A 72,089-nucleotide genomic window follows, 5' to 3' on the forward strand; every position below is an offset into this window, starting at 1 on the left:
TCAAGTCAATTAACACATTTATCACCTCACGTAGTTACCATTTTTGTGTATGTTTGGTGAGAACACTTAAGATCTACTCTCTTAGCAAATTTCAAGTATACAATACTGTGTAATTAACTATAATCATCATGCTGTACATTAGATTTCCAGAACTTATTTATTCTGCACAACTGAAGCTTTGTACCGTTTAATCAACATCTCCCCATTTCTCCCACCCACTAGCCCCTGCAACCATCATTCTGCTCTCTGGTTGTTCTATGGGATCTCACATGTAAGTGAGATGATACAGTATTTGTGTTTCTGTTTCTGGTTATTCAACTTGGCATTTTTCTTGTCTCAGCTTAAATGACATCTCTTCACAGAAGCCATCCCTGACCACCCCTTCTCCTTTCTTGTATGCAAGCCCTTGCTTTCATTGAATGTATTGTCCTGTTTAATCATCAGTTTACTTGTTTACCATTTGACACCTCCCGACTGGAATGTATGATATATGACAGCAGAAATATTATCTTATTTACTCATGTGTCCCTACTCATAGAATGGAGCATGATATATACCTGGTCCTTGATATTTATTCTATTTTAATAATTGAAAATAACTGCATACGAAAGAACAATTTGTCCAGTTTGCCAACTCATCTGGTCTGGAAAGGAGAATAATGGAAGGCAGGGCTGGAAAGTTTGCCTCATGACAATCAAGTCCAATCTTAGATTCAAATATCTATATTTGTCACAGATTCATGTGCTTTTCGTTGGCAAAAATAACAGCCCAATATGAAAAGTGGATGGACTCCTAGAGAGACAGGTGTAAACTGGCTTACTTTCTAAAAGGTCATATTTAAAAAAAAAGGCAAGTCTTCCTTCCAACTCCTGATTTTGTCCTTTCCCAGGAAAAATGCAGTAATAGCGGCCATGCATTTCGCTGCCCAAACCACAAATGCATAAACAAGCTGGATGACATTTAAACAATGGCGACATTTACACTACACACTCAGAATCTTTCTTCAAAAGGAGAAAATATATTTGGAAACTGGAGAGAGTAGTGAGTATAATCTTCCCTTGGCGTTAGATCAACAAAGAAATTAGGAACAATGTTACTAAACAAAGTAGGTCTTAGCCTGTGTCTCCCTTTTGTATTATTATTTTCATTGCAACATTTTTTTTTCTTCAGTGGCCACCAATCTTAAGGTTCCTGGAATTAAAGGGATAGAGAGATGTAGAAAAGATAACTGTTTTTGCCTTGTTTGTATGTAAATGATAGCAAACTCTTATTTGATAAACTTCAGCCCCGCTAAACCCTAAACAGAGACTTTGATTCATTAAATATGACACAGACAGGAATATAAACAAGAAAATTCCAAATGATATTAACAACTGGACTGGGAAACCCTGACTTACCTCCGTCCCCTGGAGAATGGAATTCAGGAAAGGTAAAAAAAGTCAAACTTTGTACATAAATCTGAGCTCAACCATTTCAATAAATACTTAAGAGGTACATGTTTTTGCTGTTGTGTATTTCCTGGTAGAGGACAGAAGACAAAGAATTTGACTGTTCCTAAATATGTGAGCTGGTTATGGTACGGTAACAAGGGCTTAAGCCCAAGGATCAGTCTGAGTTTTACTCCAGATTCCGTCCCTAAATAGCCATGCGACTAGGGCATAGTGACTTCCCAAGCAATGGTGTTCTTATCCCTGAAATGATAGCATGGGGTTAGGTGATCTGAAAGTCCCTTTTAGACTGAAAATTTCCAGGACAAGGTATATGCCTATACCAGAAATCCTTAATATTTATGAAATACTTTATAAGACACCAGGTGTCCTAGCTCCAATAAATTTGAAAGGAATGAACTGGCCTATGCCCCCAATTTTACTACGTTCCCAATATTACTACCCATACCCCCAGTGTTCATTTTAAAGTTGAGCAAACAGAGTTTTAACTAAACTGAAAGACACATCCTTGCTAAGCAAGCGAAAGTTCTGTTTCTGGGATTCAGCAAGCTTTTCTTCTGAATTATGGATGTGATAAGAAAAAATGGTCTTGGAAGACATTTAGGAAGCACTCCTAGCAAAAAGATCTCTGAGGAAGACCCTTGGATGCAATCTAGTCCAAACCACAACTCTGTGCTGGAATCTTCCATTTAATTACTGACACAACCTTTTACCATGTGTGATCTCTGTTATTCTTGTATTTTAAAGTGTGAGAGATGATATGTAGAATTCAAAGAGATGAAACTAGTCATGTCCATGTCAGACTGGACAGTATACCAAATATTCCTTTAGTGATGATGTATGTCTAATGTCTTTTTAGGTAAAATCATAGAATGATGAAATATTAAAGAAAATAAAGGCTTGAAAGCAATGCACTTGGAAAGCATTTATTCACTCCTCTTTAAGAGCGTAGACCAAAAGTTAATGGAAATCCTCCCATATGGAAGAAGACAGAGGTATTGGATGACCCTTGTAGGCCACTTAGAGCAGTTTTACTTTGCAATGATTATTATTAGTATTGCTGAGTCCTCTATCATTCATCTCCTTACATCGGGTTTGCTAATGATCCTCCATTGCTGGAGTAAGAGGACAGCTGTATTGTCAATAGTTGAAAAAAAGCACCATCTGCACATTTTCAATTTGGCTCTTTTAAGGAAAGGATAAGATTATTAAATGAATCTCTATTTTATGAAAAAAGGAGGAAATTAATAAATTGGGAGTTCAATTGCCCCAGATGTTTTGTGTGGTTTTCATTTTTTATGGTGAGATGGCTCGCGCAGTACCAATATCTCCATCAGGGTCAGAAGTAGAACTGCTCCCTGCTTTCTTGCCACACTGTCTTTGCTCACACTCCTTCCTCTACCTTTAATGGGGTTCTCTCTTTGTATCCTCTCTTGTCTAAGAACGGTTTGCTGATTCTCGCACCTGGAAGTATTCTTCCTCTATTGTTTATGAATTTTTATGAAATACTTAACCTTGTTCCTGTCATTGGCAGAATCATTTCCTTTATTATGGTTATCCCCGTATTGTCTTTTCTCCCATATTAAATGCTACAATTATCTAAGACTAGGTGGCTTTACTTTCTACAGGATATAAAATTAGGGGGTCAAACGAGCATTATTCAAATCATCATGGTGCCACAGGATCCCCAGTTGACATCCTGATTACACAAATATTCTTGGATAGTAAACAGCTTTAGACACGATGATTAAAATATATGTTGAATGTTGATTATTAGTTAATTTGTTTATTTGCTCTTCTTCAAGGTCACTATGTAATGGATTGCTCTTTTCTAATACCGAAAGAAAATTTTAGAATAGCTGAGGAATTTCTGTCCATATTTTTATAACATTTTCTCCCAGAAAAAAATGAACCACCAATGAATCTTTGTAATATGTCATTTCTTCTATCACCAGGAGGGTTAGGGCTTGGTCCTTATATATGAGCGATAGAATTAATGTTGTGATATACTTTAAAGCCTCTGAAACATGTCGGTTTGAAAGGAAGCATTTTTATTTTATTATTATTATTATTATTTATTGATGCTTTAAAACATAATTCAGATAAATTTAACCTGTTTACTTAATCATCATAGATGTTTAAAGCTATGGAATAATTATAATCCTATGCCTAGAGTAGACGAGATATGGTTATTCACGCTGTAGTTTGGTAAACTATGAAGACTCAAATTGATGCTTTTATTTTTTTTATAAACCTAGGTTTTTTTTAAAGAATGGCACCTGAGCTAACATCTGTTGCCAATCTTCTTCTTTTTTTTTTTTCTTTCTCCGCAAATCCCCACAGTTCATAGTTGTATATTCTAGTTTTAGATCCCTCTAGTTGTGCCGTGTGGGACACCATCTCAGCATGGCTTGATGAGCAGCGCTAGGTCTGCACCCAGGATCCAAACTGGTGAAACTCTGTGCTGCCGAAGTGGAGCATGTGAACTTCACCACTTGGGCATGGGCCCGGCCCCAAACTGATGCTTTAAAATGATCACGTTATTGGAAAAAGTCAAGTTCCTTATCTGGAATTTTTTTTTTTAATTTTGAAAACATCTTATTTTCCACACATCTTTTAGAAGAAAAAATAAATCTAGGCTGTGCCATTTCCGGACAGTCATTAAAGCACATTCTTTCTTTGGCTGTATCATTTCTGTACAGATAGTACTGCTACTGCTGCTCCTTACAGGGTACAGCTCTTAAAAGTATACTTCTGAGTACATATTTACAAAATGAATAAAATGTTTTCTTAGTCAAATTTCAGAGTTTGAAATCACTGTCCCCGACTGTCTCAGTGTCTCAGAGGAAGTGCTAGCTGCATGAATGACTTAAAGAGGGACATGTCAGGAGCTTTTCCTTTGTTGGTTCCTGACACCATTTTTTACTTTTACCTTCTATTCATTTGTCTTTTAAAGCTATGTGTCTCTCTTACTCCTTTTATCTAATTGTCTGAAAACATTCTCCTTACCTTTGTTTTATTTCCTCACAGTGATTAATATTTATGTTTAGTTGTAGGTGACCAATTAATATTTACTGAATAAGGAGAAATTTATTTATGAAACTTTCTTGTTCAATGTAAGGTTCAATACTAGAAACCAGAAATACAATATTGAAAAATAAACATTCTCTTTTCTACCCTAGTCTGTAGTACATAGAGAGAGAAAGACCTTAATCAAAGCATCAGATAAATCCAGTGAAATGCTATTAAAGACCATAGTACACAGCAAGCAAAGCACCAGAACTACATGGACAAGTGAGAGAAATATTAACTAGAGGGTAATAATAATAAATTCATATTTATTGAGTAGTTATTGAGTACCAGTCTCTGCTAAACTGACTTATCTGCTCTTAAAGTAATAGTCCATTCCAAGACAACTCCAAAGAAATCCTCTTTAGCCTAATATCCTGTCCTGATCTATAGGCTTGCAGAATAATAAATTTGCAGAGAAAATAATGAGATACAAATAATAAAGAAGAATTACAATAACCAGGCATTTGTAAATGTATTGAAAATCCCAATGTCTATTTAACTCATTCTGTAAGAGTTTAGAGATCCAGAGGATATACCATGTTCAGTTCTACTCATAGGGGCGATCCAGTTTTGACTATTACCAAGCTCCATACTATACTACCATCCTTGATGATCATAATGTTAAGGTGTATCATGGTTCCCAGCAGATGAACTGATATTCTGCCCCTCCCATGCCTGCAAAAACTCAACAGATGTAATTTATTGATCTTGGCAAACAGCATTGGTTTTGCAAAGAAAGAATGTTTCATTTGTTTATGATCTAGGGTATTTTAATAGCATAAAATCTCACAAAAGCATTGGAAACCTACCTCAGCCATGGAATTATCTGATATAATTGACAGCATTATTACAGAGAATCTTACCTATGGAATCATTCTTGGATGCACTGCAAGAATAATGTGTGAACTTCCTTGTTGTTATTGCTATGCTCTAAATACCAAAAGCATTCTAGTTATGGCTCTGACACTATTACTTTGAATTTTTATCTTCCTTGTTAAACTGAGCAAACTATAACATAAGAAAGTGGTCCAGTTGACCCATATCCCATTTAATGAATCAGAGCAAAACTCTTGTGAAGGGTATAAGGTCTGTGTCTAGATTCATTATTTTGCATGTGGATGTCTAATTGTTCCAGCACCATCTATTGAAAAGAATACCATAGCTCCATTGTATTACTTTTGCTCCTTTGTTAAATATCAGTTCATTATATTTACATAGGTCTATTTATAACTTACCATTTTGATGATTCATTGATCTATTTGTCTGTTCTTTACCAATACCACCCTGTCTAGATTATGGAAGCTTCACATGAAGTCTTAAAGTCAGGTCGTGTCAGTCTTTCAACTTTGCTTTTACTTCAATATTGCGTTAGCTATTCTGGAACTTTTGCCTGATCGTATATACTTAGAATCAGTTTGTTAATACCCACAAAAAAACCTAGGATTTTTATTGGGTATTGCATTAAATCTATAGATGAATTTGGGAAGAACTGACATCTTGCCAATATTGAGTCTTCTTATCCACGAACGTGGAATATCTTTACAATTATTTAGAGAAATCATCCTTACTCTGTAACTTGGTCTTAGTGGGAAAGCTTTGAGTTTCTCACTATTAGGTATGATGTGAGCCATAGGTTTTTTGTAGATGTTCTTTATCAATTTGAGGAAGTTCTCCTTTTCCTAATTTACTGAGAGTTTTTATCATGGATAGGTGCTGGATTTTGTCGATGCATTTTCTGTGTCTATTCATATAATCATGTGATTTTTCCTTTTCAGTATGTTGATGCAATGGATTACATTAGTTGATTTTCAAATGTTGAACCAGCCTTGCATCCCTAGGATAAAGAACATTTTGTCTTGGTGTATATTTCCATTAACATACTGTTAGATTCAATTTGCTAAAATTTGTTGAGGATTTTTGCACCTATGTTCACAGGAGATGTTATCTGTAGTTTTCTTTTCTTGTAATGTCTTTGACTGGTTTTGGTATTAGGGTAATGCTGACCTTATAGGATGAGTTGGGAAGTATTACCTCTGATTCTTGCTTCTACCCTTCGAAAGAGATGGTAGAGAATCGGCATAATTACTTGTTTAAATGTTTGGTAGATTTCACCAGTAAATCCATCTGGGCCTTGTGCTTTATGCGTTGGAGGGTTGTTAATTATTGATTCAATTTCTTTAATATATATAGGCCTATTGATTATCTCTTTCTTCTTGTGTGAGTTCTGGCAAATTGTGTCATTCAAGGACTTGCTCCATTTCATCTAAGTTAGCAAATGTGTCAGCATAGAGTTGTTCATGGTGTTCTTTTATTATCCTTTTAATGTCTGTAGGATCTGTAGTTATGTCCCCTTTTCCATTTCTCATATTAGTAATTTGTGTCCTATCTCTTTTTTCTTAGTTTCATTGTCTAGAGGCTTATTGATTTTGTTGATCTTTTTAAAAACCATTTTTGGTTTTGTTGATTTTCTCTATTGATTTCCTGTTTTTAATTTCATTAATTTGTGCTCAGATTCTTATTATTCCTTTTCTTATGCTTATTTGGATTTAATTTGCTCTTATTTTCCTAATTCCTTAAGATGGACATTTCAATTCCTGATTTTAGATCTTTCTTCTTATATAATATGTCATTCAAAGCTATAAATTTGCCTCTAAGCACTGCTTTCACTACATTCCACAAACTTTGATACATTGATTTTTATTTTCATTTAGCTCAAAATATTTTTAAATTTCTATTGAGATTTCCTCTTTTACCCATGTGTTATTTAGAAGTGTGTTATTTAATCTCCACATATTTTTGGCTTTTCACTCATCTTTCTGTGATAGATTTCTAGTTTAATTCCACTGTGGCCTGAGAGCAGACATTGCATGATTTCTAGTCTTTTAAATCTGTTTAAGATGTGTTTATGGCCAAGAATGTGATCTTAGTGAATGTTTCATATGAGCTTAAGAAAAATGTGTATTCTGCTGTTGTTGGATGAATTATTCTATAGATAGCAATTATAACCAGCTGATTGATGGTGTTTTTGAGTTCAACTTTGTTCTTACTGATTTTATTTTTTTTTTGGCCTGCTAATACTGTCCATTTTTGGTAGAAGAGTGTTGAAATTTCCATCTCTGATAGTGGATTCATGTATTTTTCCTTGCAATTATATTAGTTTTTGCCTCATGTAGGTTGATGCTCTCGTGTTAGGTGCATACACGTTAAAGATTGTAACATTTTCTTGGAGAATTGACTTCTTTATCATTACAAAATGCCTTTCTTTGTCCCTGATAATTTTCCTTGCTTTAAAGTCAATGCTATCTGAAATTAATATAGCTAACTACTGCTTTATTTTGATTAGTTTTAGCATGGTATATTTTGTGTATTTTTCATTTGATGTCAATATAATAATAAGTATGAATCCAAGCTTATCAACCAAGAAAAACTTCTTTAGCTGGTATGATTTCAAGCTCAATTATGAAAATTGATAAAGATTATGAGATTAATATTAGTCAATATAGAAGTAGGGACTTTTATTCATATGTATAGTCCACACTATGTTTCAGCAGTATGCTTTCCTTGCAGATCATTTTACTCTTAAGGAAACAGGGCTTTTTTTCTTTTATTTTCCTTTTCTTTCTTTTTTTTAAAATACTTTATCATCATCATAAGAAAATATTTCTTTCTCTCTTATAATAAATCCAACATTAAGCTAACAATTTTAGAGATTAATTTATTTTCCTAAGGTTGCACAGTAGGAAAGTAGTGAAACTGAAATTCTGGGGTAATCTGTCTGACTTTTGAGGGCAACCTCTTAACCTCCAAACTACTCTTTAAACATTTGCCCTAATTATTCAGGTAAATTTGAACATATAGTCAAATAATAGGTGTTGCCTAAAAATAAGAATTAAAAGTCCTTTTACATAATCTTATAACTTGCTTAATGGGGTGATTTGTCATCATAGTAATATTTAAAGTAATCCTTTTCCTTTGGTAATTGCACTGATAATAAAAATATTGTCATTTGCTTTTTGTTTAAAATGAAATAGATTTTTGAGAATCTGGCTTCGGTATCTCTGGTTTTTTGATCAATATCTGTGCCTGTGATATTTAAGAAAATGATAGCATCTAGTTAAGGCTAAGAATGGGTTGAGGAAAGGGAGCAGATATGCCTGTTAACCTTTAGAATTCCCTCCCACCATTGAGAGTACTATGGAATGTTTTTGGTCAATGTTCACATAACATTGGTTTAGAATATCTTTTAAAATTACCACCATATCCTGCTTGTCCAGAGCATTTTAAACTTTTCAAAGATGTTCAAATATTAATATTTTTGAGTCCATACACACTCTGTAGCAGTCATTTTGAGCATAAGACAGTGAGTTTTACAGAAATTAACAACTTGCCAAAGGTCACATTACAAGTAAATGGACAGAAACAGAAATTTGTATTTCATTCAGACATCAACACCCTTAGATAATTCTATGGAACTGTATCCCATCAATACTAAAAATCATCCAGACCAGCCATTCATCTCACAGTCCTATGGAGTGTGAAATATCTTCCATATAACACAACCAGTGTGTGGCAGACTTAGGACTTCAAAAAAGGACTAGAAAGAAAGGCAGAAAATCTTCATTCATTACACTGAATTGCCTTTGCAAAATTACTCCATATCATTACAAAAGCCTTAAAAATTAAACTCACAGCTGATGTTGCCTTGAAAATCTGGCATTCATCCATGCATAAAGTTGCTATTAGCTCAGCTCTGGCTCATTAGACATCGTGAATTTGAAGCAAATTGCTTAAGACGCAAGATGTGTGAAACCAGTATATTGATTAAACATGACAGATGACATAATCAAAACACAACTTTATTTTTCTCTCTCACTATTACTTTAAAATGTTTAGGAGCAGATCTTTCTCTGGTCCTGAGTGAAAATTCCCTAAGTCCGTGTCTTTTATGTCATTTTTTTGGTAAGAGGAAATTCTACTTTAAGTCACAAAACAATCTCAAATCAGGAAGTAGAATGTCCAATCTAAGTTTAATCAGAAGTTTGAACTTAATTTAGCATGTAAATCTCTCCTCTCCCCTAGCTGCAGCCTACTTCTATTCAAAACCTGTAGTGACAAAGAGACTTCTCTATTTCTCTGTCACTGCAATGGCCACTTGAACTTATACTGACATATTCTGTTGGAATATTATGGCCTCTAAATCTACCGAATTTGGATTCAATTAACCTCATTCATATTTGTATACGCTCTTTGAAAACAGGTGGAAAGAACTAATAGCTTCACTTCTCTTGCTGCCCTTCCTCCAGCTAATCATCCCAAAGAAATTATGATGAACAATTGGGCTCTCCAATTCACTCTTTTCATGTCTGCCTTTCAGAACTGGCTTTGTGAATTCAATACATCATATTCTTTTTAACTTGGACTAGTGTGTTAGAAAACTGTAGGGGCTGGTTGAAGATGGTTCACTTCAAGACTAATGTATGAAATGACAAAACTAAAATAAAGTATGTTAGATCATTTCAAGAATAATTTGATCTAATATTGTATTTTAAGACTTTACCACAAAAGAAATATTTTGGAAAATCCAATAAAGTTGAGTTTCCTTAACATGTAGATTAAAGTTTTTCAATAAAGCTGGAAAGTTTTCTGCCACCATTTCTTTGAATATTTTATTTGCTCCTTTCTCTGACTTCTCTTTCTGGTATTCCCATTACACGTATGTTGGAGAATTTAGTAGTATCCCACATTTTTTTGAAGCTCTGTTCATTTATCTTCGTTTCTCTTTTTCTCTCTGTTCTTTGGACTGCATAATCTCTATAGATCTATCTGAAGTTCTCAAATGCTTTCTTCTGTCATTTCACATCCACCATTGAGTCTTCTAGTGAATTTTCAACTCCAGAATTTCCATTTGGTTCTTTTTTATAATTTTTGTCTCTTTTGATATTGCCTATTTGAAATGACATTATCATACTGTTTTTTCTCTTTTTTTTTTTAACTGTATTCACGATTTCCTTTAATTCCTTGAGTATGTTTATATTGACTACTCTTAAGCCTGTTAAATCTGCCATGTGATGGCTCTCATAGGCAGTTTCCATAATTTGCTTTTTTTTTCTTGTGTGTGGGTCACGCTTTTCTGTTTCTTTATGTGTCTCATTTTTTTTTTTTTTTTTGGTAAATGGACATTTCAGGTAATATATTGCAGCAATTCCAGACACTGCCCCCTCCTTTTCCTGGGTTTATTACTGTTATGTCATTCCTTGCTTGTTTGTTCAGTGCTGGTCTGGATTATTTTAGTGAAGTCTACCCCTCCTACACACACATACACCCAGTGTGAAGCCTCTGATTTTACTCCCCAGGGGACACACACATGAGTATGTCCACAGCCACTCTATGATGACAGTGATTATAGTAGAGATTGCTTTGTCTCTTTTTCTGATCTCACACAGCTGTTATCTCCATTAATTGCTGGCCAATTGCTCTGTTGTTTTCAACAATGCCTTGGGGCATAAATTCCTTTACAGAACAATCCAATCAAATTCAGACTCCTTTGAAGGGATAGTTCCTGAGATCGGTGTCTAATATTTGTTGACCCAGGAGGCCTCTTCCCAGCTGGCACTGTCCTCATTTCTCTCCACTGAAACGAAGACAACTAATGTAGCGTTTATTGTGAATCACTCTATCCATCTCCTCCCACTTACCTTTCCCCATAACTTTTACTCCTTTTCAGAGTGTCCTTAGGCTTGAACTTCTCCATACTTCATTGTAAATACAATCAGTTCCTTGGGGAATCGGGATGGGATTGGACCTCTCTGTTCTATGGTCTACTTCTCTCCCTGGGCAAAATATTTGAGCCAGTGCTTCAGTACTGGAGGTGGAGACAACACTGCCTTCTCCTATCAGTGAAACTCCACCTTGAGTTGCTGAATACTCAATTGATATAAGGTGACCAACAGTGGTCAGATTACCACCCTCACTGACCAATTCGCCCCTGAAGAAGCAGGACACCTATTGTAGCATCCACACAATTTTTCTGTAAATGTACAACTGTCCTAAAAAGGTAGAGTTTATATGTTAAATATCCTGAAAAAAGTTGCCCAGCCTCAGTGAATTCCCATAAATGAATCTCTTAGACCACCTCTTTAAGTAGATGATCTAGATACATGTATTTGGGAGGTTGGGAAAAGTAACATTTGTATGGAGGAAAACAAAACCAAACCATAGCATTTGTATCTTTAAGAAGTATCTCTGGGAATTATTTTAGTTTGGATAGCCATTCTGCTTTCATGCTAGGAGGATGATAAATAATCTAGGGCTAAAATATTAAGAGCATTATTTCAAAATCAACATTAGTCCTACTCTTCAAATTTATTTATTCCCTCTTTCCTTGTTCCTTTGCTTTATCCAGTTCTATCTCTGTATATGGAGCTACTTGTACTTTGATTTTTCAATCTGGTTTCCTACCTTTGGAATCATTTTCATATACTTATCATGGTTAGATAGGAGTTAGGAAGGCTTGTAGAAAAGACATTAAGCAAATGCATCTGCAAATCTCTGAAATCATTGTGAGAGGAGAGAGAAACAGCTTTACTAGTCTTTAACAAATAACATTTGTGGTTTGAGTTGGGGGAGACTACAGGTTCCCTTCTCCCATCTATAGACCACAACTGGACAGCATCTTGCTTTGTTAGCAGAGGATAGGTCTGATTTCCAAGGATATGCCCTTATTCATGGGAAGTAAAAGTATTTTTGAAAGAATATCCCAGGCTCCTTGAATGACTGAACTCATCAGCCTGACATTTAGGACACTCTCTTGTTCATAGAAGCACTGAAATTTAATGGCTGAGATGGCTGCTTTTCTTGCATTTGCTCTTGTCTTAGATTGGTCTAAAGAATAGCTCTGAAGATTCTTCCCAAAATACACCTTACAAAAGAGCTCGTGTGAGAGAACTTTCCTTTTCATAAGTTAGAAAAGGTTTAGTTATTAATGAGTAATGGTTACTCTGTTATCTTCCAGGTGGTCCCATCACAGGTCTAGAAATTATATTTTTTCAATTAAGTTAACATGAAGGAAACAAAGTATATATTTAGAAGTTATAATTTTTCCTATCTTATTGTTATAGCTATCATTCTTTCTGGCACTCATATATTGAGTACCTCCATCTATATACAGGAGTATCATTAGTTTTGTGAAGACTGCAAAGGAATCTGAAGACATTTCACCCCTCTAGACATAAACCGTCTATTTGAAAGGTTTGGATTTTAAGAAATACTTTGCAATTTTCAAAGTCCTTTTTCCCCAAAATCTCCATTTGAACTTTATAACAGCAGCAACAGGAGAGCTGGCTTGGCAGATATTATAGTCATACAATTGAAGAATTTTGGACTCAGAAAGGTTTCAAAGGTCATTTAATCCAATTCTTTCATTACATTTTTATCATAACAATTTTTTTCATTTTTATTTTAAAATAGTATCAGATTACAAAAAGTTGCAAAATGAAATTCATATATGCCCTTTATTCAGCTTCTACAAATACAAACACCACACAATCACAGGACAATTTCAAAACTAGGAAATTAAATGTGATATGGTACTCTAAACTGATCTACAGACTTTATTCTAATTTTGCCAGTCGGTCTACTAATGTCCTTTTCCTGGTCTAGGATCTAATCCAGGATCACACAGTTTGTTTTCTTGTCTCCTAAATCTCCTTTAATTTGGGACAGCTCCTTAGTTTCTTTGCCTTACCTGATGCTGATATTTTTTAAGTGTATTGGTCCCTTATTTTGTAGAATGTTCCTCACTTACAACCCATTTTCAAGCGTAGGCAAGGGAGGGTGGTAATTCCCTGAGATCTCACAGTGAATTAGTGACAGAGAACCTTGTTCACAAATAGAAGACTGCTAACCATATGGAAAGTTCATCCCAAGGTTTCAGAGGCATGTTTTCTGCTAGAAGGGTGAGGACTGACACAGGTAAATCTGAATTTATCCAACAAACAATCATATAATAGATGCAATAAATATATGTCTCTAATAGATTACTGATGTTCTGTGGGGTCTTGGGTTTTGTGCTAAGCCCTGGGACTACAACAGTTTGCAAAAACCAAAATGTTCCCAAGCCTACAGTTTGAGCTCCTTTTTTTTTTTTCCCCACGTTCTCTGCCCCCGCCCCAGGACTTCGTAGTGTTTTAGAAGACTCCGAAGTGTGCGTCCACACAACATTTAGAACACGGTTAGTAGCAAAGTGCTCTTTCAAATGGGATTATGCAAGAACACTGATTTTAGACAGAATGAATGTTACAGAGGGTCAAGAAAAGAGAACAAAGAATGGCAACTGATAGAAAAACCCCTAAATATACGTATTATCACCGTCACTGGAGAGATGATAAATAGATAGACCTTAGATCTATAAATATACGATCTATGTAGATATATGATATGTATCCATAGGTATCTATTTGTCTATTGATATCTGTAGATAGATCATCGATATCTATCCATCACACACACCCAACCCCACGCCATCCCTTCTACCGCACTTCTAGCGCCTCTCCCAGGCCAGGACACATTGCCTGTGTTCTGGGTTAGATCGAGGGGCCAATTCACAGAGACTAAGAGGGAAAGTGTAGGAATCCCCCAATTCCTCTCCTCCCAAGGTCACTGGCGAGTCCTGGAGGCAGAGGAAAACTAGACTCCTTGCGGAACGGACAGAAGGAGGACAAAGCCAGAGGTGGTGAGCAGGAGAAGGAGGGTCCGCGGCACGTGCGGTCCGCTCCCAGTCCGCGGGGGCGCGGCGGGAAGGGGGAGCCACTGAACCTGAGCCCCGCCGCCCCCGGCCCCGCACTGGGCTCCGCAGGCGGCTGCACCGGGGCCGCGGGGTGCCGGCTCCAGCCCGCGTGGCGGCGCCTGGCTCTGTGCAAAGCACGCGGCCGCCTCCGCTAACCTCCTCCGCGGCCCAACTTGGATGGAGTTGGGGTCCCGAGCGCCTGTGCCCCACGGCCAGCCGGCGGGGAGCCCCGCGCCGCCACCTCGGGTCCGGGACTGCCCTCCGCTCCCGGGATGGGAAAAGTTGGCGCGGCCGGCGGCTCCCGGCCCGGCTGAGCGCGCTCCTCGCCCGCGTGGGTCTCGGTCTATCGCGCCCCGGGCGCCCGCGGCGGCGGCTCCTGCTGTATCCCGCGGTCCCAGGGTTGCTACCCCGTGGATCCCATCACCAGTCGCTGCGGGGACCGGCTCCTGCTGCTCCTTTCCTTTCTCTTCCCAGAGAAGCCTCGGGAGAGGTGAGCAGGATCGAGCAGGAGTAGAATCCGCTTTGGGCAGCGGGAGCCTGGAACTCTGGAGCAAAAGTAAGAAAAAGCCACAGGCTTCCGGGACGGAGGAGCTGAGGCTGACAGCGTGTGAGCAGTGACGAGGAACTTCGCACACAAACGCCGCTCCATTGGTCTGACCACAACAGCGTTGTGAGTAGAGAAGCGGCGCTGGGGCGCGTCAGAGAGGTGAGAGGCAACGGGTGGGATGCGTTAAAGTGGGCTGGGGGGAGTCAGGTGGAGAAGGGCAGTTGAGGTTTCTGACTGGGAAGGGTGCAAAGTGAAGCCTCTGCCCACCTTCTCCAGGAATTATATCACTTTCAAGATGTGCCTACATCCCTCCGGGACCTCCGTCTTCTCCAAGCCTCAACCTTGAAAAACACTTCCAAGATAGCAGACAAATCCTGTTTCCTGCCGCAATGGTCTGTGGGGTTGAAGGCCAGACAAAGAGTAGGATATTAAGTATCCGGTTGGTAGGGGTGAAAGAGTTAACTTTTAGGGCCATCTGACATTGCCTGGAGTGATTTCCCGTTTACTTGCTACAAACTTACTGATGGCTCTAAGACGACATATCTACAAGGTAATTTAGAGTGGGTGAGAACTGCGTGGGCAGTCGTTGCCCTTTCATCTAGGCCCCCTCTCTGGGAACTCATGGGATGCCAGCGCAGAGAAAGCCTGCACTACCTTCCACCTGCCCCAGTGTGTGTTTAGAGCTGGAACTTTGCAGCTTGTAAACTTTTGATTGTTCTCCAGTGTCATCCAGTCCTAGAAACATCAATATCCCAGTGACAACACTCCCCCACTGCCTGACCTCTAGTGAAGAGCACAAATAGAGGCTTGACCTTTCCTTATAAGGTGAAAGCGATTGACAGATTACAGGAGGCTGACACTAGGGAGATAGGGAGGGGGGTGTGTGGTGGGCTGCTGCTGGACCCAGAGAGGCTATTGGGGAGAAAGTCAGTGATCTGGGGTCATGCCAGGGGAGGTTTTAGATTTTGGAGAATAAATCTGCAGCTCTAGCTCTTCAGTCTGTCAGAGCTGTCAGTTTAAAAAGAACCTGGAAACTCTTATTAGCAGAAATAGTAAAAGAGCAGCTTTGTCCGTAATGATTAAAGAACATTTAAAAAGTGTCAGAAAGTTCTCTAGGCTACCATAAAGCAAGTGTTAAGAACATTATGATCAAGGATGGGCAAAAAATAAGCACATAAATAAATAAGTGGGGACTTAATCAGGAAATTGAGAGTTTACTCATTGAAATATGCACGGATTATCCAGCTCAGCGCCTTCCACCATGTCTTTATTTGTAATGTAACTGCCAGAACGCTTTCCAGACACAAGCACGTTGGTTATGCTCATCATTAGCTTTTGAAATACAAGTTTTGAATATTTTAAATATCTGCTCAGTAGGAATTCTATTAGTACATATGTATATTGATACAAATCGTGGTAACAGCATTCCAGATTGATAGCCCTGTCTTGAGAGCATCCGTGACACCCTAATGTCCAGCCTTGAGGACACAAGTTTTGTGTGTTGTTCATGTGCAAGTTTACTGAAATGACTGCAGCAGAGATTCTTTCTGTTGAGCTCCTGGAGACCTTTGCCCTCACTCCCTACTTTAATAATTGTATTTTTAATATCATTACCACTAAAATTATTTATCCTATTTAAATATGAAATTCTAAATGTTTTTCACTTCAAGTAGTTAACTCAGAATTTCTGGCTTAAAGGGAAGTTTCAAACACATCAGATAGGTGAGTACCATGAAGCAAAGGGCTTGGACTAGAAATAGATACTGTAATCCAAACTGCAAATTATCCCTTACCTAGTCTTGAAAGATTTTGGACAGAATGAGAAAGGGGGAAAATACATCTTTGGCAAACCAGACACTTGTTCATTTAAAAAAAGGGCTGAAATGTATGGCCAGGGTGTGTGTGTATGTGTGTGTGTGTGTGTGTGTGTTGCATATACACTCATATGCTTAGAAGCTGAATAGGGACAGTGTGGCTCAAAGCTTGGATGGGTGGCATGCAGTTGGTCTACTAAGACTACTTATGGTAGGAAGTAATAGGGATGGTGGCTGTTAATGTTTGAGCGCCCAAAGTTTGCTAAACAGTGAGTTTTCTCTTTCGTCTGAAGTCTTCTATTTCTTAATGCCAACCCCTCACACACACACAGAATACTTTTCCAGTATATATATATATATATATATATATATATATATATATATATCCTCAAAAACAGTTAATTTCATCTAGCCAAATTTATGTCTGAGCATCGTGGAGAAGGTAAAGTTTAAAGTTATTATTTTTGTAAACTGGAATATGGGGAATCAGAAGTAACGTCTTAGTTGGAAGCAACTTGATGAAATGAATAGCAGAGTGGAGATCTGAATTCTAGTCCAATTTAATTTCATGTTTCTTTGGCAAGTAGATATAATAATCTGAGTTTGAATTTCTTCATCTGTAAAGCAAGGTCAGGGCCAATCAGGATTAATCAGGAGAATCACATATCTTATACACACAAAAGGGCATTGATGTAACATCCTATACACATGTGTCACTGCCATGCCCAACACTTTCCTTTCTCTCAATCACTAAAGGGAATAGCTCATCAACCCCAAATCTGAAGACAACATCAGAAACTCATGACTTGCCACTTAGATTTCTTCCCCCAGAAAGCAGGGGGACTTAGATATCACACATCTGTTTGACCTGTCTGATCTTTAGCTAAAAGCCGTGGCTGAGAAAGACTAATGATTAGAATAACACCTGAATTAAAGGTATGAAATTATGGTAATCATAGCCTGCCCACCTAACTTTTCAAGAATTCTGAATGGTTTCCCTGACTCTTTCCCTTCTCCTTCCTGTGCCTTTTGCTGATGCTCGTGGGGCAGCCGTTTGAAGATGTAACTTTGATCTTGGACATGATTAGACCTTTTCCTGTTGTATGAGTATGTGTAGCGTGTGCGTGTGCATTTAGAGGAATTCCCAGTATTTGAGAGCCATTATTTAAATCCAGGTGCTCATCTTTGCAGCTTTGTCATAAAGGACAGCCTTTCTTGATGAGAGCCTTTGCAAGATCTGAACCAAATGAGAAAATCCTATGGCATGGAGGATGCTGAGTACAGATAATTTGTCATAAACAGGAACATATTGCTTCTGTGCCACTCATTTTATACATGATTTAATTTTATATGATATTTAGTGCCGTGTGTGTGTGTGTGTATTGCTTTCTTCCATTGAGTTCCAAATGCTAACCAGCCTTAACTCATTAATCCCTATGAAATTTCTGTTAGGTAGGTGGTAAGCATTAATATCTTTCCTCACATTTTTATGCTGAATATAATTTAAATGTTTCATTTTCTCACTCCCAGTCTCTTTTTCACTAGCATTTTGCTCAAAGACAGTTGTCTGCAGTACATTACTTGACTTACATCATTATGATGGTATTGATGCCACGTTTATCAAATTGCATGACTATCTGATTGTTTGACATGCATGTCTTCTCCTTCAGCTATTTTCAGACCTGAGATGTATCAACACAATGTTGGTATTAAACTGGGCCAATTTTTTGGTAAAATGCCTCATATTCATCATCTTTTTAATTTTCACAATAATCTTGTGAGAGTGGGATTATCGCTCCCATTGCACAAAACAGGAAATGGAGGTTCAGAAAGGATAAGTAACTTGGCCAAACTGATATGAGGGGTCAGGGACAGGGCACAATTTGAAAATTGCTTTGGTCTGACTCCAAAATCTGTGCTTATTTTGTAGATTTTAATGTAGAATTTAGAAATGAGAACCTTTTAAGATCTGTTTGTAAAATTATTCATCTTGAATGGATTTCAGAGGAGGTTGGAAAGAGGCAAATCCTGGCTATGGAAACTCCATCTCCTTCTGAAAAAGGAATGCCTTTAACCTGTGCCTGTCACATTGCATCCCTTACTCCGTTGGTGACAGTGATTGATTGCACTGGGCTCACACTCCCCTCTTGATCTGTAGAGAGTTTTAAAATCAACACTCGAAGGATTCATTGAGCACAAGGTCATCTGCACGTTTTGAGATCTGGTCTTGGTTAATACATTTCTGAGTTAACAAAATCAGTTTTATTTCGACATTGGCTGTGAAAATCGGGTTTGGTGATCATTTGTATAAGATTTTTTCACCTGACCCTTAATTGACTTTCTTTAACAAACTCACGTTTTCCCTTTTCTGATCAGAGCTCTCGTCCTAATCAAGAATGCAAATAGAGCACAGCAGGGAAGGCACGATGGGTGGAATAAGAAAGCTTACTAGATGTGGAGGCACATGGACCTCAGTTTGAATGTCCTTACCAGCTATCTCTTTTTTTCTTTTTTTGAGGAAGATTAACCCTGAGCTGACCATCTACTGCCAATCCTCTTTTTGCTGAGGAAGACTGGCCCTAAGCTAACATCTGTGCCCACCTTCCTCCGCTTTATATGTGCGATGCCTGCCAGAACATGGCTTGACAAGCAGTGCATAAGTCTGCACCCGGGATCCAAGCTGATCAGCCCTGGGCCACCGAAACGGAATGTGCAAACTTAACCGCTGTGCCACCAGGCTGGCCCCACCTTACTAGTTATCTTAAAAGTAGAGAGACTGTCTGCTTTCTGCTGTCTGGTGACGCATAGTCAATACTTCCTCTGAAGTCCACCCAGGTCTGACCCAATGTGTTAGTGTCTTCCACTTGAGAGTGTTGAGTACTTTGTGCTTATAAGTTCTGGGAAAACAAAGATGACACAGTGATCTGTGTCCTTGACTTGGGAGCAAGCAAACCTTACATTTCACGTGATTAGGTCCTTCCCTATTGTTCCTATACATAGATGTTTACAGAAATTCCTGAAATTTGAATGCGATTATTTAAATCAGGTAGTAGTATTTGCACAGTAGTTTGTTTTATATCATCTCTGTATTGGCAAACATGCCATCTTTACTGACAAAATGCATCATCTGAGAGTAGAAATTAAACCTCTTTTTGAAATGAGCTGGTACCTTCTAGAAAAGATAATTAAATATTGACTATGAGAATGAGTCACCTCTTTTTTAGAAAGGTATGAATAGAATAGAATTGGGCAAAAAGTACATGGAGTCTTTTCATTTATTTATGATATTAATAAGTGCTAACATTTAAGGAGTACTATCTGTGTGCCAAGGACGACACTAACAACCTTATACAAATGATCTTATTAACTTTTAATTCTGCAGATATATGCTAAGCACATAATATGTTTCAGGAACTGGTCAAGAGGTGTGTGAAGTGGTACAAAAAGTTATGAACATTCATATGAGGGAGTAGAAGATGCATGTCGTCCGATGGCAGAACTGCTAGAGAATTAATGGTGAGATGGAACCTTCTAGCTAGGCTGGTTATGAAGGCTTGTGGCAAGCGTGATGCTTAAATTGGACCACGAATAATAGGGAGAACTTTAAAAGGGGAGTTTTGAGATGAGCGTAAGTGCATGGTAGGGGAAACAACTTCAAGAGCAAATATGGGGAGGAAAAAGATTAAAATTCCTTAATCTGTAAAATCAGTTTTGAATGATTACAAGTATATTGCATGCCTAATGAGAAGTTGAAAATCTGTGTCAAAAAGAAAATCAATGCCATTCCTTAAAGATATGATTACCTTAATTTGCACATTCAAACAGTTAAATCTCATCTTGGATGTTGTTGCTTCTTTTTTTCCTGACTTATTTCTCAAACACAGTTTTCAAAACAGGCTGCCCAGACTGCCACTTTGCTTTGTCTTCAAATTTATATACAAATTCTGTGACCTGCCTTTCTGTTTCTTAATTAGTGTTGTACACCTCCAGAAAACATAGAGAATACATCTATGTCTCCCAAGGGGAAACGGGCCAAACAGCATCCCTGCGGTGGCCAAAGGTGACGGCCCAGAAGAGGTGTGGTCAGTGTGAGGAGGAACCAGACTCTCGAAATGTAATGGTCACTCCTGACCAGGACTCGCTCTGCTCAGATTAGATGGTTGCAATAGTTAAAAGTTTGGCCAGAAACATAGGTAAAATCTTACTGTGCGAAGTTCATACTGAAAGAGCAGAGTTTATTCTAAAATGTGGGTAGGCATAAAAGGACCGGAATGCTCTTGTAGGAAACCCTACGTGAACTTTTACATGGTCTTTAAAGCTTTCATGTCTGTTTCTGCTGAGATCTGCTCGATGTTTTTATATGACCTTAAATCAGTAATGTGCCTTTTCACTTTTCAAAATGCTTCGGTTTTGAAGAATTTTGCCAGGTTCCTTTAGTTTTATTCTCATCATAGTCCTAAGAGATAAGAAGGACAGACATCATTACCTCCGTTTCGTGGGAGATGACCTGAGGCTCTGCTGTTTCGCAGGGTGAGGTGCAGGTCAGCTGCTGCAAGAAGAGGGACTAAAGCTTAGGACACAGCCTGATGCCACTGACACCTGGACTTGCTCGGGCTTTTCTCGCCATGGGTTCGGGACAGAGTTTATGTTTTGACTGAAGCCTATGCTTCTGCCCCTCAGGGACCACTATTGAGGACAAGTATAGAAATTAGGCTCAGGGCTCTTGGGTTCCAGGAGAACCTATTCAAGTTCTCTGTGCTGGGCTTTAGGCAAGTTGCTTGGTGCAGAGTGACTTCTGGGTCATTATTAGCCTTTAAAAAGTGGCCGACCGTACAGGGTACTAATAAGATTTACTGCAAGTAAGGTGCCATTGCCTATTGATACAAGTGTTGTTTTAGATATTGACAATTCTAAGTGAGTCATCAATGACTCCTTTTTCTCTTCTTGTATCTGATGGAGGCTGGGGGTTGGAGACAGGGCAGAGGGGAGTTTGCTGAACAGGAGAACAGGTCTGCTCCACCCAGATATGCTATCTATGTGATAACAGAAGTTGACTTTTAGCAACAATAATAACAATTACCACATCTTTTGAGCAATTCTCTGTAAGCACAATGCAGAATATCACTGCATTATGTAATTTAATCCTCACAACAACTCTTGAAGTAGATATTTTCCTCATTCCAACATTGTGGAAACTGAGTCTCAGGGGCGTTAAGAAACGTGCCCCAAATTACCTAGGGAAACGTGGCAGAACAGGGGTTTGAGGTTTGCTCTGAGTTCAGCTCCAAAGCTCTTTCTGCTGGCTCACACTGCCGCTGTGTGTGGGTTTATTATATTTAGGGAATTCACAAGTCAGTTCAGAGCGATGGTTGAGAGAACTCTTGACAGGAGCAGAAAAATCTAAGTGTGCCCCTTTCCATGTCACCCTGTCTCAGGTTGCTGACCTGTTTTATGTGTTTCACGACCTCCATCCATCCCTGTGAATGGCTCACATAGCATCACTAATGTGTGTCCTCTCCAGCTTGTCATCCAGGGAGAATGTGTGGGAGCTGGCACTTGATTTCTCCCTGCCGGCTACTGATCCTGGAGACATGGCAGGAACAACATGGACACTCGGTTTAAGATAGTGCTACTGAGACCAGGTATTAGGTAATTGGCTAATCATACTGTGCCCAGGAGCCAAAGGTTTGAGGGCTCTGGTCATCTTCTGCGTTAGAATACCAGAGGATGTGGGAATTCAGACCCATAGGCCATGTGATGCAGGGCTTGCCTGTTGGGAAAGTAAACGATCTTCTGTTTGGTTCTTTGCTTCCCACCACTCTCTTGGTTAGAATCATCAAGAGGGCATTTGTCACTCTGCTTTAGAAGCACTGCCTCTGATCTCCACCTGCCCTACCCTGCATTTTGCTGACTGGATGGAGGGATTTTGAAGTGGGCAGACCGGGGCTCTCTCAATGGCCACTAAAACTATATTCAGGCATGGTTGTCAGGCCCCAGCATTTAAATAACCTGGGGTGTTTGAAGAAAATTTAGGCTCCAGATAGTATTTTGTTGGAGGGGGCAGGGCAGTGAGCAGGAATTTTGTGTGTTAATCACCCCCCAGGTGATTCTTTCTAACACTAAAGTTTGAAAAATGTTTCCCTAGAGGATTCTTCTATGGGCTTCCCGGTCCCTGAACTTCCTCAGATTGCCTGCATATTGTGTGTATATGAACGTTTTTTTTTTTTTTCTGGAAAGAGTTGAAGTCCACAGCTTTCAACAACTTCTCTAGGAATCTGTGAACACAGTGCGGTAGGACCCTCTGAAGCAGGCTGACAGGGAGACGATGATGCACCTACAGTATGGGATGTCATGCCAGCTCTTCAGAAAGAGGAAAGACAGTACCTTTTCCTGGAAAGTCGTCTTTCTACTGTTGAAATAAACACTTTGCTTTGTCATTTACATAATGGGAATGAGTTCTAGGTACTGTCTTTCCTGGGTATCCACGGAAACGAGGTTTGTGTTCTGAGGATAAAAGGCTGAACTTTTCTAACTATAGCATAATGATTAGTAGTAAAGATTCTGGAAGCAGACTCCTTGGGTTTGAAGCATTGCTTCAACATTTACTAGCTCTGTGATGTCATGAAAATAAGTCTGATTCCATGCCTCTATTTATTTCCTCATATGTAAAACATATCCTTCTTAAAAGTTTGTTATGAGACTTAAATGGGTTGATATACATGTAGTGCTTAAAACAGTAACTGGCAGATAGTAAGCCCTCAAGAAATGTTAACTATTGTATTACTATTATTACTTTGTGGTTATAGTCATCAGTGAATTAATAACAACAATCATGATAATAAGCATAATGCCTAATGCCCACTTAGCAAATATGTATTATATGTTGTTTGTGACATTACCACCTCTTTTGTAATGATGCTCTCTCCCTTTTTCATTTTCATGTCTTGTAGGGCTGAGGCCCTTTCTCATCTTTAAAAAACTGTTCTTTGTTTTTTCGTATTCATTCATTACAGCATTTATAACTATACACTCAGAGTAAACACTTAGTAAATTATTGCTGTTTTTTTTTCTTTTTTTGAACTTCACTTGGTCCACAAGAAAGCAAAACCCATGACCTTGTACATGAATGTGATAAAATATTATACAGCCATTAAATATCTTATAGACACAGATTTGATGACTTAGAAAATATACACAGCAAAGCAAAAAATAAAACGTAAATTTCAAAAATAGTAAGATTTTAAGTTCCATGAAGGTAGAAATTTTTGTCTCCTGTTCTCTGATGTATCTCAGATATTTAACAGGGCATCTAGTATGTAACAGGGACTCAGTAAACTGGTGAATCTCTTTCTATTTTTGTAAAAAATAAATAAATAATGGAAAGAAAAGGTGAAAAAAATCTGGAAAGATAGAGCTAAAATGTTACCCTTGATTATAACTGATTTTTTTTTTTTAAAGATTTTATTTTTTTTCCTTTTTCTCCCCAAAGCCCTCTGGTACATAGTTGTATATTCTTCGTTGTGAGTCCTTCTAGTTGTGGCATGTGGGACGCTGCCTCAGCGTGGCTTGATGAGCAGTACCATGTCTGAGCCCAGGATTCGAACCAACGAAACACTGGGCCGCCTGCAGCGGAGTGCGTGAACTTAACCACTCGGCCATGGGGCCAGCCCCTGATTATAACTGTTTTGATTATCATTTAAATTGTTTTGTATTTTCTGATATTTCTTTCATGAACATGCACTACTTATATATATTTTTTTAAATATTTAAACTTAACAAAAAGAGATTGTGAACTCAGATTCATTATATTTAATTCTAGGCACCTAAATTTGACACACATACACAAATCTCTCTACTAGAGTTGTTAGATAGTTTATTGAAAAAGGTGGCAAAAAATATCACTTTATGTTTTTTCTTCTGAATGTGTAATAGCAGCTGTTTCCAGGCCCTTCTTCATCAGTTTTTTTAATTGGAGAACAGACAGATATGGAGGTACTTGCAACAATAAGACTATACACTAGACTTTCTGGTGACCTATAATTCCAAGAAAGAGAACATATATATCTCAATTTAAGTATCAGACATTAGCTTGGTCTTGATATTCATCTACCCATCTACCTATCTATCTGTGCATAGAAATTCACATACGCACACACCCACACACATGCACACCCTTAGCCATATGTATAGATAGTGAGTTGAGCCTTATATTCCACCTGTGACCTCTCACCCACGGAGGTGAGTCATTAGATGGTCTCTCCTGGCCATGGAAAAGAAGTTTACTGATTTAATGGCTTAAGTGGAAGGCAACTGAAGAAAAAGAGTGAAAGGAAGAGGAGGAAACAGAAACTGAGATACAGAGAGATGGAGAAAGAGAAAGACAGAAAGAGTATGAGAGAAGCAGAGCGAGGGAGATGGAAAAGCAAGAGAGGAGTTGGGAACGAGTGAGAGGAGAGGGAGCAAGAGAGAGAAGGACAGGGACAGGAAGAGAGAAAGAGGCTACATCAGAAGCATGGAGACCCAGAGATCCAAAGAGAGAATCATAGGAAGAAGGAGCAATCAAGGAAAGCCAGTGACAATGGAGAATTTGTAATTCACCAATGTTTTTTAAAAGTTCCGGAGTAGAACTTGATCTTGTATTCACTAGAAACTTTCCTAATATACTGATGAGGCTTTTTTTCTTTTAAGTTTTGGGATAAGTTCTGATTTTTTTATTCATAGACATCATATCACACTACTAAAGTATCCCTGAGATGTGTGCCAGATTGCGGGGCTCAGAGGTAACACAGTAGCCACCACAGTTCCTTTTCAAAGTTATGTGCATGTGGCTCCTGAGTTTACAAAGAGAGGACGTTTCACACTTTGTTAATTTTTGGCTTGGAATGGGTTTGACCTTTAAAACAATATTCACCCTAGTGGTTAGATTTCTAGGTAACCCACAAAAACTCAGGGTCCTGGTTTTGGAGCTTATGTTGTGATTTAGATGTCCAGTGGTTTGATAACTTTATAGGCTCATCTGGGCATCAAACTAGAGTTGACAATTTCATTTCTGGATGAAAACTATACTTCAGAGCCAATGTTGAGGAGTAGATGTGGTGGCACCAAAGACTTGGATAAATTTGCTTTCTTTGACTGCAGACGCTCAACAAAAGTAGTTGGTAGCTACCTAAGCCACATATGCTTCTCTTCTCTATGGAAAAAGCAAAGCAATTTGGGAATTTTCCCTCTTTGAAGAAACTAGCACAGGTCAACCATTGTGTATTTTTGCAGTTTGTAAAAGCTACATTTTGTTTAGCTTGGGCTGCATAAAGGATTTACTCAACTAGCAATACATTTTATAGGAAATTTTTGACAGTTGTCAATTTAGGACGTGAAACTATGGTCGAGGGTACAGATGGGCAAACTATGTTCTGTGGGACAACTTTGGCTTGCTATCTGTTTTTCTACATAAAGTTATATTGGAACACAACCTCATTCACTTGTTTTTGCATATCGTCTGTGGCTGTTTCTGTGATGCAACAGCAGACTTGAGTAGTTGTAACAGAGACCACTTGTCATGCAATGCTAAAAGTATTTCCCACCTGGCCCTTTACCCGAAGAGTTTGCTGACCTCTGGCCTAGATCATGGGGAGGGAATTTTTAACCATTCCGTTTATGTTTGTCTACGCTGTTTTGAATTTTTTTTGCCACGTGTATATGTTCCTATTGTAATAAAACTATTAAAACATTTTAAATGATTGTGCTACATGCTAAGATGTAGCCTTTGCCCTTGAGGTTGCATATGCTGATGGGAATAGATAGCTATACAGACAGAAAACATTGCAATTTAATATGATAAGTGCATAATAAGTATCATAAAGATTTGTCCAAAGTGCTATGAGGACAAAAATGGGTGAAGTCAACTAACCTGCCTGGGAGAGGGAAGGAGTGATTTTATGAGGAATTAATATTTGACCTGGCCTTTATACAAGGTTAGGAATTGGCCATTCCAGGGACCCTTGAGAGGGGGACAGGATGCCTGTAACCATTTTCCCTCCTTATTATGAGAATTAGGTCCACCTTAGTGGTTCTCAGTACATTTAACAAGATGTGACCAGTGTTTTTATCCTGTTAGTCATTTCCATCTCCATGCCAATTGGACTCAGTCTAACAATCTTTAAATATCATGTTCGATTTCCTTTTTCCTTTTGACCATCAGTCTCTGACTAGACCAAAGAATCTCACCTCCCAAAAAGATAAAGGCTTGCCTTAAATCTAAACAAACATTTTCTTTCTCATCTCTTCACAGGAGAATTTTAGTAGCATGGTTTTGACAGAGTTTTCCGTTGATATTTATTATGTTGCTGCTTCTACACAAGACAAAAATGGGTGATTCTGTCATGTTCTGGGGCCTGTGGCCTGAATCAATGTGGCTATTGGGTGCCATATGACAAGTCAGTTGTCATTTTCTATTAGTGCAATATTGTTACCCCAGGAAGTATGATGATATGCGCTAGAGTGCATGACATCACTATTATCTACAATCAGCCTGATATGTACATAAAATGAGAGGGGTTGTGTACCTAAATTAGGTCAGTGCATATCTTATGATTTTAACCTTAATGTCTCTCTCAGAGCTGCGCCCAAAGAAGAAAGTTAACTCTTATAAGACGTTTAAATTTTTTTTTCTCCCAAGACTCCCATCCATCTCTTCTTCCCACTATGCTTTTTTTTTTTTTTTTTTGAGGAAGATTAGCCTTGAGCTAACTGCTGCCAACTTCTCTTTTTGCTTAGGAAGACTGGCCTTGAGCTAACATCCATGCCCATCTTCCTCTCCTTTATATGTAGGATGCCTGCCACAGCATGGCGTGCCAAGCCGTGCCATGTCCTCACCTGGGATCCGAACCGGCGAACCCCAGGCCTCCGAAGCAGAATGTGCGCACTTAACCGCTGCGCCACTGGGCCGGCCCCTGCATATTTTTTAAAGGTAAGTGTACATAAAAAAGTGCCCGTGTCGTCATTACACTGCTTGTAGGACTTTCACAAATGAACACACCTGTGTAGCCAGCACTCAGATCAAGAAAAGAACATCAGGATCATCCCAGAGGCCCCACTCGTGTCATTTTGTATTCAGTTCCCTCCTTCAGGATAACCTCTGTATTGATTTCAGATAGCATAGGTTGGTTTTACTTGCTTTTATACTTTATGTAAAATTTATATAAATGGAATTCAATTCTATGTCCTTTTTTACATCTGACTTTCAATATTATATTTTTTAATTTCTCCCATATTGTATTTATTTTTAAATCATATGAGCTGTATAATTTGAGAGTAATATGAATAGTTCTTTTATAAACATTCTCATATGTGTCTTTTGGTGAACATATAGAGTCATCTCCAATTCTGAGGACAATCATGTTCAGCTTTAGTAGATATTGCCAAATATTTTTCCAAAGTAATTGTACCAATTTATATTCCCATTGGCAGTGAATGAGAGTTTTGGTTACCATACATATACCCACACTTGATATTTTTCATCTTTTTCATTTTATCTATCCTTTGATCATGAAGCATTATCACATAGTGATTTTAATAAGTATTTCCCTGATTACTACTGAAGTCAGTTCATTTGGATATCCTCCTTTGTGAATTATTTGATCCATTCTTTTGAATTTTATTCTGTTACCTGTCTTTCTCTTACTGATTTTTGGAAGTTATGATTTTTTGCTATATTTGTTGTTATGTATCTAATGTGGCTGAGTTGTTTGTCATATGTATATATGTATATGTATGCCTACTATGCGGTTTGACTTTTCATCATCTTAATGGTGTCTTTTAATGCATAGAAGTTCTTAGTTACAATCTATTCGTATATAGTTAGTTGCTGTTCAGAACTTTTCAGGGACTGATGTAATAAAACTAGCCTACATCAAATCATCAAAAGGTTTTCCTATATTTTGTTGTAAAATATTTATTACTTTATCTTCCACGTTTCAATGTGTAATTCATCTTGAATTGATTTGTGTGTATAGTATGCGATAAAGTGAAGATGCATACATACATGATTTTTCTCTATGGCTATACAGTTGACACAGGATTCTTCCTTGATAAGATCATTCTTTTCCCACTACTTTACTGAGTTACTTTGTCACAAATTTGTTGACTGTTCATTTGTTGATGTCTTTCCGAACTCTCCATTCTGATCAATTAGTCGGTTTTTCCTTGTATTAATATCATATTATTTTAATTATATGGCTTCATCATAGGTCTTTATATCTACCGTCTTTATATGTTTAGCAGTCTTCTGTTGTATGCTAGACAGCATAGAAAAGAATCACAGAGACTATAACTGAGGTTATTTTCCAAAAGAGGATTTTTCTTTTTCTCTGTTAGGTTTATAAGCTGGGGCACTGACCATCTTAGGCTTATCAAGGACTAACCTGGGTTTTGTCTGGGTTTCAGCTATAGCAAGACTCAATCTTTTCTGATTAGCCCCTGCTACCATGGTGGGGTTCTCCATGGCTTTTGATTGAATTCTGGGGTATCTGGTGTCTTCAGCCCTGGAAACCAGCTAGAAATTCAGTTTTCTTCACAGATATTCAGCTTAGCTTTGATCTCCCATCCATGCACTCCTCTCCTCCCTTTCTTTTTTTTGTGGAAAATGGCTGTAGTTTGATGTCTACCAAACCTCCACCTTTGTCACTTCAGCAGTGCAAAAAATAGCCAAAATAGCTGCTAGTTTTTCTGTCAGCTAAGGAACTGTAGTTTTCTGCCTACTGTCCAGACTGGTCCTCAGACTCTAGCTTTGCCCAATATTAGGATGTGCCCCCAGGTGAAATGTGATTAGATTCTCAGTATCAATTCACCATTCCTTCTAGGACTTTAGTCAATTTCCTGTGCCAGGCCCCTGCCTCCTCCTAGTGAGTTTTGTTTACTAAGCAGAAGACTGCACATTTGCCTCTTTGTGTTCCTGTGCATCCTCAGAATTCAGCAAATGTTTGTAGAACAAAGTAGACATACAGGTCTCTTAGAATGGAGGCAAGGAGAACAGTTAGAAGGCTAATCTGGGCAAGAAGCTATGGTGGCCAGAATTAGCAGGTTACATATTAAGATGGATGGATGTAAATTAAAGTGGAAAGGTTTGATACAGATTTTAGGATGTATAACAAGTAACCATGGGGAATCTAGGAAGGAAGGTGGGAAAAGGAAGAGTCAAGAAAGGCAATGCCCATGCTTCTACCTATGGCAATTGAGCGGTATGTGAATCTAGGCAACTGTAAGCCTTAAATGAGTTAAGTCAACAGAACTGAATTTGTAAATTCAGTTCAACCTAAGCTCTAGTTAAGATCACTCAGCTGGTTCTATCCTCTGAGTCTGCTACTAATGGAATCATTTCTGTTGCTTATCCACCCTTTCTTGAAATATCCTAATATAACTAAGTTCTCATAAAAGACTGTAAGATGTGTATGTTAATTCCTTGGCAAAGAAGGTTTTTAATGTTAAAAAAATAAAATTGAGGGAACCATTAAATGTCTTCTGCCCCACCACAATAAAGTAACAATCAATCCCCTATACCAGCAAGTGCCCTATCGATCTTATGAGGTGAGGGGTTCATTTATTCAAATGGTAATGAATTAACAAATGAGTGAGAAATGAAGGCTGCCCCTTCTTTGCTGATTTTCTTCTCTCACATCTTGCTTCCTTCAAAGTTATCCTTCATTTAAGCATCTCAGAAGAGAACCTAAGATTGGAGTTGGATCTTAATGTTGGAGAGCGAGAGAGTGCAAGAGGTGGTATATAAAGAGTATAGAGAATGTGTGACTTATTGTTAGTGATTTGACCAACGTTTCACAGCAATGACTTTTAATGCTCCATTCCCACTGCAAGCTATGAATGTGGCTAATGGAAAAACGTAATTAAGAAACCAGCTTATCTTACTCTGTAAAAAGCACAACTTTTGATTGAATTGGTGGGTTTCTATTAATAGTAATAATCAACTACTAAAAGTATTAGGTTTCTATAGGTAATGACGGGGACTTTCTTTCACTGATGGGTTGTAACAGAATCCATTATTATTGTAGGTATTATTTTCTATTTCAGAATGTGTGGTGAGGTTGTTCCCAGAGTGGGCACCTCTGTGTCCCCAAGGTCTCTGTCCAGTGAATCCCTTGCCATTCTAGCATGAGCAGTTGGCTTCCACTTCAAGTGCAATTCTTCTGAAAACAGACTGCTATTTTACACTGTCTTAGTGTTACAGACTTCCGTGTGCCACTGACTTTAGACCTTCGCTGAAAGTATCTCCATGAAACTGGTAATTCGTTAAGTGCCAAGGGCTGGATGAGTTCATTCCCACCACATCGGCTGCTGTGTGATACACAATCATTTTCTCTCAGTCTCTGTCTCTTTTTCTCTCTCTCTCGCTCAATCGAAAAGTGAATCTGTTCCCTTCTTTTTGGAAAGGCTTGCCTCCACAGTTTGAACTGGACTGTGCGTTTCAGGTTGCTCACAGTCTATGAGAAAGTAACATGGAGGCTAATCCTTAGAGAAACCAACTTGCTTCCTTGAGAAGGACATTTCTTTTGTGAAAAGTGATTGCAGACTTCAGTAAAATTATATGAGGGAGAGTAAAATACCTCATTACTGGTAGGGTCAGGCTCATCCTGTTTATGAGCTCCATTTAATTAATTATTAAAGGCTAAGACATTTAGAGAAAAACTTAACAGCATTCTATTAAGGTCAAAGTAGCTAAGATTAAAATTTAAATAGTTTTAACTATCGTGTTGTTTCAAGAATGTTCTCTTCCGTTTGGGGAGGTAAACTGAGATAGGAGGTAGAGAGGTCTACAGTAAGAGTCAGGAGACTTGCTTCAAATTCCCCCTCTGCTGTCAACCTGGCTCTGTGACCTCAAATGTGACACTTACTTCCTGTAAGTCAGGGGATAAAAATGCCCATTTCCAAAGCTGGTTGTGAGGAATCCATATGCTGTGAGAGCGGCTGGCACAGTGAGGGTCTGGCTCACTGTCAATGTCCAGTGAATGTTTGGTTCAATATCTGTGTCAATATTTCCTATGAGAGTTTGTTCAGGAAGTTTCTCTGAACCAGGAATTATTATAAGATGCCAGTGCTCATGATTTGTGAGCACTGGTCGGGAATTCTCTTTTTAGGCTGAGGGAAGATCATCAGACCTGATCTAGAAGATTAGTTTTAGTTCTGATTTGTCCTTCACCAGTTGTGTGACACGTGCGTAAATCATATAACCTTTTTTGAATATTTAGTATCCTCATCTGGGCTATAAGCATAATACTTAATACAGTCAATACATAATACAGTTCGGGGTAGCATGAGCTCTGAGTGGCACTGCCTGAGTTTGAATCTCAGCTCTACTACTTACTAAATGGTAACTCTGGGCAAGTGACTGAAACTTCTCTGTGGATGTTTTTTTATCTATAAAATAAGCATAATGATAATAACCACCTCATAAGATCTCCAAGAGGCTGACATGAATCGACACATGGGAAATGTTCTAGCAGAGTGTCTGTCACATGATACGTGCTCAATAAATGTTAATTGGGATGATTTTTATTTCTTCCTAGCCCTTGCTTGAATGAAACCACCAAACATGGAAACTAGAATGCTGAGTGCACTGTCAATACAGTGTTAATGTCATGACAGTTCTCTGAAGAAAAAGAAAACCTGTCTGATGTTCCCAGTTATGTCTTACCTGAATTTTTTTCTCATTTTTTCTTTCCCCTGATTCTTTGTGCCAGAGTAGCAGCAACTACAGCAATAATAGCCACTATAGTCCAGGGCCAAACTGCCAGAAACCAGGATGAAAGAGATCACCTTCCTCCGCACTCTGCCACTGTGCCCCTGGGTTTTCTTTGGCAGGAGTGCTTCACGTATTTCCTCAGAAGCCACATAGCTGTGAGCGCAGCAGTTTTCCTGGAACCAGCGTCAGGAGGTCCCTGCTTCCCTGTGGCAGGCTCCTGTTCTCACTGAGGGTATCAAGCGTTTCTTCATCCAAGTGGAAGCGCATGGCCTTTCCCTTCCTGTTTCAGCAGCTCCCACTCCCAGCCTCAGACCCAGTCAAGACAAGTGGGGCTGCTGCATGGAGTGAGCCTCTCTGAGCCCCTGAGGGAGGTTATAAGAGCTTCTCAGAGAACAAAGCTTTGGACTGGACTTGGCTTTGCTGTGATCCATTTTCCTGGCAAACTATGGTGTTGAATGAAGTTAAGAAGATGCTCCCTGCAGATTGCAGTCCGGTCACAAAGGCTGAAAGTTGAGGGGAAGTGGCCATTGTTCCCTCCTGTTTTATCACTCCAGGGTCTGTCTCCTTGAATCTTTGTTGGAGTTATTGGTATCCTGGCTTTGTCCATGTACCCTGGTATTTGAGTACTGGTGCTCATAGCACTAGTAAAAAGGGAAACCTAGAAAAAAAATCTAAAGAATAAAATGAAAGTCATTTGTAACCCATCTATTTGTAAAGAAAATAAAATTATGTTTTTATACCTTATACTTTGGTTGTTTCCACATATATTTTGATGTGTTTATGTTTAATTATTGAAATTATGTGACACATGTGTTTCCGTGGTTCTTCATTTTGCTCTCTTACTGAACATTATGTTGTTTTTTCCCATGCCATTACCAGTTATTTATAAGTGTTATCATAATTGTCACATCATAATGTATTGTTGAATGAATACACTATAATTTACTTAATGAACCCCCTGTTGTAATCCTTAATTTGTAGCCAGTCTTGAGGAGCTTTAGGGATATTCTCTATGAGAAATGGAATACAGGAGAGGACGACACCTCGAGATTCCCATTGTAGGGTTTTCCTTTTCACACATTGGGGTAATCTTTTCACCCCTTTCTTCTTTTCCGAAGTGGGCAGAGTTGACAGGATGTGTAGATCAGATCCTACCAAAAGCTGAAAAAACAGGCTGATTCATGTGTGTGTGTATCTGCACTTTAAAAATTCTTCTTTAAAATACTATTCTGGTGATTTCTGTACTTAACAAGAAGTTTGGGTTGTTTAATTTACTGATACCAACTGTGCCCACCTAGCGCTTGAGCTACGTCTCTCTTCTGACATCAGAGATTTTTCTTCATCAAGGAAATTCATCAAGGACATTCAAATATCAAGAAATCACTGGCTTTCAATGTCAAGAAGAAAACTTTTAATACACTTGAACCCAGAGCCGGAAATCAAAGAATCCCAGACATGTCTTCCATTTACATAATCTGGGGCTGCCCAGTTTGTTAACTTTGAGCATAACTTTGGCAGCAGGAAGGCTCTGCTATCATGTAGTCAGATCAGTCGTCTGGGGTAGTTGCTCAGGGGGCAGTATCCACACTCCTCCGCAGACTTACAGAACCAGCCGCCAAAATAGAGAATAGGAATCTATATTTTTAACAAACTCCCCAAGTGAATTTTGTCAGGTAAATTTAAGAAATGGATCATGTCCCCTACACAATAAAAGATTTCTAGGCCATCAACTCAGCCTGAAAGACGATTGCCTTACCTTGTCCTCACACTTCTATTTCCGAGGAGTGTTAGCCTCTTAGATATTGGGTTTTTCTTAAAGAATTGTTTCATCTTTTGTAATTTTCAAAATCACGATTGGCAAACAGTAGCTTCATAAACCTGTAGCAAGGCTGATGAAGGAATTTTTGTAATGCAGAAGTGATCATTTTTGAAAGAAACATCCCACATCTCCCCAAAGGCACTGCCACTAATAGAGAACCAGCTGCATTCCTCAGTCACAGGCCAATACCACTCTTGTGGAATGGATAAAAACTGTGTTATCGCCTATGGGGACTGGCTGATTTGAGGCAGTAGCATATGGCTGACTGTTAAAACAAATCAAAATAAAACCAAACAGAATGTTCTGGTGGCTTGGCCCCAATAGAATTTTCAAAAGCCAATACAAAAGGCTAAGCCCAGACGCAGCCTCACTCCATCTGTGCTTCATCTCCAGCCCAGAGAAACTTGAGCCTTCTTGGGCCTAGTCTACTGGGCTGCTTCCAATGCACTGTTTGTCCAGACTTTCCTCTTGTAACAGGTTTCTTTTTGTGCGGATGAGAAACTACTCATTGTGTATCCTCGTGTACCTGTTAGAAAGGATGAGAAGTCTTCCACTAAGATGACCCACTGGTCCCAGTAGTGAGGGTACCCAGATGTGATGGGCAGGTCCTCATGGTCGTCAGCTGCCATAAAGAGGAGTGAATGGTCTCTGTTCTTCCCCTTCCTACGTATAATTTCAACTACCAAGGAAAGTAGATCTTTAAACTTTTATGGTCCTAATGCAGACAAACGTGGTAGATAAGAATTATCTTATGAAAAAGCAGTGAAGGGAAAAGGTATGAGGAGCAGGAGTGGGAGAGAGTTACAGCCAGTCTTCTCTACTCTTCGCATTTAAAAAAATTGGGAAGTGCAGGGCGAATCTTCCTCAAGCAAAAAGAGGAAGACTAGCAACAGATGTTAGCTCAGGGTGAATCTTCCACAGCAAAAAGAGAAAAAAATTAAGAAGTAGGATAAGCTTAATAATAAGAATAGATTAATGCAAAAACTTTTCTTTGTTGAGCCACCTGCAGGAGACATTCCTGTTCTCTATTCCCTAAGTATTGTGAAGCTGTTGGATTTTGTGGGTGAGAGTTGTGGGTACCTGGCTTCTAGCAGAGCAGGAGCCACAGTAAAGTGGGGACATCCCTCCATGAAGTGGTGTCCCCTATAAAAATTGCAATGGACCTCAGGGCCATTTGCCCATTGCATATATTTTCTGGAGCATTAAGGAAATGACAAGCAGGTTTCTTAAGTATGTGCCCAGTTCTCCAGTGAAAGAGGAGAGAGGCGGAAATGGCCCCTGTAAGTTAGCTCTGATCATGCTGGGTCCATGAAACCCTTCACAAAAGCAGCTGGTCCCTCCCGGAGTCTGGATGTTAGTCAAGCCCAGACTCTTTCAGTAAAGGGTGTAGATACTGAGGAGATGGCCAGCTGGGTGCCCAGAAGCAGGGTTTGAGGGAACAGACCCTAAGTAAGAGACCCTAAGTAAGAGCAAACAGACCATAAGTGAGACCAAAGCCGCAGGTCGCAACTGGCACAGACACAGGGCAGACCAAATGGGCCCAGACAGAACAGGAGCCAGAGGGACAAAACTTCCAGAGGCAGAGCAAAGTAGGTGGCCATAAGTCTCACAAAACGCAACTGTCAGAAGTCAAAACGGCAGGCCTAGCAAGCAGAGTGTGGCCAGGAGTAAGAGGTCTCTTTCAACCTGGGTAGCCACTTGTTTTATCCCAGGAGCCTTTGTCTACCTCATAAGGGAAGAGTACCATTTGGGCCTTATGTGTGGTATTAAATAAAAGCACCCATGAGGAATGAGGGTTGATGGGAGCACTCATCTCCCCCTCCTAAAGGAAGCACAGCTTGGGATTCTCCCTGCTGGATGCTTCCTAGATGGTGGCAAAGCAAAGACTCCTGCCTCTCTGGAGTCCAAGCACTTAACTTGTTTATGTGTGTGACCCCAGCATCCCCATGCCTCTCACACACGGGAGCTTACACTACAGTTCTCAGTGGAGGCTGGTTCTCTCTGTCTGTCCCTCTGAGAAGTGGTCAGAAAGGAACTCAAAGAACAGGGGCATCACCATGCTCTCAGCAGAGAGGCCAGACCAACCTCCAAACAGCACTGACTCATTGCTACATTTTTTTAAAGCATGCTTTGGGGTGAAAGGGAAAAAAGTTAACATCTCAGAGTCCTGACATCCTCTACTCTTCCTCTCCTTCCTTCCTTCCTCCCTAATTTTTTTGGGGAGGTTTCAAACTCTAAAAATGTCAACATAATGATAACTAAACTACTCATTTCACATTTTCTTGCAAACTTTTCATTATTTTGTCTTTTGTGGTTGTTGAGTATGATCCAAGAATAAAATCACTGCACCAATTGAATGCCCACTTGGAGCTGAAAATTTGGATGGGGGAAGGCTTGGAAGCCGTGTGGCTCTGGCCGGTGATGGTAAAACGGTCAGTGCTCCAATGTAATTACGTTCCAGGTGAATATTCATGACGGCCTACGTGCCATGACATTGTATGTCTGATCAGTAAATACAATAGAAAGGCTGCGCTTCCTCTCAGTCCTCTCTCTTTGCCCACAGAGCTGTCTCCCTCACTGTCGGATGAGCTGGATTCAAGCGTTGGCTGTGCATGTTGGAGAATTTGCTATTGATGAGGCATCTGTGCAGAAGTTTTGCAGACAGAAGAACACTCCCCCGACCCCCCGATCCTGCCCCAACTTGAAGAGAGAACTCTGGCATTTCCTCAATCTGTCTGGCTTAATTGATTGTAAACCTTGTTTTCTTTTCTTTTTATTCCACTTTTTTTCCTGATTATGGAAGCAATACATATTAATGCTATAAATATCAAGCAATGTAAATTATAGAATCTAATGTGACAGTCACCCATGATTAAGCCGCCACCTATAGATAACCACCATTCACTAGTATATAGTTTTCCTTTGATGATTTCAAGAACATATTGAAGGATTGTGTATGTATTTATAAAATAACGTTTAAATACACAGCCATGCACATGCACAGAAATCAGTCCATACAATGCATATTATGAAACTTGCCTTTGTTCCCTGACAATAGATTTGTCATTTTTTCTATCAATCCATGCAGCTCTACCTCATCCTTTTTTTTTTTTTTAAGTAACAGATTTTATTTTTTAGGGAAGTTTTAGAGTTACAGAAAAATTGAGTGGAAAGAACAGAGTACCCACATAACTGCTCTGCTCCTCACACACACACAGCCTCCCCCACATTCAACATCCCACAGTGTAGTGATACACTTGTTACAATCCATGAAAAGACATTGACACAGCATTATCCACCACTCATTGTGTTGTGTATTCTGTGGGTTTTGATAAATGTATAATGACATGTACTCACTATTATCACATCCTACAGAATAGTTTCTCTGCCCTAAAGAACCTCTGTGCTCTACCTATTTATCCCATCTTCCCCTGAACTCCTGGAAACCACTGATCTTGCTATTGTCTTCATAATTTTGCCCTTTCTAGAATGTCATATGTTTAGAATCATATGGTATGTATCCTATTCAGATTGGCATCTTTCACTTTGAAATATGCATTTAAGGATCCACTATGCCTTAATGTGGCTTGATAGCTCATTTCTTTTTAGTGCTTAATAATATTGTATTGTGTGGATGTACCAATTTGTGTATCTATTCACCTACTGAAGAACATCTCCGTTGCTTCCAAGTTTTGGTAATCATGAATAAAGCTGCTGTAACCATTCAGGTGCAGGTTTTTGTGTGGACATAAGATTGCAACTAATTTGGGTAAATACCAAGGAATGTAATTGCCGAATTGTATGATAAGAATATGTTTAGTTTTCTTTAAAAAAGCCCCCAAAACTGCCAAACTGTCTTTCAAAGCAGATTGAGCCTTTCATGGATCATTTCTTTGGTTTTTCATTAAAAAATCATTGTCAAACTCAGTCATTTAGGTTTTCACCTGTTATCTTCTAGGAATTTTATAGTTTTGTGTTGTTCTTTTAGGTCTCTGATCCATTTTGAGTTATTTTTTGTGAAAGGTGTAAGGTCTGTGTCTAGATTCATTATTTTTTTTTTATTTATTTTTTTAAAGATTTGTATCTAAGCTAACACCTGTTGCCAATCTTATCTTTTTTCTTCTTCTTCTCCCCAAAGCCCCACAGTACATAGTTGTATATTCTAGTTGTGAGTGCCTCTGGTTGTGCTGTGTGAGATGCCTCCTCAGCATGGCCTGATGAGCAGTGCCATGTCCACGCCCAGGATTCGAACTGGGAAAACCCTGGGCCGCCGAAGTGGAGCACGCAAACTTAATCACTTGGCCACCGGCTGGCCCCAAGATTCATTATTTTGCATGTGAATGTCCAGTTGTTCCAGCATCAGTTGTTGAAGAGACTACCCTTTCTCCACTGAATTGCCTTTGCTTCTTTGTCAAAGATCTGTTGACTATATTTCTGTGGGTCTATTTCTGGACTCTCTATTCTTTTCTGTTGATCTATTTGTTTATTCTTTTGTCAATACCACACTGCCTTGATTATAGTAGATTTATAGTAAGTTGTAAGTCAAGTAGTGTCAGTCCTCCAACTTTATTCTTTTCCTTCAATATTGTTTCAGCTATTCTGGGTGTCTTGCCTTTCCATATAAACTTTAGAATTTATTTGTTGATATCCATATCACAACTGGAATTTTGATTGGGATTGCATTGAATCCATAGACCAAGTTGGGAAGAACTGACATCTTAACACTATTGAGTCTTCCTATCCATGAACATGGAATATCTCTCAATTTATATAGCTTTTCTTTGATTTCTTTCAACAGAGTTTGGTAATTATTCTCATATAGCTCTTAAACATGTTTTGTTAGATTTATACCTAAGTATCTCATTTCTTTGATCCTAATGTTACCTCATCCTGTTTAATGGCTGCAAAATAGTCTTTAATGTGGCTGTATTTAAGAACTCTCGTTAATTCTTAAGTGCATCTTTAGTTTGGATGACTTTGAAAGGTGAACAAACAAAAGCATATCTTTGGCCATCCACTAAAGCAGAGGTGGTGATATATTACTTGTTCAAGCTGGAGACCCAGAAAATGAAGGAAACCAGGCTGTATTTATGACCCAAGATGACAATTGTCAAATAAATCACCATAAATAGCAGCAAACTAAATTGCACAAATAGGGCGAGCCAAAAAAAAAAAAGTACCTAAAAACAACTTAGCCAGATAGATAGGTAGATATTTTTTCTCATGCTCTTCTAGGAACCACTTATTCAAAATACCATAGTGAAACCTAAATACTCGTCTAGTTCTTGGGTTATATTTGTAACCAATCCAGGGAAGCTTAAAGTGATGTTTCACAATAGTAGTCTAAACTTTGATTCATTAGAGATTATTTTGGGATGCCTTTGATTTATATTTGCACGTATCTTTAATGTACTCCATAAGATTAGACTTTAAAGGAGCCTTCTCCTTGAACATTTATGAAGGGATTTAATTTATTATTTGTCTGGTGTCTCCTTTAAAAGTCTGGAAGCCTCCTCTTTAGGAGTTTCTACGATATGCAGTTGTTTCTACGATATCCTGAAGTCTCTTCCATCCCACCTGCTCAGGAAGTGTGAGCCCTGAATTGTAGCTGATTTGAAGTTTACACAGACTGTAACTCAAGTGTGATGGCAACTCCACTGTTTGTTCACCAGGCCGTTAAGATTGTCATTTCCCAAGGCAGCCTACAGAGCAAAGTTTTATTTAATTGTTCAAGCACAAGAAATAAAAATATCCAGGTGCCCTGCTTGTCTGAAGCTTTTCGCCTGGACCTTGTCAGCAGTTAGCATTTAGCTTAGAGAGAAATAAACTAGGTGACATGACCCGTGAAGATGGAAGACCACAATAAAGTTATAATACACAAGATATCAAAAGGATGATTTGAGTATGAAAATCTTGCATGAAAGAAATGTTCTTCCTCACTTTTACATAAATAATTAAAAAAAATATTTGGAGAAAATCGTCATTAGGCTAAAACTACAAAATAAATACAGATGACCAGACTCTATTTTTTTGACACACTACTTTCTCCTTTTCTTAAAGTTTTTTGTACAAGACCAGGAATTAGTACAAGTCTAGCAGTAATGGTACTGGATTCCAACAATTACCAGTCATTCTCATCAGGTTGATTCAGAGTGGGAAATTTTGACAGGAGATTTAAAAGGAACTGAGAGTGTGATCACCAATCCTGAGCAAGATTTTGGCATTGGTGTTCATCAACCATTGGTGAGTTTCCAGTTCCTTGGGAGAACTGTGATGGAATTCTCACAAGGATCTTGTCTGAGGCACTTTGATGCACTGTTTAGCAATAGCACTAGCACTTTTGCCTTTGTGGAGATGGATGAGTATAAGAGGAAGATGTGTTGGGCTATTTTCAAGGCTCTACCATAGTTTTTAATTACAATGATAGTTAAGGGTGTCGATGTTGAGAATTGAATAATGTGCATAGTCTGTAAAGCCACAGATATCAGGAAGATGAGGCTCATGAGTAGGTGGGCAGGATCAGGTGGGAGACTGAGAAGTGACCACCATCCCTAAAGGGGAAGCAGATGTCCATCTCCAGCAAAGTGTTTCAATACGCCAAAGAGAGCTCAGGAGAAGAGCTGAAAAACTTCAAGTTTGTTTTTAAAGCTCGCTCTCAGCTTAAGCAAGTGATTTGCTTTGGTCAATAGAATGTTAAGAGGTATTATTTATGCAGAAACAAGAAAAACTGCTTGCATGGGTCCATCTCCTCTTTTGGAATCCCGCTCGCATGAGTACAAGCCTAGGATAACCTGCCTAGGGTGAAAGGCCACAAGAGAAATGTGCCCTAAACAACCAGCGTAGAGCCAGCCAACTTCCAAATGTAAGGGAGCCCAACCAAGATCAGCAGAACCAATTACACAGCTATAGCTAGCTGCGGGCACAAGGTGAGCCCAGCTGAGCCTGGTCTATATCAGTGGAATTGCTCAATCACCCCATAATTCATGAGCAAAAATTAATGTTGATTGTTGTATAACGCTGAGGTTTTATGGTTGTTCTGGTTAGACAGATTTTTTCGTTTGTGTGTCAGGAAGATTGGCCAACACAGCATAGCTTGATGCGTGGCGCTATGTCTGTGCCAAGGATCCAAACCTGTGAACCCTGGGCCACCAAAGCACAGCGTGCGAACTTAACCGCTACACCACCGGGCCAGCCTTGGTTAGAAAGCTTTAATGTGGCAATAGGTAACTGGTACACCAGTCCATGGAATGCCATCAACGAATGTTAGCTATATAAATTCATATTTCATTGATTCTAAGGTGCTTTGATGATGGTGCCATCTTGATTTTTTCCAGAAGCTGTCTCTAGAAAGTTTTCACCTAATAGCACTATAACTGCCACCTGTCTGACAATGACTATTGCATTCCGTCATTCTTAGATGCATCCTGAATTTCAAAGATGTTAAAATGCAAAAATCCTGCTTATTGTAGAAAATTTCACCAAGACTTCACCAAGCGTAGCTGAAGTCCAGTTCCTTGGAGCCAGTGTGCTGCAGAGATGAAGGTCGTCAGCGTGATACAATACAGAATCAGAATTTCAGGTTCATAGAGAACAGCAGGACCCGGAGAATGTGTGGCCAACAGTCCCCTCCATTAAAGCAAGTCACTGCTGTCCTGTTTTACCTCCTAGCTGACCAGAGGAGGAACAGTTTGGGCGACCCATCAGGGTCCTCCAAGTTGCCTAAACATCACAAGGACAAAGATTTCAGAAACAAAGCTTTCTCTCACACTTAGAGTTTGAAGGGATAAAATATGAGGTCCCCTAGGGTCTCCTTATGCTGAATTGGGGCAATGTTTTATTAAGCTCCCCATAAATAGCGTTAAGATAACAAGGGAGACTTTAAATCCTACAATTAAAAACATTCATTGTATATTTTGCTTTTTATTGTTTCTATCCAGATGCAAATTAATATTTTATTTTGTTACCTAAATCTTTTAAAATTTTTAATAGAATGGGGTATAGGGGGTTAATGCTGGACATTTATACTTTTAATAGACATTTACAAGCATTACAAGAAAATCAAAACTGTCATTTCATTGTTATATGTTATTTTGGACCAAAAACATTCCCCCGGTTGAGTCCTATCTCTGGCTCCAAATAATCTTCATCTGCTGAAAAAAAAAAAAATCATATTCTCCTTCCAAAAACAAACTTATCTAAATCACCTTCTATAGACTCTGAGGGTGTCCCCAAGCTGTTTGAAACAAGAATGGTGCTACAGAGATCCTGATTGCCCCTTTCATGGTTAAAATCCTGAAGGGGACAGCTCTCAGTCAAGAGGAATTAGCACACTGCAGCTGAGTGCTGAGCTGATTCTGAACCCTCTTTCTGCCAAGATATTCCTCTTACTCCCTTGTGCCCATGTTTAAGAAAGTGCCTTTGGCATTATTAATTATCAGGCTTGAGAATCAAGCTACTGATTTATCCTCATTTTCTGAGATATAGCTTTGATTTCCTGCCCAGATGCCTTGTAGTTCCCTGGAAGGGCGAATGTACTACCATTCGGGGTGGAGAGAGCATGGTTTGGGGGTCAAAAAGACCTTGACCCAAATTCTGGCTCCACTGGCTGTGTGATGTTGGCTAAGTTCTCTGGTTCTGAACCTCAATTTCTTCCTTACTTAAAAGGTATGGTGGTGATAAATAATATTGCCTTAAAGCTATGGTGAACTTTAGAAAATCTAAGATACAACAAACACCTGTACATGGAGAGGTTGATTACCATTCTACCGTCTTTCTTTTCCGATCCCGAGCTTCTCTCTCTGGGCCTGGCTACTGCTGCTACACTTTGATGTCAAACATCTGCCGGAATATCCAGGTTTGCTCACTCTCAAATGGCACAAGTTCATGTTCTTCCCATTTGGTGGGGTATTCTGCTTTTTGATGGACTTCTCTGAAGTGACCACCAGCCTAGATTAACACTGCTTATCTTACTGTTCGACACAATTTCTCTGTTTGTGAGTGTTTGTGTTGCTGACCATCCCAGTGGGCATGCTGGGATCTCTTTCCTTTCTCAGGGGAACCATGAGACCCACTCCTTATTTCTTTGCAGCCCTGGCCTCAGCAGCAACCAGGTAAGGAAGACTGTGGATGCACCAGTGCAGCCCATTGCTATCCCGGGGAGCCTCGTTCAAAGAGAACTTGATATGGAAGTTGGGTCACCTGTGTCACCTTTATATAAAAAAAGGTGACATTGTCTGGATCAGGGCCATTTGACTCCACTGGGATCACTGTAAACATTGACATCAAGTTCTCTGGAAAGTTCATGTGTCAACACAGAATAAGAGTGAATATTTAGTGAGATTTTCTCTGTGTCAGGCTCTCTTCTAAGGGCTACACATGTATGATTCCATTTAATACTCACAACAGACCTATGGTTTGAGTGGTATAGTAGCTCCATTTTACATATGTGGAAACAGGTTTAGAGAAACTAAGTGACTCCCAGAAGATTGTATAGTTACTGAGTGGCAGAGCCAGTATTTTACCTCAGGCAGTGTCACTCCACAACTCTTTCTGTTTTCCTCTAATTGCAGCCATCCTCAGGGGGGTTCTGGTCATTTTCAGACTCAAACAGACCTCCAGATGAACTGGGTGTGTTGGAGGAGTTCTGGGGAGCTGGGAGGAAAGGGACATCCATGTTTCTGTTATGAAGAAAACTGCGTTTGCAGCCACAAGTGATAAAGTTCAGAACCCTGTTAGGCTTTCTCAGGGGTCAAGAACAGCAGAGTTTGAGGCACACTCAGTCAAGTATCCGATGGCAGGGAGAGGACTACATTCCCACAGTCAAGTGTTTGGGCATCAGTGGAGGAAATGCCTTGTGGGTATAAAGGGGAAGACAGGTCTGCATGCCCTTCCCTCTCCTGGACTCCACCCTCTCCCCTGTGGCATAAGGAATTAGAGGACAGATCTGAGCCAGATCTGATGCTAATTAGAAGAAATGTTCCCTCATTGCTATATGAACAATGTTCACTAATTAAAAGAGAATTCTCTCAGTGACTATAAAAATTAAAATAAGGGCATGAGGAATAGTATATCCTGAAGCAGAAACACAGCATAGTTATTTCAATTCTTGCACTTTAGTATCAAACTATATTATTTGAAACCGTACCCACTCTAGGAGATTTTAAGATCCCTCTATTTGCCTCTTCTTAGGAAACTTCATACTTAGCTTTGAATCCTTGGGCTGTGGGGTCATCTAATAGCTTTTCCTATTTTTTGGCAATGTCAGGAAGTGAAAACTAATTATTCTGGCTCTCATCAAGGAGAGGTGGCAGAGGGAGGTTGAACTTCCCTGCTGCCAATATCTCACGTCTTGGAGAATTCTCCTAAATAGGAGATGGAATGCTACAGAAACAGAGGAGGAGAAGTGGTGAATGCTAACCAGTGAGCAACAAAATTTTTCTTCTAGAAACAAATGTAAAGACTACATATGTTATGTGTATGTGTGTTTGTGTGTATGTGTGTCGATCTTGGCCTTATATAACACATAGGTTCTGAAAAGCTGTGTTTAAAACGTCTCATTTCAGTTGAAAAAGGGTAACCATCTATTTGCAATAATTTGGGTGCTGCATCTTTTCACAGCTAGTAATGCAACACAGAGCCTCAAATTGATTTTCTTTAAAAGTAGAATTGCCCCATAATGGCTTTCTTCAAGGGAAAGAAGCTGAATATGTAATTGAGCTCCTTTGGGGAAGGAAATTCTGAATCCTGCCAGCAGGAAGCTCCTATCTTGAACAGATCTTGATGGAAAATTCCATCACAGATCCCATTACTTCAACCAGTTATCTCTTAAGAACTGAATGTACTGGAATCCCTTTCTCTTTTCTTTTTCTCCATATGTGAGCATGTGTGTGACTCTTCTTTGCGACAAGGCATGCTATCTCAACTCTGACTAGAATGATTGATTTTATCCTCTTTTCCAAGGAATTAAATAAATCGTTTTTGTTACTTAAGTGCCTGCAAGGAGCCCCTACATTTTCTTTAAAGTCTAGTTCTGGTGATGAGGCTTTTCTTGAGGACCACCAGCCTAGGGCACATTTTTCCTTTTCCAGAAATCCATTGGGGCACAGAAATCTCACGCTTGATACCTCTGTTCTCTTTTCCTTTCCTACATGTGGACCACACATCCCCTCCTAGACTTTCTGGCCATTGTTAAGGGCTTTTGATAAAACTGATAATCTGACCTGATACTCAGGGAAATTGATACTGTTATTTGCTCTTTGTGAGTGTGGATTACAAGGATGGAAAAAACTTTCCCTCTCTTTATCCCTCTCAAGAAATATCAATAATTGTTAACTGTGGGTTTTGTGGGCGCCTCTGAGAGTCTGTCCACATCAATTGACCATCAAAGGTAGCAATAACCAAAGCCCAGAGCCTCTGGCTGGCCTGTAAATCACAGAAATTTAGGAGGCTTCTAGCCCCATGGAACTCAAGCTTGGCAATTTCAAGGCCTAGTCAAATTTTTTAGTATGGCAAAATCTGGGGCTGAATTTGCTAAGTTACCACGTTAAAATGAAAACAAGATAAAAAATAAACAAAACACCAAAGCTAAACTTCCAGCAGTTAACAGTGGATTTCAGAAAAGAAAGGATATCAACAAAACAACAAAAGGATGAACACACATAATCTCAAGTGAAAGGACAATCACTTATTTTGAGCAAATTTAGCTTTATGAAAAACATACTTCATTTTCTCATATTTTTTCCTTATATTTATAACATACATCATTGAACCCTTCAACATTACACTGTACAATAAGAATAACTCTCACAAATTTAATGGTGAGTGAAAGAAAGATATAAAACAGTTCATACTGTATAGTTCTATTTATAGAAATTATATAAACAGGTGAAGCTAACCTCAGCAGATAGGCGTCAAGGCAATGCCTTATAATTGAGGGACAGATGGGGAGTGTCTGGAAGGCAGTGATGGAGAGTACATTTTTAGGGTATGAGTAATGTTTTGCCTCTTGATTCAGGTCATGTTACACAAATCAATTCATTCTGTGAAAATTCAAGCTGTATACTATTTTATGTGTAATCTGCAGTATATTATGCTTCAATTAAAATAAATTAAAAAATAAAGGATACCTCATCATAGCCTATATAGACTTACAGGCATTTGAAAATCACTGATCAGTTTGGTTTCCCTTTCGACAGATGAGGAAACTGAGAACCTGAGAAGGAGACTACCTTGTTCAAAGTCATGAAACAAATGAGTAATCCAACTGGGAGCTGAGTCCAGGCTTCCCTGGGTTAGTCCAGGGCCTTTGCCATGCTGCAGGCTTCTTGATCCTGAGATAATCACCGTACTTGAGGCCTCTCTGCCAGGAAGGGCCCAACTTGTATTAAGGAGCTTGTTCAGGTGCCAGGCACTCAGTAGCCACTAGAACGGATGTTGGTGTCACCCGTCCTCACCCAGGCAGCTGGGGTCTTCTTGCTAGATAGCTGGCTCTTTCATACTTGTACATCTTTGGGCCATTTTATTATCTCCTTAAGAAAAGAAATTGCTTCTACCTCGTTCCGAGACAAACTCCACTCCTTGAAAACTTGGAGCTCTCCAACTGTTCTTGTTGTATGTTCTTTTCTCACATTTGCACCATTTATCTCTTTCGTCCTTCTGGGTCCTTCCCCTGTGCCTACAGATACACTCAATATTTTTCTGTCTTAGAAAATAGACAAGATAAACAAAAACAAAGAAAAGCAAACAAAAGTAGCCTCTATCTTTGTCTCTGTTAGTGAGTCATCAGATATGTATTGAGTGCCCACCACGTGTCCATATGCCAGCCCAGCCCACAGTCATGCAGGCTCAGCGTCCCTCTCTCGTTACTTCTTTACATCTTCAATTTTTTGAAGAAGACAGGTGATCATTAGTTCTTCCTACTCCTCATCTTCATTTTTTTCCTGAGTCCATGGCTATCTGGCTTGCAGTTGCACAGATCTGTAGACACTGTTCTTTTGAAGGAGACCCATGTCTTCTTCATAGAACGTCCCTACATCCTAATTTTCCTGGGATAGTTATAGTATACATATGTGGTCCTGCAGCTCATATTAATGGATCCTTGTTTTTAAATTGGCAAAAATCACACAAATTGGAGGATAAATTGTGTGCTCAACACTACCTCTTGGTCACCATATAAATGGGTGTTACTGAGTCTTTGTTCTCACTGACACTTGTCACATTGGGCACATGTTTATAATGATTATGAGCATAGGCTTTGGCATAGAGCCCTGATTCAATTCCCAGCTGTCTTATGTAGGAGCTGTATGATCTTAGACAAGTTAATTAATCATTCTGTTGTCAGTTTCTCCATCTGTAAAAAGAAAATAGTAATAATAGTATCTACCTCATAATGTAGTTGCACAAGTTCAGCAAGAAAAGTATCTACAGTGTGCTGTGCAGTGCCAGGCACAGAGGTAGCATTCAGTAAGTGGGACCAGTTCTCACTGTATCTTCCTTGTTTGAATCTAATTCACGTTTTCCTATAGTGGCCTCTCATCTCCGATGATGTTTCTTGAGAACCTTCTGTCCTCTCATCTTTTACTCACTGCACACTCACTGTACTTTCCATGTTTACAGTTTCTGTGCTTGACACTGCACTAGTGCCTATGGTTAAGCCTCTGGGCTGAGCAGCCTGACCTGCATTCATTCCTCCCTCTCCCCTGCCCCAATGGAAGAGTCTGTGCTTAGTCCTGTGCATTCGTCCTCTCTGGAGCCCTCACAAACCCTCCCCTTTCCTTCACACCTCCCTTACCCTAATTCAGATCTTTGATCCTTCTTTCTGACCTGCTGGAGTAACTTAATTACTTTTCTTGCCAACCATATTCCCCCCTCAACCTATTGTCCATGATAAAAGAGTTGAATTTTCCTGAATCAGGTTTCTGATCATGCCACTCTTTGACACTAAGAACTCCCAGAGTTCCTCATTTTCTATTGATTAGATTCCAAAATTTAAGTCCTGCTATTCAAGCTCTCCCATATCTAGACCCCACTTACCTTTCAAACTTTACTTCTTGTTTGCACACATTGCTGTATTGAGTGGCCCAGCCTGAAGGACCTGTTCCATCTTCCTCATGTCTGAAGTACCCCATCGAAGACATTGTTTCCATTCTTCTGTCCATCTCAATATCCTCCCCTCTCCAAATGCACAACTTCTACCATCCTGTACAGTTCAACCAAGGTGTCATCTTTACTTTGACTGCCCTGATATGTCCTCCGTCTCTAAAATGGTAGAATTTTCTCCATCCTGTGCAACCCTCTGAGATATTGTCTGACTCTTCCCGACAGATGCAACACTTTTCTACCTTGTGTTCTGTCTAAAGACATTTTTTTCCCACAAGAACAGCACCTGCATGTGCTTGCTTTCCTTGTCTGTCTGTCCTCTGCTTTTCTTTGTGCAGTTTGCATCACTATGTCCAGGGGAGGGAGCAGGGTTGCTTGATTTCACTAACCTCATTGTGCACAAGAATTGAACCAGGCTCTGTGGAGGCCACTGCAAAAACCATGAAGAGCTCTATTCCTGCCTTGGAGGAACATAAAGCTGAATGAAGGAGCAAGAGTGCACACATGAAAATGACTTAGGAACATTTTCAGAGCAGCACATAAACAGGTGCAGATTAATGAAGTGCCCATGGAGTCTATAAGTGAGAGGATGCATAATACGGAGAGCTCATTGGCCTTGTGACATAGAGGATGAAGTTTTGGCAAAGAAGCAGTGATTTACAGAAGGAGCAGAAGGAAGGGAGGCACAGGTACTGTCAAAAAAGAGAGGGAAGGTTATCCTGGAGGGTAGGAGTGACTGGGCAGGGTGCGGCCATTTCTGTTTCCTCTACCGCCTGAGGAGAAAGCCTGGCTTTCTCCTGGAGAAGTTTAGGCGCAAATCAAAATATCACCAGGTCTCAGTTTAAACACTCAGAAAATGAATCCTTCATGTTTGGTAGTAAGAACATGCACTTGGAGTCAGATATGCTGGGTTACATCTTCTTTTTACTTACCAGGTGTGTGATCCTGGGCCATCACTCTCCCTCTCTAATCCTCAGTTTCCCCAAAAGTCTTCAGCACAACTTTCGGTTCAGAACACAGGGTCTGGCCATAGACTAAATTCTACCACTCCTAAGTGTTGACTGTATGACTGGGAAAGTCTCTCAACTTCTCTGAGCTTCTTCATCCTAATGGGATAGCCATGAGAGTGACTGAAATAGTGTACATGAGGGTTCTGCCATATCATGAAAGGTCAATGCACTTTAGATAATATTATCAACATTCTTCATTACATTCCGAGAATTAGTATCCTTTTCTATAAAATGAGTAAACTAATAATCACTTGCTAAGGATGCTATGTGAGTTTAGTGAGCCATCATCCAAAGCGCTGGGCATAGATTGGGCACTCAATAAGTGAAAGATTGATACTATTCCAAGACGATTTATGCCTGAGACTAACCAGAAAGATGGATCACCACTGTATTTAATCTATGTGTAATTTTGTGTTTAACATCTATCTCCCATGCTCAAATGAAATCCCAAGAGTTCAGAACTCTGACTGTCTTCTCTACCACTGGATGCCTGATACGAAACAGTTTCTAACACAGTGTCAGTGTAAACTAATAGAAAAACAAGAGGGATTAGGAAAAAAAAAAAAAGTTGTAGTGGTAATTACACAACATGCACAGCTGGTAGATGGTAGATTCCTATGGACTAAGGAATTGTGCAAATTATTTCCAGAGTTGTTGGAATGAGGCCATTTGCATTAAATATGCAGAGCATTAGTAATTAAGCTGCAGATTCTAGCTATCTCCAATCTATGTTCCTCTATTTTATTTACACCTTATTTGCAACAAATTCCTGCTTTTGTTCCCATATTCTCTAACTTTGCCCATTGATTCTTCTAATTTTCTCTTATGGATTTTATTATTTCCTACACAAACTGAAACATTTGCGGGCAAAGAATCATCTTGGTTTTAAGAAAGTGCTTACTATTAGAATCACAGGCATCGTATGTCTTCTGGCAATTACCATAATTATTCGAAAGCTCTAATTAGATCCTGGAAGGTGAGAACGTTTCCTTGGGGTAAATTCCACAGAGAAAAACAGAGAAAGGAAGAAAAAAAGGGCTGAAAGAAAAAAGGAAAGAGGAAGAGATTTAGTCATGACAACTTGATTAGCTTAATTAGACTTTATCAACTTGCAATCTTGAAAGTGGTTAACGACATCATTTGCAAATGTTTATTAAGCGCCTGCTACATGCAGTGTTGTGAAGTGTTGCACTCCGCATGATAGAGATTAGAGAAAAGAATATGGCACAGCCTCTGCTCTCCAGGATCTCCTACCTTAGTTGTGGAGGGAAATATAAATCAATGAAACTTGAGTAAGCCTCTGGAACACCTTGATTTTAGCTCAGAGAAGACAGGCCAGGATGTTGAAGGAGTTTGGAAACTAGTCATCTGAGGAATGATGAAAAGACGTCAATGTTGTTGTCTTAGAGAGATTAAGTAGGAGCGGCCAGGAGTCTCAGGGACTAAACAGCTGTTATATGGAAGAGTGTCAGAATCATTTCATGTAGCTCCAAGGTGGCAGAGTTAAGAGTGATTAATTTATTATCTCATTCATTCATTTATTCTTTAAATACATACTTATAGAACATCAAATAAATGCTAGGCATTGTTGTAAGTGCCACAGAGAAAAAAAGTGCACAAAAATCTGTGCGCTAATGATCGGAATGCCCTAAAGGAAGATACAAAGGAGACCAGCTTCAGGAGATGGACACAACCAGAGCTTTTCAGAGATGGGCCTCCTATGGGCCTACGGTCAAAAATCTCTCACAGAGCTTTCTAATTGTTAATACACAGAAAGCATTTGACACATTCATTTATTGACTTATTTGGGAAATACTACTATTTACTGTAACTCATGAATCATGCTAAGTGTTGCGAATATAGGGATAAATAAGACAGAGAAGGTTCCTGGCTTCTTGGCGCTTACATTCCACTTGAAAGGAGAGACACAACAAACATATACACAAATAAACATGATGGTGAGGATACATGTAAAAATTATGATGTATCATTTATAATTGTAATAAGAATCTGAATGGATGTTTTAAATTTGGTGGTCAGCTTGCAGATGAGTTCCCCACTCTAGTGATTGCCTTCAGCTGAAAAGAACTGCCTCACCCAAGACCATGTTCCCTTCCAGGGGAGTATGAGGGGTGTTCACAAGCAATGACTCATCAAGTAAGCAAATATAGACCTGGGCAGCCCATCCTAAAAAGGAACAACTCTGTAGGGGCTTCTTCGCTACCGAACTCCCCATGGGGTTGACTGAGACTTTCATTAAGATTGCATCACATTTCTACTTCTCTTTCTACCCAACCCTGCTTTCACCACCCTCCCCTGCCAGAGTTTGATCCTGAAAACACTCCCCAGTAAATTTCCTACACACAAATCTCTGTTACAGGGTGGGCTTCCCAGAGTCTGTATTCACGTGACTTGTGACAGATGTAATTGATAAGGAGTTGACCATGCAAAACTACATTAAATCCACTCAGCCATTAAAATAAAATAACAAAATTGATGACAGTATGGTACTGTTATTGATACAAGGCAGTCCTGGAAGATAGGATCCTTTTCTGATTCCCAAACAAACATGATCCCAGCCAACTGCCCTCTCATGGATGTTCTCTCCTGACCAAGAATGCCTCAGCATTCTCTTCAGCTTGACTAAACTTCAGACAAGTTTCTTTCTGACCACAGGTTCCTAACCTCCATTTTCTGAGAGCATTTACTTTTGAAAACTTGAGATTGCAAATGCTTTCTCTTCCCCTTTAAGATGTGAATCTTCTCCCAGCACTTGCCAGTTTTATAACCTAGAAACATCTTTCTCAAGGACAGGAGCTATCCCTTTGAAATATAATTATCAAGAAAGATAGCAGTCTTATCTCCCAGTCTCTGTGGGAGAGTAGGAGCCTAGCTTTGATAAGCACAAATTAGCCCACTGAGATGGTCTAATCACATTGACCAAACTCTTCCCTAATGCCCTATAGTAGTTTGTCACTAGCTCACCTGGAACTTAAAAACTCTACTGCTTTTCATTGCGTCAGAGTTGAGTTCATTCTCTCTCCTCTATTGCAATAGTTGTGAATAAAATCTTTCTTGCCTGTTTAACTATGTCTGGTGCAATTTTTCGTTGACACCCTCTTTCTCTATTAGTCATTTTGGCAAGCAGAGAGGCTGGCAGAGGAAAAATGGCTGGAGTTAGCAGAGCCTGGTTCTGCCAGCAGTAAACTCATGTTTTGGATTATTCTTTTGAATTCCTCCTGATCACGACCACAGGAGACTGTAAGAGTCACTTTGGTTAGACTTCTGTAAGGACAACAACACTATATTCACTGATATCTCAGAAACTGAATCTGATGATGAGCTGGCGAGGAGCTAGCCTTGGAGAGTCAAGGATGGGCACAAAGCCTGGGCTCTGACATGGTCTGTGTGAGCAACTGAGATTTCAGGCCTTAGGATTTGTGTTAGTTAGCAAGCTCCAAAACTGAGATGAGCATCCAAAGAAATGGTTGAACTTGGCTAGTTTTAAGGGCTCTTCCAACTCTGATGACTTCATGTCAACTTCTCTAAGCATCAACATGGGCTCAGAGAGTTCATTTGCTATGGTTACACGATGGTTTATTGAGCCAACACACCAAAATTTACCTTACAAACTCCTACTAGAATTTGACTTACCTGTTTTTTGCTATTTTATTTGTTTACTTTAATGTTATTTTTTTTATTTGAATAAATTCCCAACACTGGGATTACTGAATCAAAGTTCATATCCTTTTAATGGCTTTTTTACCTATTCAGAGTGCCCTTTTAAAAGATGGAAAATATTTAATTTGCTGCCAGCATTGAATGAGTATACCAGTATCCCACAATCTTATTCCTTTTAATAATTTAGATTTATTGTGTTTGTTGTTTGTTTGATTAGACCTGGTAATTATTTTAATATAATTTGCATGCATTTAATTACTATCTGGTATATTAGTTCCCTCCAGGTAGCATGAAAAAGACTCTTGAGATACTTTGTTTCAGGTATCTGTCCCTGAGGCCAGTTCTCTCATTTTGTCTTCTCCCTGGCTAGGTTGCAAGGACACTTTCTGTAGTTATTTAATTAATTAAGTGGTATGAACAATGGTAAAGGAGAGATCCCAGGGAGACTATGCCAAGCACAGAGAGGTCTCTAAAGCAGGGCTCATTCCTGGACTGTGAAAGAGGGTCCTTCTAGGTCTAGGGAGGTGAACATCGAGTTCACTTCCTCTACTCCTTCCCACCTAACCAACTATGGGACATTGTATTAAAATCAACTAAGAGCAGCTCAAAAATGTAAGAAGCCCCCTAGGGGTCACTTCAATATGAGGCAGCCAGATAAGAACAGGAAAGATTATCTTGACTGGTGGCTCACAGGCTAGCTGTATGAATACGAGACTTAGGTTTGTTATATTAAAAAAAAGAAAACTATTGAATTCAGCATCTTGTAAAAAGATTACACATTTTAAAACAAATTGAAATGATATGCAAGGGTATGAATTTTTAAATGATGATTATTTTTCATTTTTACTTCTGGAAGGCATACCATTTTAGGGTTTCATGTACTTAGATTTTTAGATATTATTTGGCATATTCTTATGAAATGTAAGCATACAAGAAGCAATAGGAAATAATGTAATGAATGCTTCTTTACCTGTTACCCAGCTTTACCAAATTTGTCAATTTCCCATATTTCAAATTTTTCCATGTTTTTTTTTTCTACGCTTATACATATTACTAGGTTGGCAATTTTTTCCCTCTTTCTTTCGTTTTTAATGTAACAACAATCTGCATACAAGTCTTCTCCTTGCACCGACATTTTCCCAAGTCAGTACATCTTTGATAGTAATTCTCAGACTGGCTGCACGTTATAATCACATGGAGAGCTTTTCAAAAATTTTCTCATATTTATATTAATATGCTTAAAAATATAATTTGGGCATTCTTTGTCTTTGCTAGATGTCTATATAATCTCAAATTTTGTCCCCCAAATTAACTATTACAAGGAGGAAAAGAGTGACCTCATGGTGAAGAAACCTGGACACCACCTTAATCATGTTATCAAAGCCAACATTACCAATATTGGGACAAAATGATACCAATGTGCCTCCTGATATGATGCACTGAAAGCACATAACATCAATTTTCTGACATTCCTATCAAAAATACATAAACTGGATCTGATCATGAGGATAGCTAAGACAAACAACTATTGAAGGACATGGTACAAAATAACTACCTTAATTTTCAGGGCTAGAAGTTTTTGTTGTTGTTGTTAGGAAGATTCACCCTGAGCTAACATCTGTAGCCAATCTTCCTCTTTTGGCTTGAAGAAGATTGGCCCTGAGCTAACACCTGTGCCAGTCTTCCTCTATTTTGTATGTGGGATGCCACCACAGCATGGTGTGATGACTGGAGTGTAGATCCATGCCCAGGATATGAACCCACAAACCCTGGGCCACCAAAGAAGAGCACATAAACCTAACCATCATGCCACCTGGCCAGATAACTTATTTGTGAAGAAGTAAAATGAATGAAATATGTCAGTCTTCCCAGACAGTGAGCGCTCCAAAAGTATTCACTGAACTGAAGCTAATTCAGAAAGATCAAAGCAAGTCCCCAGTTGGTCACTGCCCAAAGGATATTTGGGGAACCTGATGCTACAGAGCAAGCTGCTCTTCTTCAAGTCACCTCACGGTGTGACCTTCAGAAATGGACCTCTCTACCAAAAGGATATAGGACTGACCTGGGTGGAAGGGCAGAAGCTTGAGACTCAGGAAGTCTGAAGTCAATCTCAGACTTGTCATCAACTTACTGTGACTCAGGTAGGTCATAGTACCTTTCTGTACATATCAGCTTCCCTTCCAAAGGGAAATAATAATAGCTGCTGAGCACTGTGAGGTTGACGATGATATAGCACCACAGCTGTGGAAATCCTTTGGGATACAATGTTAAAGTTTTTACACTATCATAAGAAAAGAATATCTTAAATATCCTATTATCAGGTGTGTTACATTAAAAGAATAAAATTTTACATTGACTGAGAACAATGTTTTGTCACCTTGGTCTTTCTAGGTAACCCTCCTGAAGTTAGATTCTCAGATCCACTACCTCTTTCTCCTCTCACTGATCATTCCGTTCTTCACCCTCTTCCTTTCCCTGATGCCCCAGCTTTTTCACTGTATGCACAATTGTCTCTTCTGTAAAGCCCCACAGTCTCCTGAAGTTGAGAAATGAAGTCTTATCATCCGATAGCCCAAGTAGATGCCATCCTCCAGCCTCACCCCCAGCATGTCTTCCTTGTTGATATGTGGGGCCATTTTACTTACACAATTCGAGTGCAGCAGTTAGTACGGCACAACTGAACTGCCATCAGAGGTAGCTGATGACATAAAATTGACAGAAAAGCTTTTTCAGGATCACATTGTCTTTGTTTTCTGTGTTTTCTCTAGCTTATCACCAGCAGTCAGGGTTGTTTTACTCCAGAGGGCAAAGACTAAGATCGTTTCAGCCAGCACCCTCTACTCCCAAACATTTTCATTTTAATATCAATTGAACTCCATTCAAGGGAAGACTTATGACTCTGATGAGGGGCTGACTTTGGAAGGTTTCAGGATTCCCCATCTCTCTATCACTGGGCTCTTCAGCACTCCCTAAAAGGAGAAGATGACTCCAGTTCAAGATGACAACAAAGAAACTGCCGATTACTAGCTGTATGGCCTTAGGCAAGCTGTTTGATTTCTCTGGGCTTCTATTTCATCATCTATGAAACAAATGAGAATTTGGGGCTTGTAAGACTACCTTCAACTGTGGCACTTCTAATTCTGGATTCAGTGGGAAGAAAAGTGAGATTTCCTACACACCACTTGCATGTGCTCTGGTCACATTTCAAGCTTTCTGTGTACCAGAGGAAATGAATGCTGATATGTCAAATCACCAGTAGGGGGAGCCTGATAAACTCTATGAGGAGGATGTGATTTCTTAGTCTTGTTCTCTTCACTTCTCCTGACCTGAAGGACTGAAGGGAAAGGGAGATACCAAGAGGCTCTTACAATGACCCAAGGGAACAATGAAGAGGGCATTGACCAGGACAGGAGCATCCAGGCCAGCACCAGCCACACAGTGGGAATGGGATAAACATATGTTTATAAAAGAATTAAATGTCCCTTCCCACCTCCCTCTAGCAGGAGAAATTCCACTGTCTGCATAAAGCAGTCTAGGGAAGTGCTCCAGGCCTTTGTCATTCAGGTTACAGAGCGTAGTGTGGGCCTCGGACTGCAGGACCACATGTCTTCAGTCTATATTATTCATCCATCTTTTCCTTCATTCAATATTTATTGAGCAACTTCAACATACCTCCTATAGCCAGACATTTTGTATTAAGCATGTAACACTAAATGAGACTGTTACAGTCTTTGCTGTCTTGTAATTTATAGTCTGTATGGTTCACTTTATCTGGACTCTTCACATCATGTAATCTCTATCAAAATCCTGCAGACCAGTTCACATGAAAGTTTTCCTCCCCGAAATGTCTGTGCGCTCCTTGTCTTTACCATAGAAATTGGCATTGTGTTAGTCTGCTCAGGCTGCCGTAACAAAATACCGTAGACTAGGTGGCTTAAACAACATAAATTTATTTCTCACAGTTCTGAGAGCTGAGAAGTCCAAGATCACGATGCTGCCATGGTTAGGTTCTGGTGAGAACTTTCTTCCTGGTTTGCCTACAGCCATCTTCTCATTGTAGCCTCACATGGCAGGGAGAGAGAGAGAGTGAAAGAGAGTAAGTGAGTGAGCCAGCAGCTCTCTGGTATGTCTTCCTGTAAGGGCACTAATCCCATCATAAAGACCCCATCCTCATGACCTCATCTAAACCTAATTATTTCCCAAAGGCTTCATCTCAAATACCGTCACCTTGGGGGTTAGGACCTTAACATATGAATTTGTGAATTTTGGAGAGACACAATCCACAATTCAGTCAATAGCAGACATCAAGTGAAATATTTAATCTGCAAAATGGGCATACAAACCACTGCTCTACGCAATACACAGGATTATGGTAACATAAAATTTCCCTTGAACATTTTCAGTTTACACCACCATAAGTCAAGGTGTGATGAACACTGAAAGCGCTGTCATCAACTCTCACTTATGCATTTGCTTAATTTAAGCAAATGAGGTACTTTCCCTTCAAGAATATTAAAATATTTTTGAACACAAGGAAAATTGTTCCTCCACAGTATGTTCCACAGCACATAACACAGTGCGGGCACATAACTCTGAAGAAGGCAGAAAGAAGGAAGAGACAGAGGCTACCCAAGTCTTCTCATCAGTGGGTCTCAGTGTGTTGGTGGAGGCTAGCACTGTCCATTCTCCTTGTTATGTGTCACCAGGACCTACTTTTTCTGAAGAATTAATACCAACATTTTTAGGAATCCCAGAATTCAAAAATACGACCAAAGTATAACATCCTGTTATTTCAGAAACATAATAAGTAGAATACAAGCAAGCAATGTGCTGTTCCTATTGGTTTGTCAGATTCACTCAGAATCTAATTCTAAGCATGTTGAATCCACATTTCAAATGTGTGCTTGGCAAAGTGGCTAATTCTTCCTATTCTGAAGCTTCAAGAGCCATTCTCTAAAGGTCAAAGTTGAATGAGTGTGAGCACCCCACCACCTGTAGTTTGTCTTAATCAATGGCTCTGGAATGCTTGCGTCTCTCTTTGCTGAGTCCCCACAGTACTAGTGAGAACTATTAAATTTGTTGCAACATGAAACATTGTCTGGCTCCATCCTTCACTTGATGGAAGATCCTCTCATATCATATTCTCGAAAGATGGTATTTGAGCCTCCAACTTAACAGTGTAGATGTTCTTCTACTTAGAAAGTATCTTACTGAGAGAAAATTTTATTCCCTATGGTTTTTGTCCTTTTATCTTAATTCAGTCACACATAATATCATTTATATTCAGTGATAAAGCTTTTGTTTCCAAATCTTGAGAAATCTTTTAAAAGTCTTCAAAGATTTTTATAAACAAATGTAAAGGAGGGAGATGATGGAACATACTAGCCATAATCTCACTCACCAGTCATAATTATTCTTAACTTTTCATTATATATTTTTGAAAATTAAAAAAAATTGGCCTGTGGTAGATTCAGCAACACATGTATGAAAAAAAATGGCCCTTTTTAAGATACTATTATATTGCGATACTCTTCTACAGATGTCATCTACCACCACACGCACACTTATAAATACAATATCACCATTTTTGATATCAGTTTATCTTCTTTTATGATTTTTTATGATTTTTTTGTGATTTTTAAATGTTTCATTGCATAGTTGTATCATAATTATCTAGAATTACTCATAAAGGGCTTATTAAATAGAAAAAACTCTTCTAGGAAATGCTGCTCTATTTTGGATAGTCTATATTTCAATGACATTTTCTTGATTTTTGACTTAGAATAGAATGCTAGAATTGAATACTGATCAAAATCTGTATTTTTTCTTGATTGTTTTCCAACGTATGACATTTCACCTCTGTTTTTCATTATCTCTAAATGAGATAAGTCTTTTATGTATTTATCTAAGTCAATAAAAAGAAATGTTGTACTAGAAAGATCCAAGTAAAAAGATGTCTGGCAGAATGCTAGATATCAACATCTAGGTTGACCCGTTCAACAACTGAAGGCTTGCATTACATGTGTGTACGTTGAATAGTGTTCTTATCTGTCATTGATGTTCTTCCCGGAGGACCCTTATAAAGAGTCACCCTTAGACTCAACAGCTAATAATTTCTGGAATACAATTTTGTCCTATATTCTAAAATCATAACAACAGCAATGAATTATTGTGAGATACTAACATAAGACTACATAATTCATCTCCCTCCCTAGCTCTTGTTCTTTCCCTATCGAGTGCATTTCAGAATCATGTGGTTGCACAATATTGGGTGACAAAGAAAGACAAACACGAGTTTTCATTTTAAGAGTCATTCTGGATTTTAAGGATTGCATCTAATTTTTCTCCCTCCTTCCTTCCATGCACTTGCGAACCATCTGCTTAATAATTATCTGTGAAGTTTTGACAAGTGTGTTGGGAACATACTAGGTGGAATACATCGACGTTTTATTATTAGAGGAGAATTGGAGTTGCCTGAGGATGATGTGTATCCATTTACCTTCATTATTATTAGACTTGTATTTGTTTACTTTTTTGGTTCATGTTTAATAAAACATTGCCTATCAACACTCTTTCATAGGATCACAGGCAAAATCTTAGACTATCAGAGTTGAAAGTGGTCTTACAAAGCAACTCCTCTAATGCTGGAATTTTTATTTAATATGGACCTCAGGGGTGGATTGTGGCTCCTGTTGAGTCACAGTCAGTCGATGGTAGAGCCTGGACCAGATTCCAGGTCATTTTGATTCTTAGCTTAATGTTCTTTCTCTACCCTCTGCCCCCTGCTTTTTAATTTTTTCTTAATTTTACTACTACACTACCATGGGTAGAATCCAGTAACATCTTTTTGAGGCCCAGGACATGGAATATAGAATCTGGCCTCCACTTTCTACCCTTGGATGCAAATCCTACGACTTTTTCCACTATCCCATTGGCAGAAGACTCATGGCTAATTTGGATCCTAGGAATGTACGTGCTCTGCAAAGCATTTCTTTAGTTCTCACTGCACATCAGGCCCTGTGATAAGTTATTTTTCTTGAATCGTATCCTTTAATGCAAATGTATAACAATCCTATTAAAGAGACGGTATTATAAGTAATTTATAGTTGTGGAAAATTGAATCTCAGAGAGGAAAGGAATCTTATTTAAGTTTTACAGATAATGCACGATGGACCTAGAATCTGAGGAACAGTCTGTCAGACGCAGTGCCAGCTATAAGGTTTGATTCCTTCTCTCTCTTGAGTTCGGGGTGTGTGGACCTGTGTGTGTACATGTGTGTACGTGTGTGTGTGTTCATGCATGTACACCTGAGTCTCAGTCTTTTCCCTGGAAAGAATGGCTTCTCACTTCATCTTTTATAGAAACATATATCCCCAGCCCACAGTTTATGAACAGCATTCTGTCAGTGGGCAGGAGTGTTGGCTCGCTGTAATTAATTTCCTTCTCACCTCACACCTCTGAGAATGAGAAATGAAAGGGCGTTAAAGGGAGTGCAGTTACAACCCACAAAGAGACCACATAAAATGTCACCTTTTGGCTCAACACACTGCTCCCTTCATGAGTCCTAGTCCTGAGTTCCCAGCTCAGCAGGGCAGACAGGGTTTATTACTGGCTGATACTCAATGACAGATTTGTTGGCAGTTCCCTCTTCATGATTCGGTAGGAGTATTAGCTCAAACTTCACTGAAAGTTAAGATTTCGTGCCAAAGGTCTTTCTTTATCCCATATGTATTACATGTGAGACAAATAAAGGTGAAGAAAAGAGATGAATTATTGGTGGAATTTAAACTTTGGAGTCAGAGAGTTGAGTGTGAGTCCCCACAATGCCATGTAACAACCTAGAGCGGGGTTAAGTCACTTAGACTTTCTGGGCCTCGATTCCCCCATTTGTAGTATAAGCATCATGACACGTCTCCTAACATTTGGGGAGGGTGAAGTGAGTTTGTATATATATGGAATCCCACAGTACCTGGCACATAGTCAGTTCTCAGTGCTGATAATGATATAAATTGAAAACAAAACACTCCCCCCATTTATCTTCCCACATATAATTGATAAAGCACGTTCACATCATGTCACTTCATCCTCAGAGCAATCCATTCAGGTAGGCATGCACTGTTTTTCCATTTGCACACATTCCATAACCTGAACGGATGGCTTGGTTAGATTCCATCCAGTGGCCTTTCTACCATGACAGCTGCCACCAGGAGAAGAGGACAGTGTTCTCCTAGCTCTGGAACATGCTGGATAGCTCTGTGAGGGATACTCTCAAAACACAGGTCCTGCTTTTCTCCTATTGTAGGACAGATGGTCTTAAGGAGCAGAGGCCTTATAAACCAGATCGCACAGTCCTTACCATCAGTCTATGGTAAGCACCTTGTGCAGTACCTCAATCTTGTTTCACCTTCTTGATAAATGTTGGTTCTGTTAACTTTTCTGTTTCTTTTAAGAAAAAAAAGCAGTGTTTTCTCTGGGCAACGTGCAATTCAAGGTTCTGTCTTCCTCTGTGAATCAGGAAAATAAATTATGGAGAGAATTGGTGCAACTCCAAGTCTTGGATTTGATTTTCCTCCCAGCAGGTGGTGGACTGGGAAAGGCCATAGGATTATTTCAAGTGTTCATAGAAAAATACAGGAAAAAGGCTTATTCAGGAAAGGGAGACTTCTAAGCTAAAATGCAGATATCCTTTCCTAGCGTTCCTAGCAATCTTTGCTGATACTGGGAAATAAAGAAAAATAAACAAGTTGAGGGATTTGTTCCCTTACAAAAGGTGAAAGAAAAAAAGGTAGAATATGGGAAACTTCATCAGCTTTACACTTTTGAGCCTTGTTTTCTTAAGTTGCCAATTTGGAAAATAAAGAAAGTACATAGTAGTAGTAATATCTTTTTAATTAGTAAAATGTATCTATCTACCAATCCTTTGTTTACTCATGCTGAAATCTGTTATCAATGCATTTGGGTGAATGTAGCATCCTAGAACCTAGAACCCCAGGAACCATAAAATAGTGCAGTGTGGACTCACAGAGCCAGGGCCGTGGACCCTGATTGGAACTCTGTTCCTCTATCACTTGTCCATTGATTTTTATTTATTTATTTTTAAATTTATCTACAAACATTTACTGAGCATCTACTTTATGAATGGAGGAGCTTTCTTAAATGCATTGTTGCTGAATTCCAGGATACTTTGGTGAAGTCTGCGTTTCTGGAGAAATAGATTCAGCACAAGTGAGCGCCATTGATCACATACAGGACCCAGGAAGAGAGTGTAGATGGATCATCCCCCAGTGCTGAAGAGCAACTAGAATGTTCCTAGGGGCCAGGTGGTATGTGTGGATACTCAATGCCCACCACCTTCTGTACTAGAAGATGGTTCTACCTTGACACGCTCTGGCTGGACTGTGACTGCTGCATACTGAAAAGTTCTCAGAGGTGTACATCAAGATGAGATGGTGGAGGAGGAAGCAAGAACCGCTTAAATTTGGGTGGTTCATTCCCTCTGAACCGTAAGAGAAATGGACAGTCTCCCAGCCCAAGTCCCATATTTGGAAGATGAAGAATCTGAGATTCAGAGAGGGAAGAGGACTTCAGCTAGCTTAGCTAGTTAGGCAGCAGAGAGATTAGAACTCACATCTCCTTAGTCCATGTTTGATTTTTTTTTCCATAAACTATACTGCCTATGAAACATAATGTGAATAATCACAGAGAGTCTTCATTATACAGGCGCACCTCATTTTACTGTGCTGTGTTTTATTACACTTTGAAGATACTGCCGTTTTTACAAGACCCTCTGCCAGCAAAAACATTACGACTCACTGAAGGATCAAATGATGGTTAGCATTTTTTAGCAATAAAGTATTTTTTAATCAAGGTACGAACATTGTTTTTTAGACATGATGCTATTACACACTTAACAAACTACAGTATAGTGTAAACATAACTTTTATATGCACTGGGAAGCCAAAAAATTCATGTGACTCACTTTATTGTGATATTTGCTTTATTGTGGTGGTCTGGAACTGAACCCGCAGTATCTCCGAGGTTTGCCTGTATCTTTATGTGTTCTACATGGTGTTGTTGAAAGTATTTTGTCATATTTAATCATTACAACAGCTCCATGCAGTAGTGCTATTATTTCCATTTTATGGGTGAGGAAACTGAAGCTCCTAGTTAGATTAATTTCTCAATTTCACACACCTTTTAAGTGATAGAATCTAGTCTAGGACTATTGTCATCCAGGGTTTATATTTTATTGAGTTGTCTTTCTTATTCTAAAAAGTAATCCCACAAGTAGATGCCATTATTTTCCATATTTCATAGATGAAGAAACTGGAGCAGAGAAGATTGGCAATTTTCTTAGGCCATACAACTAGCACACAGCAGGAGCACATTCCCACACTCTTAAATGTTATGCCATATTGCCTCTTAGCACAATGATGAAAATAAAGAATGATGTGGTTGAATGCTCTGTCTTCTGTCCATCAAGGCAGAGACGATACCAATGTACCACAGCAAGTCCAGGGAAGAGAAGAGACTAACTGTGTCTTTTTATCATCTAAGGGCTTCATCTCTCCCTTGCTTCTTAAAGGAACTATCACACTGATGTCTTGGTCATGGCCCATGAGCCAGTATGAAGGAAACACAACAAGCCTGGTCCTCTACTTTTTCCTAAGGAATTGTGTCTCTTTTATGAAGTATACTTCTCCAGATAGACCAGACAGAGTCCTAACAGTGCTACGAACCCATTATTTAACACTTTCCCCACTCCAGCTAGACAGAGGCCCAGTGCTTCCTGCTCCTCTCCAGACTTTAGTAGCTCCTGGGAGTAAAACAGTCAAATTTGTAAGAAGATAGGTCCGGGGCCTGCCAGGTGGTACAGTGTTTAAGTTCTGCTTCTCAGCAGCCCGGGGTTTGCTGGTTTGGATCCCGGGTGTGGACATGGCACTGCTTGACATGCCATGCTGTGGTAGGTGTCCTACATAGAAAGTAGAGGAAGATTGGCATGGATGTTAGCTCAGGGCCACGATTCCTCAGCAAAAAGAGGAGGACTGGCAGTAGTTAGCTCAGGGTTACTCTTTCTCACAAAAAAAAAAAGAAAACAGAAGATAGGTCCACGAAGCAGACAACCAAAGGGGTTTAAGAAAGAAAGCCTGGAAATTATAACTCCTTTTTGAGGTCATTTGGACCAATCATAAATTTTGGCAATGTTCATTTTTGTTTCTCGAGATGTACAAATATTTCTCAAGCCCGTAAAAATAATAGGAACCCAACATGAAGTTTTTTCTAGACAATAACAGAATGGAAGTTAAGCACATTCTACTTAGAACAAAGGAAGTGTTTGTGTTACCCATAGTTTTCAATGGTTCAAAGTTCAAGGTAAATGGTTCAATCTTTCAAAGTAAATAATATTTTTTAAAAAGCGTTTACTGAGTGCTCACACTTCACTTCACTCTGAGGGCACAAGAGGAAGCCAAAGAAATATGATGCCCCTGACACACTGAGCTTACAGTTTTGCAGAGGTAGAGACTTTAGATAATTATCAATTATGGTGGATCAACGCCATGTAGAAGTACAGAGCTACATGAGATTAAATTACAGAGACAGCCTAATCCAAGGAGGCAAAGATATGTCCCCAGAAGAAGGACCATTTAAGTTTAGATGCAATGGATAAGTAGAGGCTTGGCTAGGTGACAGATGTCAGAGAAGCACTGAGGCATTTTGAGAGCGTGAGCGTGCAAGTTCTCCAGGCAGAAAGACTTTAATTTTACAATAAATTTGTAGGTGTCACTCTATCTAAAATAAAAAGAGAAGAAAAATATCAATAAAACCAATCACCAGGATTCTTTTCACAGTTGTATGTGGTGGCTGCCAGTAAGCGACTGAGGTCCTTAGTCCAACAGCCTGTGAGGAGCTCAATCCTGGCAACAGCCATGTGAGCAAGCTTGGAAGGAGACCCTCCCCTGGGTAAACCTTGAAAGGACTGTAGCCCCAGTCTGCAGCTGGATTGCAACCTTGTGAGAGCCCTTGAACCAGAACACCCAGATTCTTGTCCCATAAGAACTGAGAGACAATTGATAACTATTGCTTCTGAAGGGGCTAGGATTTGCTTTAATTTGTTACGCAGCAGTAGAAAATTAATACACAATTTTTTGCTGGGATCAAGACATAATCAGCCTAATTTTTGTACATCTTCTCTTTAAAGTCTTTGTCCGAAGCCCTGAAAAAGAAGGTCATGAAATTTATCCTCATAATTGTTTAGTGAAGACAGATATAAATATTAATTATATAACTTAAGACATTATGTCTTTCTCATAGTCATAGAAGTCTGAACCTGTGGTTGATTGACATGGAAACCTCCAGTTATTCAGAAACTAGGCCTTAACACTGATAATACGTCATGTTAAAGTGAGGCCCTTGGGAGTTCTCAGGCCCAAGGTACACTGCACCTTAGGCTAAAGGATATAAAAGAGGTCAGAAGCCAACTCTAAGAGGAGAGCAGAGTTGCTGCCACATTCCTCTCAGCACAGGCTTTCCTACTACTGTAGCTCCAGAAAGCCTCCTTGGATGCCACACCTTGTTCCCAGGGAGTCTGTTTCTCCGGCTTCCTTTCACTCAGGGTCCCAAAAGAATAGAGAAGTGATTTACAATCTCCTGGAAGCCTGTTGCAGCTTCTATGTTAATAACTAAGGAGACCCTCCTTCCCTTGGGGGTTCTAGATCCTTCTCGTGCCTTCTGCCTCCCTCTTCTCTATGGGGAAATATTATTGACAAGCATATTCTTAGAACTGATTAAAAAACACATACCCAGCAACATGTCCTGGCCGAAATAAACGCAAGAATGAGGATAGGCTGTTTCTAGACCAAAATACAAGAGATGTATGCTTGGAAGAAAAATCAAGCGCACACAAATTTCCTGCTTCTCCCACAGTCCTGGGGGCCTACATATCAAGAATTTGGTTTTCTTTCTGTTTGTTTGTTTTAGTATTTTAATTAGGGAATAGGTCAACCTTATCCAGAAAAGAGAGAATAATATGCTGAACTCCTCTGCACATTAACTCATCCTCAATAATTATTAACTCACTTATAACTTATCTATACTCTTTTATCACTTTATATGTTATCATATTTCATATATTTTTTATAGAAAAAATTTATATTTTATCTATATTCCTTACTCACTCCCACCCCCAACACTCCCAGTGGATGTTGACTGTGGACTATTTTTTATGAATTTCCAAGACAATATACCATTAGTCTGAAGATTTTATATATAGACAGAGCTATAAACATATCTCTATATAAACGTATAAATATCACATACACGCACTTTCCAATGGTATTTCTTCTTTCCTAGTACCATGCTCAGGGCTGAATCCACAGGTGCTGAGGTAATGACTTTGCCCAGATCTCCTGTTTGTTAAGCATTGTCTGATTGAATCCTCACAACAATGCTCTGAAGACAGTCCTATTAATAATTCCATTTTACAGATGTAGGAACTGGTTTCTGGTGGAATGAAGTCACTTGCTCAAGGTCATGGAGCTGGTAAGTGGCCAGCCTGTGACTGAACAGAGATCTGTTGGAAAACTAATGAACCCCCTTTAACAAATAGTTATACTGTTTCCTCAAAAGGGTTAAGTTTTCCTCTTTCCTAAAATAGGTTTTTAGTTTATTTTCCATGCAAGACGAAGCAAGATGAGCCCTCATTTTTTGCTCTTTGCTGAAGTAGGAAAGTTAGATGCCCAAGGGCCTGGCAGTGATTATGCTGAAAGGATTTTGTGACCAGAAGCCATAGGTCAGTTCACACATCCATCTGGGATGATGGGGAATAAAAATAAGGAAGGAGAACAGTTTATTTCAGCTCCAATCAAAATAAGAGCAAATGGATCAATGTTTACCAAATGCAACTTGTCTAGAGTAATACATTTCCTAAGTCCCATAGGTATTATAAACTGAAACAGGAAATGAAAAGCTATTAAAATAAATGATCCCATAGTGTTCTTTAAACAACTGTCAGCATTTTGACAAAAAGGAAACCCATACCCCCTCTTATTTTATATTCCCTAAATTCAAACTCCTGTATCTTTCTCTGTAGGTGAGCACTAAATTTGGATAACGACTGCTAAGTCCTAGACAGGCTACTTTAAAGGAAGTAGAAGTTAAACAGAAAAACAAAACAAAAAAGAAAGGATTTTCAATACGTGTGAGTTTTATGCTCCCAGGTAATCTTGCTGGACCTAGAGGAAAGTTGAAATTGCGGCTATAAAAAATACATATGGGTCAAGTATTACATTTTAATTTAATGTGCTGGATAGAAATGATTAAGCAAGATTTCGAGAATTCCTCTTTCCCATTTCCCCATGAACTTTAAAGAAGATTCTGCTGCTTCTCTTATGCTTTTTTTCTTCCCTCATCCTCCAAGAAAAGTGTCTGGGGAAAGGGCAAAGGGAGGAAGACCATAGGGGTAAAGTAAAAGAAAAAATAATGGTCTTCTTTTCCAACATTATTTCTCATTAGTACCTAGAGTTATGATTGCCATGTAGTTTTACAGAAGTGGGGGCTTTTTAAAGGAGTTTTAAGGAGGGCAGAGTAGGGGTTACTATAGTAGATGTTTAAAAAGTATATGAATACATTTCATTGTATATATATATATACACATAGTATATATATACATTGTATATACGTTATATATATGTGTGTGTGTGTATATATACACACCAATTCTCTTTATTTACTCAGATGTCAATGCATGTCTAAGTTGTTCCCTATCTTGGCTATTATGAATAGGGCTGCAATGAACATGGAAAGGCTAGTATCTCTTCAAGATCCTGATTTCAAGTTTTTTGGATAAATACCAAGGAGTTAAATTGATGGATCATATGGCACTTCTATTTTTAATTTTTGAGGACTGTCCATACTGTTTTCCAGAGCAGCTACACCATTTTGCATTCCCACCAACAGTGTGCAAGGGCTCCAATTTCTCCACCTCCTTGCCAGCACTTGTTGTCTTTCGTTTTTTTGTTAACAGCCATCCTGACAGGTGTGAAGTGATATCTCATTGTGGTTTTGATTTGCATTTTCTGGAAATGAGTTATTAATCAGTAGGCATAGTTTCACGTATACAAGATGAACACGTTCTATAGATCTGCTGTACAACGTTATACCTCTAGTCAACAATACTGTACTGTACATTAAAAATATTTGTTAAGAGGGTAGATCTCATGTTAAATGTTCTTATCACAACAACAACAAAAGTATATGAAGAGATTCAAGTCATTTTGTAATTACTTTCGTATGTCTGAATGACGTGCCCTTAGTGGTTGCATTGAAGTGTTCTAGGCCTGAACCACATGCATCACAGCTTTTATAAGCAGTGCATCCAATCTTCAAGAAGAATACAAGCTATATTGTTCCTCTACATTCTTTTCTCCTCTGCAGACTTTCGCTGGCAATAGGAAGGATTGATTTAAATGCCTGGTCAGTGCAGTGGAAAAGTCCTTATTATGCAAAAACTAAAATTTTGGTAAATTAAATAAATGCGTAAAGAAGGACTAACAGTTTTGAAAGACGTAGGCTTCAGTTTCTGAAGTCGTGCAGGTGGTTTCTGCAATTACATTCCTGAATTAAACTCCTCTTCTATTCTTTCAAATTTTTATCTCCCCAAGGATGCTCAGAACAGACTTTTCCCTCAAATATCATTGTCTGATTTATCCCCAGGAAGGTTCATTCACAGGGACCAGGATTTACTCAAGAGGTGACTAGTATATTTGCAGAGTACTTGACATCCAAGCTTTTCGTTTTGGCTGAGCTGTTAGTAGCCTGGGGAGAAGTTCAGTAGAAGCGGTTGTGACTGAGGCAGACTGCAGGGACTGCTGCTGCCCATTAGCAATAATGATTGGGAACAGAAAGTTCACTGCTTTCACAAAACATGCAAGGAACAAAGAGGGCTTGCAGTGAGTCCACCAACAGCTCACCTTTACTAATATATTTCAGTGCCCACATGTACTTTCATACCTGACTGAATGCCAGACTTGAATCTTCTAACCCTATATATATGTTTTTAAGAATGTGGAGGCTTGGGGCCGGTACCGTGGTTGAGTGTTTAACTTTGTGCGCTCCGCTTCGCGGCTCAGAATTTTGCTCGTTCGGATCCTGGGCGGGAACACGGCACCACTCATCAGGCCACGCTGAGGTGGCACCCCACGTTCCACAAATAGAAGGACCCACAAGTGAAATATACAACTATGTACTTGGAGGATTTGGGGAGAAAAAGCAGAAAGAAAAAAATAAGAAAGAAGATTGGCAACAGTTGTTAGGTCAGGTGCCAATCTTAAAAAAAAGAATGTGGAGGCTTAAGAATTAGCATGTGGACTGCTAAGTGTGAGCCATTACCCAAATGTGATCACAATGTAGTGTAGAAACAGATATGACAAAGACAGGACTTAGAAAGGCTGCTTACAAAATTGAAACCAAAATTCTTTCCCCAAACTTTTACCCTTTTGAACTAGAACCTCCCATTTAGGGACTTCATTCTAAATACTTATTGATCATTCTCTTGTTCTCTACTTTCTTGTAAAATTTCCTGAAGACCCGAATGAGCTGAAATAGTAGAATTCTTCCATTTACAGAAAAATAGTATCTAAATAGGTTGATTTGAGAAGATATATCTGGAGTACATCTGTGTGGTATTTGCTAGTATTACTAGAGTACTCAGCTTTTAAACAATTCTACTTCATACTTTGAGACTTTCTTTGTAAGAGAGTTTCAACTCGCTAAAGTTCACAGTTCTAGAAATAACTTTTTAAGACTATAGCTAGGTCGTGAAACAGAGTAGGCACACCACAATGCCTAGAGTAGCATCGTGGGTGAAACAGCACACAGGTCATCTCTAACCCTTAAGCTGCCTTTGTGTCTTTTAAAAACAAACAAACAAAAACCTTGTTCTTTTCTGAAAACAATTTACCTCTTTTTGACAGAATGTGGTCATAATATACTGATATATTAAAAATGACATCTCTGGGGTCAGCCCTGTTGCTGAGTGGTTCACATGCTCTGTTTTGGTGGCCCAGGATTTTGCTGGTTCAGATCCTGGGCACGGACCTAGCACCACTCATCAAACCATGCTGAGGTGGCGTCCCACGTAGCACAACCAGAAGGACCTGCAACTAGAATATATAACTATGTACTGGGGGGCTTTGGGGAGAAGAAGGAAAACTAAGAACAATAAAAAATCTTTACAAAATAAATGGACATCTGACTCCTGGCTGTCTGAATGTTTCTCTTAATAAATTTACAAATATCTGATGTTGGTGATGTGCTGGTAGCCTTTGGTGTGTTATTGTTCTACAATACACAGCTTGCACAAGCACAGACAGTGGCTCTCTGATTTGGTGGGTGGGTGTGAGGTGCTAATGAGAAGGCCTTTCTCTATTGACTCCCAGTAAGTCCTGCCCGCTGAGAGTGGAGTGGTGCTGAACGTTTGAGGCCACGTGGGTGATGCTCAGATATCTTTATCTGGCAGAGGTTACGGTGGTCTCCACAGAATACCTTGAAATCTTGATACAAATATAAAACATTTCAGCCTGTATCAGACTTCATCTTATATTAGATCCAACACCACAAGTTTAATCAAGCTTTGAGCATTAAATACTTAGAAAGAAGGATTTAAATTTGAGAAAAACTCAACCCATTAATTTACCTTTTGGCAAGTGAGTAAAGCGTCCCTTTTAAATGTTATCAGCGGAATATCTCACTCAAGTTTCTACGTGAGTGGAGATTGATAACCTCCTTCCTGCTTTGAGGCAAGGTCAAAATGTTCGCATGTGACTTAACCAGGATCTCCATTTCCACCATGGGGAGAAACCACAAAGCTGAAGGCAACTATATTTGTCACTGAGGCTGTTCATATATATTCATTTTCTTCTTCTGGGCATGTTGTAGGATTGCACTTGAAATCAGGTGTGGCCATCTGACTTGCTTTGCTCAATAACATGTAAATGCAAGTAGCATGTATGCTGGAGGCTCTGCACTTTGGGCCTCCCACTGAGCTTGACTTGGAGCAGAGCTCCCAGCTAATGGGCATGTACTCTGAGAGAGAAATAAGGCTTTTAAGTATGAAAGGATTTTCAATATAAAATGGAACTGGAGGATATGAAATGGAGAATCTTATGTGTGCACCCTCAGAAGAATAGAACTTAAGAACCAAGAGGCTGATTTCTCTTTAATTGTCTGATTTACAGCAAATTGAGATTTACCTCCTGACCAGTGAACACCCACCAAGAATCTCTCCCCATCCTCAACCTGTGAACTTACTGCTTGAAATTTGGCTAGACGTCCTCCTGCCTTTGCACTCCTTGCCCATAAATACAGCCCGCCCCAAACCCTCAACTAACTTGCCTGTAGTTTGCTCCAGCATGAGTTTAACAAATTGCCATCCCTTGGTACTCTTGAATACATTCAATTTCTGATAATTAGAACTTACCTCAATTTACTTCTTTATTTAGGTTGACAAAAGTCACTGAGATTTGAGACTGGCTTCTCAGAATCACCTGGAGTTCTTTTTAAACAGATTGCCGGGCACACCTCCAGAGTTTCTGACTTAGTAGGTTGGTGCGGGATCTGAGGAGCTCTAACAAGCTGCCAGCTGATGTCAATGCTGCTGATCCAGAGTCTACACTTCAATACCAACTGCCTAAGACTATCCTGACCCAGGCGGAGAAAGAGATTAAGAAATAGCGAGGGATTGGGAGAGCGGGCAGAGAGGACGCTCTGATTTATTTGGCTGAATATAAATAGTGCATATGTATTGGTTACTTACTATATGGTAGGCATTATATTTCTTCACAACAACCCTAAGAACTATGTTGCGCTTATATTGCCCATTTTATAAAAACCCCAGACTTATAGAGCTTAAACTTAAGCCCATGGTCTTTTAGATAGTACCTGTCAGATCTGGAGTCTAAGTCTGTCTGCCAGATATTAAAGACTGTGCTTCTATTATTCTCTTCTATGGTTCAGACTGTTTAGGTGGTGTTTGATCACCTAAATGATGCTGGCTATCAAAGTACTGGGTTTT

General features: G+C 39.3%; 1 protein-coding gene across 1 annotated transcript; it reads left to right on the forward strand.

Moving 5' to 3' along the window:
* Nucleotides 1-14,362: 14,362 nt before the first annotated feature.
* On the forward strand, nt 14,363-33,154 carry LOC138923219 (sterile alpha motif domain-containing protein 1-like). Its single transcript, XM_070260903.1, has 3 exons — nt 14,363-15,010; nt 27,493-27,631; nt 32,417-33,154. Exon 1 carries the CDS (start codon nt 14,482-14,484, stop codon nt 14,920-14,922), a length of 441 nt encoding a protein of 146 aa, XP_070117004.1. The 5' UTR covers nt 14,363-14,481; the 3' UTR covers nt 14,923-15,010; nt 27,493-27,631; nt 32,417-33,154.
* The last annotated feature ends 38,935 nt before the right edge of the window (nt 33,155-72,089 follow it).

The sequence above is a fragment of the Equus caballus genome, chromosome 1 (assembly GCF_041296265.1).
Source record: "Equus caballus isolate H_3958 breed thoroughbred chromosome 1, TB-T2T, whole genome shotgun sequence".
In the NCBI taxonomy this organism is placed as follows: Eukaryota; Metazoa; Chordata; class Mammalia; order Perissodactyla; family Equidae; genus Equus; species Equus caballus.

What these genes read in the sequence shown, in the direction of transcription:
- LOC138923219 (XM_070260903.1), top strand. Translation starts at nt 14,482, where the DNA reads ATGGAGTTGGGGTCCCGAGCGCCTGTGCCCCACGGCCAGCCGGCGGGG.